Genomic DNA, 72,089 nt, shown 5'->3' on the forward strand with positions numbered 1-72,089 from the left:
TCATATGTAGGCTTACAAAATGTGATAGTATTAATGCAAGAATCTGGCTGTGATTTAGAAGGAATTGATACTAAATTGGGAAACAAAATGATGTTACATGTACCAAAACTGAACACTACTTTATTATTCATGACTTGGTATCACAACCTTATGGCAGCTTTTAAATACGAAAAAACCTGTGAAGATATAATGGATTAAAGCTGTGGAAGTTTTATAGAGACAAAAAAAAATGCTCCGTATTTCAAGGCATTACATCCCCTGGATATTTTTAAGATTTTAATTCAAGGGTCAAATTTTTATGGTTGGGTAAACAGTCGAGAAAGATTCCATCAGCTGCTTTTCAGTTATTATAATAGAGGGAAACACAGTATACCTTTGCTATTTAAAAGATTTTTTTTTAAGATCGGAACATGTGTTCCACTTCATGGTATCAACCACAGAGCAAAATGGCTCTAATTGGGAACATACTTGGGGCAAACGACTGGATTAAAGTGACTGAGAGTCATAAATGTCTGAAATGTCTATTTCAGGCACAAGCAGGGGGAAATGGCACTAATTTCTAGAGTGTGCACATAATGATTACATTAGCCCACAGAGATGAAGAGTATATCCGCGTGGACCCTGGAGAAGAAATACCATATGAATAAGGAATGAGCCAATCGATTCTTTAGTGGGTGGCAAGCACCATGAGAAAGGCCTTGGCTGACGCTGTCTCCACCCTGCGCCGCGCAACCACGTAGCCCGCCCATTTCTCCAGAATGCCAGTACCTTCCTCTGTAGTATCCGCCAAACGAAATAAAATGCTTATATTGGTACAATGAAAAACGCCAACCAACCTCTGACTTTTGACTTAACCTCTGACCCACTGCACACCAGCATTTTATACCTTCTCCTCGGCCTCAAATTGCTTTTGGAAGAAGTTGGTGGCTCATCACAACGGAGATGTGCCAAAAGACACAGAGGTGCACACATCTAAGCTCCATGTACGCACATGCACACACGCCTTTTTTGCTAGATGCTGACTCCCGGGCCCAACAAGCGAGGTAAGGGCAGCCCTCCCTGCCTTGTTCCAGCCTATCTGGATGTGTGTGGGGGCGTGCACCTGTGGCTGGAGAGTATTCTAGGATGAGAGGGAAAAGTCTGAGTGGCAGAAGGCTTAGAGTGAGGGTGCTAGATAGAATCAAGGGACAGTCACTGCTGGTGAGGACCCTGCCCTCGTCCCCTGTGCGTTAACATTTCCAGTAAATATGCAACTTCAAGCAGTGTCTTCAATTCGCTGCCTGAGGTTTTCTCTTGGCCTGAGAATGGAGTCATCTAGAGGAGCCATGGAATGAGCACCCCAAGAGCACTGGCCTCACTCGATACAGGATGGACTGGGAGGTAAATACGCCAGCTTCCTCACCCCTTAGTTGGGTATAACCCCAAGGCATGTGCTATGGACATAGCTCCCAGAGCTCCCCCAGCAGGAGTGAGCCCCAACTGCCCGCACAGGAAATATGCTCCAGCATGTACTCTTTCCCGCCGTGCTTCCCTGCTCTCCTACTGGAGCTTCAGATCACCTCCCAAATAAGCTTCTTGCCCTTAAATCCTCATCTCAGGGTCTGTGTCTGTGCGACCCAACAAAGGCCAGATGGATTCGGACTCAGGCAATCGTGGCATTTGGAACTCAAAGATGGGATTTTGAGCCTTGCCTTGGCAATTTGCTCTCTGTGACCACAGGTGAGTTACTTTCCCTCTCTGAGCCTCAGTTTCTTCATCCATAAAATAGGGATACTAGTACACCTTTGCTACATAACGGTGCCATCGGGAGGTGCAAATGAGATAACGTATGTGAAAGTGTTAAAAACTGTAAAGAGCCACATAAATACTCATTATAGTTCATGAGGATTGTTCTCACCTCCCCCACCACACGACTTCTTTTATACATTTTGTTTGAAATTATAGACTCATGGGAAGTTGCAGTAACAGTACGTAGAGCCCCACGTACCCTTCACCCAGCTTCTCCCAATGGCACATCTAATGTGATGGTAGTAGGACAGCAAAACCAGGAAAGTGATATTGGTACAGTACTGTTAACTAGACTAGTGACCTCATTCAGTTTTATGCTTTTTAAGGACTTGCCAGTCTGCCATTCTATTTCTCCCCAGTCCTCTGGCCTCCACTACCCGCCCCCACCTACGGTGATCTTTGAAGAGTCTAAACCAGCCACTCAGATCACTATGTCTTAGTGTCTACCATGTTAGAGCAGCTTCTGACTTAACACTTTCAACTGTTGTCCGAAGCACACTTCAAAACTGTGAGACAAAATTCTATTCCTTTTCATCTAAATCTGTCACTGCATCTTGACCAACAGGTAGGCATTGTAGATGAAATCCCAAGAGCTTGGATCCCACTAAGCAACTTCCTAAAATGGTGAATGTAGCAGTTACCCAAAGAGCTGTTTCCAATGATGAATTGGATAACAATATTTTCATTAGAAGGTTAATACATTTTCTTTAGTTGCTTTAGAAGTCTTGGGTAAATGCCTCCTTGTTCAGTTGATTCATAGCCTTCTTAATTTTTCAAGGTGTCCTGTCATCCTTTCCTTAGTACTCCTGGGACTTTGCCTTTAACGCCTGGAGAAAAAGTGGGGAGAGCCTTTTCTCCATCAATCCTCCAATGAAGAGAAGGGTCGCGGGGTCGTTCACAGTAGCGCCTCAGTAATCTCCTATTCCCTCTTTGAATGCAACCACTATTCCTCTTTGAGCAGATCATTTATCTCCTCCCTGACTGCCTTCTTGGTTAAAGGTTAACAAAAATGACATCCCCTTCAAGTTCAAACCCTTGGAATGCACAGACCCCTGATGCCAACAAAGTCTTTCAAACCAAGGAGACAGAAAATGTACCAGGGCGAAGGCTCTGAAACTGCTGCCATTTCTCTTTCTTCCGGATGCCTGTGGGTCTTGCTGACCATCCTTATCTTCTGAAAAGGCCTTAGGATATCTGTTTTCAAGGACCAAGACTGTAGTAGTCTTGTAGTAGCACAGGACCCATCGTCTAAGTGCTGGAGATATGCCTCTCAGAGCTTTCTAGCCTTCCATTCCTTTCTTGTAAGTTCACTTGTGGACTTCTCACTCTCCTTCCTGGTTTCAAGGCATTAGCTCCACAGATATTATTCCTGAACTACCTCTCATTCCCAGACTCTCTCAGGGAATCTGATCCCATAGTCCACTTGCCTGCAAGTCCCACCTACACCAGTGGGACCACCATTCTCATAGTTGCCTGGACTCAAACCCTCAGACTTACTTTACTCCTTACCAAGAAGCCTCTGGAACTGCCTGGTCCCAGTCTGTCATTCCTCTCCCACACAGCCAGCACACACCAAGATCTCATGTGTCTAAGAAATGGGTTTTAGTGATCTTCTACCTTTGGACAAACCCAATAATGCTTTAGAAAAACATCACAGGCCAATGCACAAGGACAACAGCCTTGCTCTGCCGATCCCAGCCCACAGGTGAAACACTCGGACACTCCATGCCCATTCCCAGATTGGTTTTTGCTCCAGTTACTCTTCTTGACCAAAACTACACCTCTGACTCTTTTCCACCTGTGAAATTCCACCTAGGCTAAAAGGATCTGGCACTTCTATCCTTGTTTGTACCACCTGTCGACAGTAGCGGTAGGCCACCTGGCATTGCTTGCTAATTTTCTATATCCCTTATCTTCCTCTACTACACTGCAAGCTCCTCGGGAGCAGAGACCCTGTCTTACTTTTCTGCAACCTCCACAGCATCTAGGGGTCCGCCTCATCCAGAGAAGTAGCACCACATATTTCTCATGATGGGTTGATACCCATGTGTCCACCGGTCCCAACAAAAGAAAAGGAAGGGCAATGAAACCAATTCTTTTTTTTTTTTTTTTAAAGATTTTATTTATTTATTTGAGAGAGAGAGAGCACATGAGAGGGGGGAGGGTCAGGGGGAGAAGCAGACTCCCTGCCGAGCAGGGAGCCTGATGCGGGACTCGATCCCGGGACTCCAGGATCATGACCTGAGCCGAAGGCAGTCGCTTAACCAACTGAGCCACCCAGGCGCCCGAAACCAATTCTTGAGCAGCTACTTTGTGCCACGGCCTTCTCTGAGCACCTCATCTAATATAAAGTGCCCCATTCCCCCATCTATCACCAGTTCTGCTGTCATCGTAGCACCTCTCACTACCTGGAATTATCCTGTTCAGTTACTTATTTATGTAACAGATGCTTTGTTGTGCTCTCCAGATCCTCTTTTCAGGACTATGGTTCTCATTCCTCCAGGTAGTGGGAATTGATGGCTGCTGGGTGTTCTCAGCTAAGCGTCCCTTCAAGAATTGTCCATTGATCACACCCCTCCCCTGGGGCAGCCTGCATTTTGTGACTGTCAAAGTGGGGGTATAAAGGCCCACATGCTTGCCTTGCCTGGGGGCAACTCTGAAGGGCTATGTTGGTCCCAGAGCTTCTGTGGGGTGGGCTGAAGCCTCTGTATCCCCCACCTCTCCCCACCAATCTTTGCTCAGTCTCTCTTCCCTCACTTGCCTACCAGTGTCATCCCCAAGAGCATCCATAATAAGCTTTCTGTATGCAGGTCTCCATCACAATCTGTTTCCAGGGAACCGGACTTAAGATGCCTCATTTGTTCATTGTCTGTTCTCACTAGAATGTTCCATAAGAGGAGGGACCTTATCTATCTCATTTACTGCTGGGCCTAGAATAGTGTCTGGCACACGACAGTTGCTCAAAAAATAATCGTGGACTATGAATGAATGAAAAAAAAATGGGTTTTATCTAAATCCTACAGCTCTACCTCATTTTCTGCATGAGAAATCAAGCACAGAGAGGCAAGTTAAATCTCCCAAGGATCCACAGCTAGTCCGTTGTGGAACCAGGATCACACTTGTATGAATCCAATATCTGCACTCTTTTCAAAACCAAGCACAGCCTCTTGATGTTTTCATCATCATGGGTAGTACCTTCTGCTTTGGCTCTCAAGGTCTGGCTGTCTTCTTGGTGTACTTGGCATGGAAATTTCGATGTAACCTTTAACTCTTCTCCTTCTCTGTTCTCTGTCTCAGCCACACCGCTGGCATCTTCCGTGCCTTTCTGTACAGCTGTACTCCCATGTGTCTTTTCACTTCTGATTTCACTGACATTGTGTTTGTTCAGAGCCTGATTCCTCCCCAGTTTGGTCACTACAATCCTTGCAGTGGGGCCATCGCCTCGCGCTCTCATCTCCTTCAGCTGGCCCTATATGTCACTCTCAACATTCTCTTCCTTACCATCTTCACCAGAGTCAGGGGCCAAACAGGACAGAGAATTCATACCAGATGATTTAAATGAAAACCAGAGAGAGAACAACACACTAAAGTATGGGCAGGGTTAGGGGAGCAAACCAAGATGGCGAGGCCCTCAGGAATCAGCAAGAATGGGGAGCTGTTGCCACTCCTAGGGCTGAAGGAGTGAGGGAAGGAAACAGTGTTACTGGAGCTTGGTGAGAATTGGAGCCATGAAGGAGGGGTCTCCTCATGGGAGCTGTCATCCTGGAGGGCTGTAGACACTACTGGAGACAGGCTGCCAAAGCAGAGAAAGAGCAAGGCTTTTTCTCCTGCCAATCAGAGCTCCCTGCTGCTGTTTCACATTGGCCAGGCCCAGCTGGATGCCAGGTGGCCGTGGAGACTGGTGATGGCAGTGTGTAAGTTCCCAAGGCACAGAATGGGGCAGAGAGACTGGATCTGGGGGTTGGGATGGGCAAAAGAGGAACCAATACACCTCAATTTACCAACAGAACAGCTAATTTTCATGTCCCATCAACACCATCCCACGCCTTTCCATTTGTAGATTACGGCAAAGATTATGAAGCCCTTTGAAACACAAATATCCTTTGATCCTTGCAATGTCCCCATGAGGTAAGTACTAGTACCTACCCATTTTACGGATGAGAAAACAAGCTTAGAGGATTTGTGGCTCACCCAAGATCATCAGAGAGCTAAGAAATGGCACAGTTGAAACATAAGCCCAGATTTGTAAGTTCAAACTTTTTTTTTTTAAAGATTTTATTTATTTATTTGACAGAGAGAGAGACAGCGAGAGAGGGAACACAAGAAGTGGGGAGTGGGAGAGGGAGAAGCAGGCTTCCCGCTGAGCGGGGAGCCTGACTCAGGGCTCGATCCCAGGACCCTGGGATCATGACCTGAGCCGAAGGCAGACGCTTAACGACTGCGCCACCCAGGTGCCCCATAAGTTCAAACTTTTTAACCAAAATCCAGGGCTCAGTTTAAGCACACAGTTAAGTTGTACATTCTCTGGAACATCTCTCCATTCCTACCCTCCCCCCTTTCTACACACACACACACACACACACACGCCCCTACCCCTTGTCTTAATGCTTCTCATTAACTTATCTTTTGTCCTTGGCCTTCTCTTATGCTTCATGAATTCTCTCTTCATCTCTGATCCTCCTTCCCATTAACTCAGGCCCATCAGCATCTTTGTCAGTACCTCACCTCCTCGCCAGCTGCCTCTTGCCTCAAACACTGAATTGTGGTAATGTACAGTGCTGCACTATCCAATACGGTAGCCACAAGCCACTTGAAATATGCTTAGTATGACTGAAGAACTAAGTTTGTATTTAATTCTAATAAATTTCAATTTAAAACTGATACTTGGAGCTTAATCTGCACCCCCTTCCCCCACCATCCTTAAGTGTAGGCTGTGCTCAGTGACTTGTTTCCAAGGAAAAGAGTATGGAAAGGGAGAAAAAAGTACCTTAGGGTGCAGAAATCTGGCAAACATGACCTCAGCCAGATGATCAAAGTCAAGATCACCAGTCATAAGTCCTGTCAATATCACATGCCATTGATATGATGCAATGGGAAAAGTACTTCACCTCTGTAGTTTTCCTCCCCCAAACCCATCACCCCAGTCTCACCATGAGGAAAATATCAGCCAAACCCCAATTGGTGGACGTTCTTCAAAACACCCAACCAGTACTCCTCAAAACTGTCAAAGTCACAAGAAACAAGGAAAGGGTGAGAAGCTACTGCAGACCAAAAGAGACTAAGGATACATGAATAAATACAGTGTAGTTCTCTGGATTGGATCCTGGAACAGAATAAGAGCATTTGTGGAAAAACTGGTGAAATACAAAGAAAAACTGGAGTTAGTTACTAGCACTGTGTCTATGCTGTCTTCCGAGTTGTGACATATCCCACAGGAACCTAAGATACTAACGATCGGGAAATGTGTGGTTTGTATATGGCAACCTATGTACCATCTTTGCAACTTTTCTGTAAATGTAAAATTATTCTAATATAAAAAGCTGATTAAGAATTTAAAAATTAAAAATCGCTATTCAGTTATTGGAAAACTGTTGGATACGTTGGAATGACTTCAGTACGTTAACTTACGTTTTCGAGTGTAAATTTTAAGAAATCTAAATACAGATCAAGTATTCCCAAGGAACATTCAGTGTCGGAAATGAGATGGGTGGTAAGTATAAAGTACACACCAGATTTTAAAAGACTTCATACCAAAATAAAGAGTGCGAAATATCTTCATTTCTAAAATATTTGATGACATGTTGAAATGATATTTTGGATATATTGGGTTTATAAAAATATATTACTAAAATTAATTTTACTTGTTTCATTTCTCATTTTTTAATAGGACTAGTAGAAAAAAATTACATACATGGCTTCTATTAGAGCTTAAGAACAAGGACTCTTGAGCCAAACAGCCTGGGTTGAAATCCCAGCTCTGCACCTAGTAACTGATGGACTTTGAGCAAGTCAGCTAACCTTTCTGTGTCGCAGCTATCCATCTGTAAATAGAGTACCTACCTCATGGGGTTGTTGGGAGGATTCAGCAAGTTCACCTATATACTGTGCTGGGTTAGAGTAAGCACTGGAACATAGTAAGCACCCAATAAATGCCAGCCATTATCATTAAGGTAAGGTTGTTTATAGCCAAAGGGTCTTTGGAGCTTCGAGAGTCCTGAAGGGATGCACTGCAACAGCAGAGAGAGAGCAAGGAAGAAAAAGACCTTCACTGCTTTCTCTTCCTCTCTTCCACCTTCCTGCCAGGGTCTCCCATTGCTCAGGCTCTACGGAAGCTGGCCAGCAAGTGAGCCCAGATGATGCCATTGCAGGGCTCAGCTTCCCAGGTGCAGAGCAAGGCAGGGAGAAGTGGGGAATAGATTTGGGGGAGGGGGTGGAAGGTCAAAGGAAGAGAAGCAAGACACCTCACTACTTCCATGGCAACCAAAAGCCTAAAGCACCCTACTTTCCACACCCACTCAGCCGCACGTCTCTGTCACCTCCTTGGTAACTCAGGACAGCCATGTTTAGTGAGTTTCCCTCAGCCTTCCCAGACCCCCTATTTCATAATGGACTCAGCCCTTGGCATGCTCAGAGCTCTGAGCCTTCATCAGTCCTGAACTCAACCTTTTCAGAGATTCATCAGTATATGAAGAGATGGGCATGTTTTCTGTGTTTTCACTGACTCCTTTCTCTCGGTATTATGTACACCGCTCTGCAGCCTGAACTGACTGATTGACGGAGATGAAGCGGATGATGATTAATGACCTCAGAATTGTGTTTTGACTGGGTTTTTTTCCCCTACAGGATTCTTCCCAGTGTTCCTAATGTCTACCTTAGCTGGCCAGTCACCGTTCTCTGAAATAAATGAAGCTAGGATGGATCTCCTTTGTGTGTAGGGCGAGCATTACCTTTGTGAACCGATCACACTAGCTTTCTGGTTCTGCTGGCCATATGGTCTCTCCCCTCTGCTCAGTTTTTCCAGGGCACATGTGCATGGAATCTCATAATGGATTCCAGCCAGCCTCTGGGCTATTATGTAAATCGGAATCCACTAGCACTCCCCCCCATACACACACACATCCCTCTGGGAATTTCTCTAATTAATTAAGTTTAAAACACACACACACACACACACGCACGCACGCACACTCCTTTTCATGGTGTTAGGTGGTCTTAACACTACTCTATTTTGGGGTGTGGCTCTACTTTTAAGGATAGGAAGCACATGACTTTATGACTCCGGTTACTTAAGTGCTCAATCTCATTAAGCTCCTAAAGTCATCACCTACTCCCAGCATCTCCCAAAGGACTGTTCTCCTGCCAATATTTACACATTTTGGTCTATTTTATTAGGTGCATACAAGTTTAGAATTGTTTCATCTTTCTGAGGAACTGAATCTTTTATAATGATCTAGTGACCCCTTCTAACCCTGGTAATGCTTTTTATCTTAAAGTCTGTATTCCTCAATGTAGCTCTCTTTGGGTTAGTAATTGCCTGTGTGCCTTTTTTATTATTATTATTCTGTTACTTTCTGCCTTTCTGCATTCTTGTGCCTTAAGTGTGATTTTTGTAATGGACACATAGCTACATTTTTTTTTAAATCCCGTCTGATAATTTCTGCTTTTTTAATTGGCCAGTTAATTCACTAGCATATTTGGTGAGTAATAGCAATTATTATATTTGGACTTGGTTTGCTATCTTGTTTTTTTATTTTTTATTTGTCCTGCTTTTTCTGTGATTCTTTTGCTTTCCCATTTCTTGCTATTGGTCGGATTGTTTGTGGTTTATTGTCTGTTTGTGGGTGTATTTGTTTCCTTATTTCATTGTTCCTTTTTACTTATTTGGGTTTTATAGACTCTATTTTTACTTACTTAGTGATCACCCTTGAAATTTTATCATGTATATTTAACTTACAAAGTGAAAAAATTAATAATATTTTAACATTCCTCTAGAAAGAGGGTTGGCAGACTATGGCCCAATGATCAAATCTGCCCACCACCAGTCATTGTGAATAAAGTTTTACTGGACCATAGGCTTGTTCCTTCACTTGTGTACCATCCATGGCTACCTTCACCCTATGATGGCAGAGTTTCGTATTCACCACAGGGACTGTATGGTCTGCAAAACTTAGAATATTTACTAGCTGCCCCTTTATAGAAAACATTTGCCAACACTTGTTCTCTAATAATACTCTTAAGGATCGTAGGAGATTTTTTTAACGATTTTACTTATTTATTTGAGAGAGAGGGAGAATGCGAGTGGGGGGAGGAGCAGAGGGAGAGGGACAAGCAGACTCCATGCTGAGCGTGGAGCCCAACATGGGGCTCGATATGGGGCTCAATGAGGGGCTCGATCTTACGACCCTGAGATCATGATCTGAGCTGAAACCAAGAGTCAGATGCTTAACCAACTTAGCCACCCAGGTGCCCCAATATCTTAGGAGATTTTAACTCTGATCTCCCCTTCCTGACTTGCATATGATTCTTGTCCAATATTTTATTTTTGTCATTTTTCTTAACTCTATAATTTGACATTAGCATTCCTTTTTTCCCAAATATTATTTGATCATATGTGTATGATTTTACATTTTTACATATTTGTTCACATGCATATATGGTTTTTTTAAAGTTTATTTTTTTAGTAATCTCTACACCCAATGTGGAGCTGGAACTCAACCCCAAGATCAAGAGTCACATGCTCCTCCTACTGAGCCAGCCAGGTTGCTCACCATTCCTTTTGGCATCTCAGATCATCCTTCTGACATCATTTTCCTTCTTTCTGAAGCACATCTTTTAGAAGATGTTCCTTTCATGAAGATCTTTTGATAGTAAATCCCTCTGTTTTGGTGTATTTGTAAACATATTAATTTTACCCTCCTTCCTAAAATGTGGTTTTCTGAGTACACAATTCTAAGCTCTAAGTTATTTTCTCTCAACAATTGAAAAATATTATTCCACAGTCTTCTGATTTCCATTGCTGTTGAAGGCAACTCTTAGTCTAACTGTCATTCCTTTAAGGATGATCCATTTTTTCTCTCTGACCCCTTTTAAGATCTCTTGGCAGTTAGTGTTCTGCAGTTGAATTATGAGGTGTTTAGACACAAATTTCCTCTTCTGAAAATATCTTTTTTGGTATATGTTGTGATTCTGGGATGTTTTTCATCAGTGTTGGAAGAGTCATACCACTATCTCTTCAAATCTCTTTCTCCCCTAATTCTGAAACTCCAATTAGATTTATGTTTGACCTTCTCATTGTGGACTCCAATCACTTAATCTCTCGCTCATGGTTTCTATCTCCTTCCCTCTTTGTGCTGCATTTTGGGTAATTTCTAATCCTCTCTTCAGCTGGATTTAATCTACTGTTTAACCAGTCCATATGGGTTTTTGTTCAATAATTATATTTTTATTTATAGAAGTTCTATTAAAAAATATTTCTAGTTATTTCTGCTAGCCTATTGTTGCCTACTCATCTGTGTGATTGCATCTTTTACATCTTTAAACATTTCATACATAGTTGTTCTGTATTCTGTAACTGAAAATTCCTACATCTCCAATCACTGTGGAGATTTGAATCTATTATATGTTATTTATGCAGCCTCTGGTTCATGGTGGCTTGTCTTACTATATTGCAAGCTGATTGCTTGATTTTAAGCTGTGGGAATCCTGTAGGTCTAAATTAGAGGAGCTCTTTTCTGAAGAGGATTTACTTTAGCAAGAAGTCAGAGACACCTCTGATATAAGACCACTTCAGCCACTGTGAAGATCTTGGCTTGATAAATGGGTCCTCGGATCAGCATTCTCAGTATTGTTATGTGTTGCTATTGATATCTACCCTCAGGGCATTCCCCCACACACCTACTGCTTGCAATTTAAGGCTTCCTGCTCTGGTCTAGGCCTGGATTATTTTTTATTTTAGGAGCTAATGTTGTGGAAGCCTTTGGAAATCTCTCCAACCACTTGACCAGAAATGACTTGAAAGCTGTTTTATATTTTTTGTATCCAGGATAGAGCCGCTATGCAGTGAGAGAGTCACTCAGAGCACTCCTCCTACGCCTAACACACACACATATGCACACATATACACCAATTGTTAAACTTTGAAACATACTGTTTTAGGTGGAAATCTGGTTGAAAAAAAATGCCATTACTCATTGTTTCACTTACTGCACCAAATATAAAACTGGGCTTTCTTATGTAGTCACTATTTTACCATCTCTAACATTAAAAATAGCTATGGGCCTCAAGATGCTTGCTTCTTGTGTACAAAGCTGATATTTTAGCACATGGTCCCTAAAGACAAGTCCTGTACAGTAAGTTAGTTTGCCTTTAGAAGTGGGCACTGGTGACCTTGGCCACTTGCCTTGATCTCACACACACAGGGAAGCTGTTGTTTCTTCAACACTACAGGAAGACATTATTTAGCCATCGTAGCTTGCTGTTCGTTTGCCACAGGCCTCACAACCCATGTTTTTGGTAAGTCATTTCTCAAGACCCCTCAGAGGGGGCACCTGGGTGGCTCAGATGGTTAAGCGTCTGCCTTCGGCTCAGGTCGTGATCCCAGGGTCCTGGGATCGAGGCCCGCGTCGGGCTCCTGGCTCAGCGGGGAGCCTGCTTCTCCCTCTCCCTCTGCCTCTCTCCCTGCTCATGCTCTCTCTCTCTCTCTGTTATCTCTGTGTCTCAAGTGAATAAATAAAATCTTTAAAAAAAAAAAAGACCCCTCAGAGAGAAAATCAAGTGATCCATTCTAGGTCCATCTGCATGCCTCCCACTATTGATCTTTGTGAGATGACTCAAACCCTCCAAATCTCCATACCTTGGTCCTCTACATTCACTAAATAAGTGGATCAACTAAAATGAAAAACTGGCTGTCACATCCTCCTCTTTCCCAACACTAGGGAAAGGGGGCTGATCTGACAAATATGAAAATGAGCACCAGTATACTGATTTTTCTCTCTTTGAACCCCTGCTCTGGTACAAGGGGAAAGGCTTTGCATCCTGTATCAGTGCTGTGGACAAGTGCCTCTTTGCAAGGATCCCCCCATTACTGGGCAAACTACTCCTTGTATTCAAAGGTCCCCTAAGATAGAGAGAGTGTGTTGTCACAGAAAGGGCAAGAAGCCTTTAAGCAGGTAGCCTTGGGAAAAGTAGGGCGGGTTGGCTGGGAAAAGTATGGGAAGCATTCCAGACATTTTGAGAAGACTCTAAGGCCCCTAAGACTACGAAGAGAAGAAAAGAAATTCACATTTATTGAATTCCTATTATGGCCATGGTACTTTTCTTTCCTCCTTATTAAATTATTTTATTAAATTATTTTTTTAAATGTCAGAAATAAGAGAGAAAAAGGAGAATAATGCCAATTTACCTATCATCTAGATTTAACAATGCACATTTTGTCATATTTCTGTCATCTATTTTTTATATTTAGAATTACAGACATAATAATATTTGACCCTTAAAGCCTTTATCATGTCCTACATGATCACAATGCCATCATCACACCTAACAAAATTAACAATAATTTCCTAATATTATCTAACACTTATTCTCTATTAAAATTTCCCCCAATTGTCTCCCAAATGTCTTTTGCAGCTGGTTGTTCAAAGCAGGGTCCAATCATAGACCATGCACTGCATTTGGTTGTTATTATATCTAAGACTCTATTAATGCAGATGGTCCTGGTAATTTTCATATCTTATCTTTTTATCTCCATAACAATCCTAAGAGGCAGTTATCATTATTTCTATTGTACAAATGTAAAAAAAAAATTGCGGCTAGAAAAGTAGTTAGCCCAAGATCACACTGTCAGTAAGTGTACAGAGGACATTTACTGCTTTTTTAGCTGCCGGGCATCCACACCTCCTCCCTATTTTGAGCAAGTTCTATTGCATCTTGGTGTGGGGAGTACTCCTGATGGCCAAGAGGTAGGCACATAATAGTTTATGGCTAAGGCTTGGCAAACTGGATGCCTTGGTCCAGGACTTTGAGTCTAGACTAGCACTGTCCAATGAATTTTTCTGCAATGATGGAAATGTTCTATATCTGCACTGGACAATATGGTACCACTAACCACATGTACTAACTACCGTATCAAACAGCACAATTCTAGAAAGGATGATGCCAAGCTGCAGGGACATTTGAGAAAGTATACATAGCATCGGTGGCATCATCTAGAGTCTGGTGGTGTTGGCAGCTCTGAGGGTTGGGTTGATGATAGTGTTCTGCATAGATCATTTGCTCCCTTTCAGAGCTTGACCCTCGACTCAGCCTATCGAATATCTGAATTGCCCAATAGCCATCCAGTAAATTCTCCTCTTGCTTAAATTTTCCAAAGTCAGTTTCTATTGTGTGAAATCAGAAGTCCACTGGCAGACTGCTAGTTGTCACCCGATTCCTCTTTTTCCTCAGGAATAGAATTTCCATTTTTATCTGGGTGTAAGTTTTAGCTGGCTGTGGCTACATAACCAAGTTCTGGTCAATGAGATAGATTTTCATGTAGGACCCATCCATCACCTTGCCTAGACACAGAGCTATTCTTTGATCCCATCAAGAGCGGCCCTATCCTTGGCCTTGACCATTTGAGAACCCCACTCTGGCTGGGCCTCTTCCTACATGGTGAGGAGCCGGCAAGGCCAAAACCTTCTAGACCATGGTTTAGATGAAAGGAACCTTGGAATTTTCTGACCAAATGACCCAAGCCAGCTTCAAGAGACTGCATGGGATTCTTCCCTGGGTCCTTCTTCCCAAAGGCAGACTATGTAGCCAGTATGAACACAATATGCTAGAGGGAAGGCCAAGGGAGTAGCTGTTTTCAGAGAGGTGTAAAGATAATTTAGACAGAGACTCCAGCCCACTGGTCCATGCACTCACGGGGCTCCTTACAGTGGGAGATGGAGCCAAGGGGGAAGGGATGGGTAGGTGGGCTACAGGCTAGTGACCCAAGCTTATTCTCCCCATGTCATTATGGTCCAGTGTGGAACTCCAAGGAATCCAGTAATTTTAAATTCAAACCTGGTCTTTCAGGTCTTACAAAGGATCTATTTGTCAAGATAGAGGGATAGACATTTTTTGATTAACAGTTTCTGAGCTTATTTATAACTTTTAAGTATTTGGAGATACACATACACACACACACACACACACTTCCATTTGTACTATGGTTCCAGGTCTTACAAATATTAGGGGTGAGCCTACGTGTGCGGAAGCTCAAATACTCCTTCCCACCTCTGAAACAGTAAATGTAACACAACATGGTTCCATGGTCTTCTCTCTGGGTTGTTTTCCTCGCCCTTTCTCCATTATTTTCTTGTTCTCTCCCTGCACTTCTCCTCTGGTGCAATAAATTATTTGTAGGCATGGACCTGGCTCTCTATTTCTTTCACAGTCCCCCTGGCCCTTTAGCACAAAGTGATCTGAATACATGGGCTCTATGTCCAGGAAGTCTTAACTCTAGATTAGCATCAGAATTGTGAGGGGAATGCTATAAAAACATGGAGTCCCTAGCTCCATCTTAGTAATTCTGATTCTGAAATTGAGGCAAAAGGTTTTCTTTTTTTGTTTTGTTTTTTTAAGTTCTAGAGATGATTCTGAAGGAGAGCCATGGCTGAGATGCTCAATACAGTGACTGGTTTCATCACTCACTCCTGCCTAGAGACTGATGTCCTCAGAGATAGAACAAGAGTAAGGAGATGAGAATGGAGTGAATTAAGAAGTTGAACCCCCGGGCCTCCCCAGCCCTACCTCCAAACTCTAGGGCACCACACATGCATCTCATTTCTACTGGCCTCTTGGCCTTGGATGGCTGTCATTAGCACTTCCTATCGCTCAAAGCTTGGTCATGGATTTCAGAATCAGGGTGGTAGCTGGTGGTTCTCAAACATGTATCCATACCTCCTTACGGCTGTGGGATTTTTGAGGATATACTCCTAATCTCCCACCACAGCAAGGGGCATATCATGGATATTTATCAAATGTTTATCTAAGAAAAAGATTTTGCCTGAGTTCAAGGAGCATTGCACTTGATTCTGGGAAAACATTAGGGTCACTGGAGTTTCATATTCAGATCTCTTCAAAGAAATGGGCTAAGTGTTTTGTTTTTTTTTTTTAAGTTTTACTTAATGTTGGACAAACGGACTTCTTTAGCAGCCCATTAGTAGACTTGAACAATCCAAATTACCTTAAAGAAATACCTGTCAACTCCTCCTGCTTTATCTTTCATGGACATTTTAATCAAGACTTCTGATACTCATATTTTTAATGTTCCCATTATTTAAATACAGTCAGGTACAATAATATGCAATTATAACCTGCTTCAAGCCCTTAAGGGATCATTCATTTCATGCTGTCTTTAAAGATAAAGGTAAATTCTTTTAGAAAACTGAAAACACACAGCAAAGCTGAAACCCAACAAACATTTAGATAACAGAAAACAGGAAAACTTCAGAGCTGGGGGCCAGATGTCTTGAAGAATTTTTCTAAGGAAAAGTCTTTGAGATGAACTGTCTCTGCTGGTTTGCTGCCCAGCATTTTTTCACTGGAGCTGCTATTGCACAAGATTGCAACAACAGTTTGATCTTTGTCTTGATCTTGGTTATTTTTGGCCCCAATAGGTTGGGATTATTTTCAATAACTGTGCTGGAAACAGCTCTGTCAAGTGCCTTCTTTGTTTCATGCCACAGATTTTGACTGAAAATAGTACAATGGCTTCGTTAGGGGCTATAAAAGGCTCATGCCAGGAATCCTTGGGAAGCCACAATAGAAAGATACCCAGGCTGTTTAGGAGGAGGAAATAAGAACAACTATCTACCAATGGGTCAATTAAACATGCTCTTCCTCCTCTGCTGGAACAAGCAAGTGACTGAGCCTCACCGTTTGGGGTCTGCTTCTTGCAACAGCGTCACTGACCCCACAAAGCCCCGAGCAGGAGTCACTGGGGCTTGCCTTGGGGTCATCAGACTTGATGCTTCATCTAAGCCACACTGGGAGATGAGTACCACTGCTAGGTTCCCTTGGAGGAAAATGTTAAATTGAAACCAACCCCATTGCCAGTGTTTCTCAGAATAAAAGGAGCATGCTAAATGAGACAATTGTAAAGTATCATCTCTTCCACTCTGCTTTTTGCCAGAATATTCTATTAACTTAGCAACATTCAGAGCCTTGTCAGGATTCCATATTACAGTCCACAGACTTAATTGGGACCATACAGAGAGAATGGCAAGCATGGGCTAAGTTTCCCAGGGGTTTGGATTATTGAAAAGAGTCACACAATATGGGTTGGGATTGAGGGGGCCTAGCAGGGGGATGCAGGGGACTCAAAAGCAAGATCTACTGTATTTTGGTCTGTTTGACTTTTCTTCATATGTTAGAATTTTAAAAAATTTAGAATCTTAAGCCAGAAAAATATCTTTAACACTGACGATCCTCTTGGTTTCTTTTAATAAAATGCCTGAGACCTAGAGCGGTATAGCAACTAGATGTTGAGACTCAAAGTCACAAAACTATCTGGGTTGTGGCTGACTCACGCCTATTTGTTCATACTCAGCTAAAAGAATATTTTTGGAAGCTAATGGTAGCTGTTGAAAAGGTTTGAATGAGGAAAGCAATCCTCAAACCATATTCTATCATCTTGCGCGAAACAAAGGTTCACTCGAAAACAGACGCAACAAGCACAGAGCAGGACAGGAATATGCTATCATTATAGCCAGCATCAGGCAGGCAGAAATCCTTCTAAACCAATGGTTGGACAAGGGTCCACTTAGGGTTCAATTCTTGGGTACCATCCCTAAGGGTACCAGCTACGGAAGTCACTAGGTTCTCATACCCGGCTCACGAAAGAGTACAAGTATTGCTAAAATATTTGGGCAGATCCACGTATCTTGAATTCATGTAATTTCATCAATGAGAACTCATTTCAACCTTCATCTTGCTAATTAACAAGTCATTTATTCCAATAATAAAACCTTGTTCTGACATTTGCTATGCTCATTAGCAAAACCTAGGTAATCCAGATAGCAGAAATGGGTATAGCAGCAGCCTCTGGAGGGTGGCCCCTGTGCTTGGAGGGTCCACACACCAGCCCTGGGGTGTGCATGATTGATCTGCATCTGGCTTATTGCTTAACCTAAATTTGCAGCGCGTAATATCGCTCTATAATTGGTGAGGAACATTTTTTAAAGATTTATTTATATTTAGAGAGAGAGAGAGAGAGTGCGCGCGAGCATGGGCACATGAGTGGAGGGAAGGGCAGAGGGAGACGGAAGAGGAAGAGAATCTCAAGCAGACTTCCCATTAAGCGCGTAGCCCAACACGGGGGGCCTGACCCGAGCTGAAATCAAGAGTCGGATGCTTAACCCACTTAGCCACACAGGCACCCCAAATTGGTGAGGAATTTTAAAGTAAATTTCAGACATCATAACGAACTGCTTCATGGTGAAATAAGAACTCAAACCTAGGTCTTCTGACTCCCCTTCCAAAATCTTTTCCAAAGGGCCACCTGCCTCTCTTTAATTAAAAAAAAAGTTTGCTAAACTTGCTAGACAAGACGTCAAAATACGAAATCATGCATGCCCATAAAACTGGGATTCTCTGAAATTAGTTCTTAGGAACCCAGCTTGGTGTGTCCTACAATTTCTACAAAGGGGTGTGTTTCAGAGCTGAGAACCCACGTTATCTGAGTCCTACGGGGCCATCAGCAGACGCACAGGGCGACCTCTCGGTATCACGGTGCAGGGAATTCTACAGAGAACTCGCTCTTGTCCACAAGGGGATTTGGGCTTCTTGGCTTGTCTCAGTGGACCTGTGGAGTGTGGTGAAATGGATCCATAAGAGGCACTAAAGAAATACTTGTCAAGTTCAATTGTGCTGAAAATCCTGTTGGTTTCCAGGGAGCCTGGGTGAAAGGATTTTGGAAATGTCCGTGGGGCACTGATTTAGGCTTAGAACTGTTTGTTTTGAATCCTGCTCTAAGATTTTGGGTAGTCCCGTGATTCTTGCCCTTAGCTGCATGTTAGATCATGTGAGCAGATGGTAAAAATCCTCCATGCCTAGTTCTGTGCTAGAGCAATTAGATCAGAATCTCTGGGCTTGGGGTCCAGGCATTAGTGGTTTGGTTTGGTTTGTTTTTAAGGTTTTCAGATGATTTGAATGTGCAGCCAGGGTTGAGACCCAATTCCGTGCTTCTCAGACTGTGATTTTCAAGCCACCTGGTGATCTCATTATAATGCAGATTCTGAGATGGTGGCTTCTAACAACCTCGCAGGTGATGATCATGCTGACGCATGCTGATGCACCGTGGACCACACTTTGAGCGGCAAGGTCTAATCTCTTACCACCAAAAGGATTTGAGAGCAAAACCACTAACGCCAAATCTGAGATGGGCCAAAATAATCCAACTCAATCCTTCCTGAGGATGTGAGGAAGACAGTTTCAGTGTGAATATGAAGCAAGTAAAAACGATGAAACAACCTAAACGTTCCTAAAAACTGAACTTTGATTTCCCAAAGACTTGTGTTAAACGCTTAGAATATTTTTCAAATCACAAAAATAGCATGGCTCTGGTTCTAAAAAGCTAACCATCTACTGTAAAAAAAAAAAAAAAGTCATTTCCCCCATCCTCTAATTATTATGCCCTTTGTATTTATTGATTGTCTCAGATCTCACTGCCTCTGTAGTTAGCCTGCTAGAGGGTGATACCTGGGTTTGCTGTTCTTTCCACAGCTCGAGTTTATTCATTGCAGGATCCAGGGAGGGTGTGGAGGAAGCTGCGTCACACAGAGCCAGCGGGTCTGCAAACAGCGTAGGCGGCTGGAAAGGAAAGGGCAATCTTTAAATGTAAACAAAGGAGCAGTCTGGGGCTCATGGAGTGGCCTTTTCGCTACATCTGCAAAAGCAGATAGTGACTGCCATCAGCCGCAGCAGCTTGAATCTGAAAGAGCGAGAGAATTTTGCAAACTCAGAAAGAACAGAAAACCCAAGCCCCTACCCATAGAGCCCAAGGTGTGCGCCTGTGAATTATGTTATCAGCTGCACAGCAGGGCTGTGGAAAGCACTAACTATGAACAATATATAAATTACAGAGGTCATTCAATGTGCAGATCAAGTGCAATTAAAATGCAAGTCTTTTCTTTTTACCTGACTCAGAAAAAAATTTTCTGGGGACACAAGGGTGCCTCAAATTGCCCAGTGGAGCAGGGGTGAGGTGGGGGGGGAGAGGAGAGGTGTGCGTGGGGAGGGGGGGACCTGATTACTGGACTCAAAAAGGCTAACGTGCAATTTGTGTTCTTTTTATGTAGATTAAATGCATTGACTACAGCTTGTACCGCTTAGATACGCAGCAGGGAGTCAAAAGCTTGGGTATCAGTCAACCACAGCCAGCAGCTAAAGCCTGGGCCAAATCTGTTATTGTGCCTCAAAGGAGACACTTAATCTAATCTAATGGGAGCAACCCCCCCCCCCCCCCCCCCGGACAAATAAAAGGGCATTACCAGCAGCAATGGCAGCTGTAATGTTAAAAAAAAAAAAAAGCACCAAATCTTTTTTGTGATTACATAATTAATGACTCCTCCAGCCTCCTTAAAAATCTTGCCTTCCAGCTCACAGTGGCTCATGAGGAGTCTCGGGAGGTCAAGAGCAGGAGGGAGCAGCCTGCCTTCTCACCCTCTCAGGAAGCCATGTGTCCTAGGTATACCACAATCAGAAGAATGTGTGGTTTTTTTTTTCTCCCTGGAGCCAAATCTATACCCTCAAGTAGCGGGAAAACATCACTGGGTTTTGATGAATTTGCCTTATTAAAGCAAACAAGAGCGATGCAAGAGGTAGGAAGAAAGAAGACAGTGAAACTCAGGATCTGGGCTCCTGGGACAGGTACCATAGCTATCTAAGACAATGAAATTGGAGCCGAGGATTACAGAACAGACCAACAGAATGTTGAAAACTGCAGTTCATCTGGAAGGACATGAAATCCAACCTCTCCTAATTCAGGAATTGATTCCACAGTGTTCCTGTTACGGATTTTACTTCCAGAAAAAGGACACCCTTTCTAGAAGCAATCCCTTCAGAATGTGTTCCCTTCAGTTCCCAAGTCCCTGCACAAATAATCCTTCAGTGAAGTGCTCCCCAGACTTTAAAGTGCATATGAATCCCTTGGGGAACTTGCTGAAATGCAGATTCGGATTCATTATGCCTGACGTGGGGCCTGAGATGCTAAACTTCCAGCAAGCTCCCAGGTGATGCCTATGCGGCTGCTCCACGGACTACACTTGGAATAAAGAAGCCTTGGTTATCTGACCATGCCCGAAGTCAAGCTTAAACCTGGTAGCTTGGCTGAGTCTGGTGCTAAGGCCAAGATTTCTAGATTAAGTCTCCCATGGTCCATTCTCCTTCATGATTCTAACCTTATTTCTCCCTGTTCAACCATCTCACACATGGTCTGTGGCCACCACTCCAAAAGGCAAATGCAGGTAGGGCAATTTTCTGCACAATAGATAGCCCCATTACTGCAGAAGCTTCTCTAAATGACAGACATGGGGGGCGCCTGGGTGGCTCAGTCGTTAAGTGTCTGACTCTTGGTTTCGGCTCAGGTCATGATCCCGGGGTTCTGGGATGGAGCCCCACATCGGGCTCCCTGCTCCACGGGGAGCCTGCTTCTCCCTCTCCCACTCCACCTGCTTGCGTTCCCTCTCTCTCTCTCTCTCGCTGTCAAATAAATAAATAAATAAAATCTTTAAAAAAAATAAATGACAGACATGTAACCATTTTGCCAAATGTATTCATTGTCTATTGCTGTGTAACAAATCATCCTAACACTTGGTGGCTTAAAGCAATAACCACTCATTGTCTTCCAAAACTTCTGTGGGTCAGGAATTCAAGAGCAGCTTTGGTCAGGTGGCTCTGGCTTAGGGTCTCTCATAAGAATACAGTCATGTTGGCTGAGGCGACAGTTACAGCAGGGCTCGACCGGGGCTGGCCAGTCCGCTTCCAAGGCAGCAGATTGGTGCTGACTGTTGGCAGGAGAACTCCGATTCTTTCCATGTGGGTTTCTCCCCACCAGGCTGCTTGAATGTCTTCATGGCATGATGACCACTTTTCCCAAAGCAAGTGATCTAAGACACTAAGACACAAGTCCCAACACCCTTTAGACCTACTCTCAGAAGCCACACAACCGATACTTCTGCCATATTCTCTTGGTCACACAGACCAGCCATGAATTCACCTGTGAGACAAGACTACATAAAGCTGGGAACACCAAAAGGCAAGGATCACTGGAGGCTGGCTCCACACCAAATACGCCAAGGCTCTCTATTCCCTCTGTAAAACACGCCAACTGAGGTCCATGGCCCACTGAATGCCCAGAGCCACACTCTAATCCCGCACACACTTCTGCTCCCACTGTTTACACTTACTAAGAGCTGATCATGGTTGCTTCCAAACCTGTATATGACAATTGTTCCAGTTGTTACTAAAATTAAGTAATTTATACAACATGTGAATTATGAAATATGAATGCAAAAAGGAGCTGTTTTTATGGGAGCAAAGTTGAAATTCTGGAAGATGTAATAGTAGCAGGTAGCTAAAAATGCCGTTGAATCATGAGTCTGCCAAACAACCATAAGAGATTGAAAAATCATCAAAAAATTGACAGGATTGGGCACTAAGCTCGCCTCACAAGTGTCTTAAAGTCTTGCCCCACTTCCAAAACTGGAAATCATAGACAGTGTATTTTAGATACAGCTCATGCAAGAAAGAAAGCCTGCAACTCTCATCAGCTGATTTTTATTCAAAGAAAACAACTTGGCTGTACATCAAAAGTTTAGTGAATGAATGTTTATTTACATGTTTTAAGTTAAATAAAATGTTTACAGTTTGCATGTCCCATTTTTTTAAAAACGATTCCTGGTTTTAATTATTTTTTTCAATTAACCAACCAAATTCTGGTTCAGATGGATGGGTATGAAAGCATCCATTATAAATGGGAAGCTGCTCCAGGAAATAGCACTTTTGTTTAGAAGGAGGAAGGGGGGGGGGGGCGGCGCCTGGGTGGCTCAGTCCGTTAAGTGTCTGACTCTTGATTTCGGCTCAGGTCATGATCTCCGGGTCGTGAGATCGAGCCCTCTGTCAGGCTCTGCAGTGGGTGCGGAGCCTGCTTAAGATTCTCTCTCTCCTTCTCCCTCTGTCCCTCCCCTCCTCTAAAAACAAAAAAAAAGGAGGAGGAGGAAGGAAGGACAGAGCTAGAGAGAATGAGGAACTTGACCATCTGGTTCTAGAAAATTCTGAGACTGGAAGATGATTTGTCTGTAACCTCAATTACTTGCTACCAGCAAGGGAGAGCCACAGCTGTACTAGTCTACACATGCCTGGGCCTTCATAATATCTCTTGGGGGCTTCTTTCCCCTATCAAGGCAGTGCCTGCTTTTTATTTTAACCTGATTTTACGTGCATGCAGCGGTTAGGAAAAGATAGAGCTTTCTGGCCACCAGAAGTTCATACTCCCCTTTGGAGTTGTTGCTGAGAAATGGTTACCCAGACGGGGAATATGTTCTCCAGCCCCACATCCGGCTGTGGCCCTGAAGCCAATTCTCATCAATGAAATATGACCGGCAGTGATATGTAGCACTTCCGGGCTGGGGTTGTGAAGAAGTACATGAGCCTCATCTGTGGTCTTTCTCCTTTGGCTGGCTGTTTACACAGGACTCAGAGACTCTGGGGCACAGCAGAGCCACAAGGTGGAAGAAGCCTGATTCCTGAACCACTCACTTGCCGTCGTGAGCTCACTCACTTGCTGACGAGGAACACCTACAAAGGACTCTTACATATCAACACACTTGGATTTGGAGAGTTGTTTGTTATAGCAGCTAGTGTTACGTCACTTTAACTAAAAGAGGGGTTGTTCACCCTGAGACTTGCCCTTCTTCATGATTCTGTCCCTCTTCCTCCTCCTCCCAGCCTAGCCTCTTCTTTTCCATTGGGATTATTCTTTGGTATGTACTGTGGATTCTTCACTTGAGGTGTCTATACGATTATATGTAGAATACTATATCCATCAGTGCATTTTCCTGGGAAGAGGGTCCACTGATTTTGTGGGCTTCTCAGAGGGGTCTGGGAGCCCCTCAAATTATTTAGAAGTACTGCTCTAAGAGATTCGCCTTCAATGTCTTATTCCCAATTTAATCCACGACCTTAATTCACCCTATGATTTGGAGATCTACCTGTGGTTAACCCACAGGTGCAAACCGAAGTGAAAGGGAAGAGCCCCAGTCGGACTGTGAATGCAGATGCGCAAGTGCAGCACCGTCGTGAATAGAACCGAGTGGGCGGACAGAGGAAGCTGAACTGAAAGCCCCCTTTGGGATTTATGAAGTGGCTGCCTTTCTCCTGTTGCCCCAAAGCATACCCTGGTGACCTCAAAGAGCTACCGTGTTCCTTCCCAACAGCCTAATTTATAGCCGAGAATTGAGGAGATATGCTTTTGTATATTCTGAGAAGTAATTCTTCCCTAGCTCAACTCTTATTTCCTGAGAAGTTTATGCCTAGCAAAACCGTGTTAATGGCAGGGCAGTTAAAAATTTTTTTTGACCTGCAGGATTCTGCAAAGGGCCTGGAAATATGAGACAGTGGATCATGTCTGTCCTGAGCATTGAAAATTACTGGGTGAAACTAAGGGTCTCCAGAGAGTTCATTATTCATATGAAAGTGTCTAGTCTCCTCTTCAGAGGCCAGGAATGACCTAATTTCTGAACCAGGGTTTGAGAGAGCAGATGAGGGTATATCATCTTCATCCTGAAGGAGCGTGGAGGACAAGGGAGCTACCACATAACGTCCCCTTCCCCCGAGAAGCAAGCATGCTGGTAGCAGGTAAAAATGTTCATCTAAGATAAGGGGGTGTTAGGTGTTAATCTTTTAGGATCCCTCCACCACGTTTTTAACTAGGGTCTGCCGATACCTTCTCCTCTTGCCCAGTTTTTAGACAAAGCTTCATATCTCTGTTCCTTGGACATTCCAGACCTTGGTCTAAACCTTAGACTGTGGTCTAACCCAGTGGTTCTCCAAGTATGACCCCTAGACCAGCAGCATCAGCAAATCCTTGGGCCCTACCCCAAGCCTAGTGAACCAGACACTCAAGGTGGGGCCCCACAGTGTGTTTTAACAAGCCCTCCTGGTCACTCTGATGCACATTCAAGTGTGAGAACCACTGGACCAATCTCTACCAGAAGTCCGCCCTTCACTTGCCTAAACTTGACCCATGTGGTCTCTGAGTTGGTCCGTGTTAATTTTCCCCCCAGACCGAAGTGGTGTAAGCAGGTCTGAAGGCACTTCAGTTTTGTTTGTTTGGGTTTTAGTTTGTTTGTGTGTCTGCTGTCACCAAGATAAGGCTGTGTTGTTAGCTCCCCTAAGGTTCAGACAGTAGAAAGAAAGTGACCTGTGGAAAAATGGATGCTTTTGTAACCATGGAATGCATTCAGTCCAGTCAGGCATTTCCAGGTCTTCTTTCTCCCCAGCTGCTTCTCAGAGGTCAGTTCCCTCTTAGCTATAACCCGTGGGCAGTCCTGCTGGGTACACACACACTGCAGAGAGGAGATTTCTCCCTAGCCCAAAGATCTCCTGATAAGCTCTCTTACTTAGATCGACTCCCTTAGATCGTGTACCTTCAAATACTCATGTTTGCCTTCAGAGTTTATTAGAAGGAAGCCTGCTTCGTAGAGCTCAGGACTTTAAGGCACTCATTTGAGACAGAAGGGCCCAGTCGTTGCACATTCCTGGCCACCCACCCCACCCCACTGGAAGTTTCCACACGTCTCTTCCTTCTCTCATCCCCGTGTACTTAGCTCATCACTCTCTGCCTCTTTTCCTGCCTCCTCTTCTTTTCCTCTGTCTGTGCTCAGCAGCTTCTAAGCCTGTGCTTCTCAACACTTACTTTGAATCATCGGGAAGTCTGGTCTAAAATGTAGATCACTGGGTCCCACTCCAGACCCCCTGAATCTCGGCGTCCCAGGAGCCTAGCCCAGTAACCTGACCTTTGAGCACGTGCCACAGGAGGCTCTAAGTCTCACTGATTTACCCAGCACCGGTCCAAGGGCTCTGAGGATTGGCGGCTGTGGCATGTCTTAGGCCTTGGGATAGCATTCTGTTCTATGGACGGGGTCTGAGATGGGCTGGGTGACTTGTCTGGCTGCATTTGCTAACAGTTACCTGGCTTCTTTGTGGTCTCAGTGTTTATTCAAAGTGGCTCTGGAGAAAGGCTGATGGAAATTAGAGGGATACTAAAGCCTGCCCCTAGCCTGGCCATGCCACACAACGGTACCACCTTCCAGTCTACTCGCTCACGGGCGAGAAAAGATGCCAAAGCCCAGGTGATCATCTGATTTGTGCTTTGAATGAGACAGACAGATAATTTTTTTTAAGTCCAGGCTCTTAACACGTGCACCTCAATACTGCATACGAAAACAGCGATGCATTTCCATCAAACCTCAGGGTCTATCATGCCCACTTTCCTCCCTGAACTCGGGACTGAAGAATCTCCCTGGGGTGGACTTGGATGCCCTCCTTGTGCTTGTAAGTGCCCGTAAGAGATCCTGTTGTCATCCTTACCTGTCCTTCTCCCTCTACACACCCAAGTCTGCTTACTGCAAACATCTCCAGGAGAACGTCTCTAGAAGAACATGCTTAGCAGGTGCTCAGGGCAAGATGGAAGTGCTGGAGAGTGCATGCCCCTGGAAACAGCCCTCAGACACTGACAGATGGGAGTTGGTGGAGAAAGACCCCAGCTTTCTCATCCCACTGGTGGGGTAAGTCTGGAATGTCTCCAACACTACCCTTGAGAGTTTCCTACCTGAGAGGGTGGGTTGATCTCCAGGAGCCCACATGGTAACTTGCTTATTGTCACGTGCAGTTGTGGCTTCCTTCTCTCCCCTTCTCATGCCTCCACTTTCCAATCAGGGTTTCCTGGGACTGCCTTCCACATAAAAAACTTGCATTTGAGTCTTTGTCTCTGGACCTGCTCCTAGGGGGTAGCCAAACCAAGACCTTCCCCCCCTACCCAGGACTTAACAGACACAAAAGTGAGCTAACAGCTCACAGTGGACCCTGGAACTATGAGAGACAGGAGTGGAAGACAGCAAACACCTAGGTCCATAGCATTTTGGCCTCATGGTGAAAATTATCTGGCCGATTTCTGCTCCCTCTTCTCTGACCTCCATACAAAATCTGCAGATGCCAGGGAAACTTCATGGCCTGATTCCACTGCCCCTCCTAAATAATGAGCCTTTTGCTCCCTAGAATGGCCAGGGCAGAGCAACAGCCCTGGTTTGTCCTGCTGCAGACTGAAGCCTCCACATTTGACATTAGGAGGTCGAGATCCAAGCACAATTTGGGGTCCCACAGAGTCTCCAATTCACATCACGAAAGTCCTTGGAAGGTAAAATGTTCCACATTTGTTCATTCCTTTAACAAATGTTTATGGAGCACTTACTGTTAGTTGGGGTCTGGGGGATACAGAGAGAGTGTGTGTAAGTTAAATCTGATCAGGCTGTTGCTAGATGGAACTCCACCAGCCTCTGTCCTGCGGGTCTCTGCCACATGTCCCCATCCCCTCCTGCCTGGATGAAGCCAGAGCCTGCTGAATGGTCTCCCTGCATTTAATTCAGACCCATGTGCTTCCCCCGCTACCCTGGGAGCAGCATTACCCTTCTGAAATACAAAGCTACATGTCATCCCTCTGCTCAATAACCTTCAGGAGCTCCACTTCGCCAGTGGAATAAAGTACAACCTCTAGATTATATATGCAGCCAAGGGCTCTCAAGTCTGGCCCCCTATCATTTTCCTAACCTCATTTCCCACCACCTCTTTCCCTTTCCACCAGGTAGTTTGTGCTCCCCCAAACACTCCAAGTTCTTTCAGACTGCTGTCCTTTTCTGCACATGCTGGTGCCTAGGCCTGGGTCACACTTTCCGATTTAGCCAAGCCCTGCTCATCACTGAGCACTCAGTAAGAATGCCACTTCTTCTATGAAGACTTCCTAACCCCTCCTTCAGCCTCTGACAGCACCAACAGCCACATCCTCTGTGTCCCTTGCTGTTGTCACACATATGGCAAATTCAATACTGATCACACTGTGTGGTCGTCGTTTCTGAGTCTGGCTTCTCCCTGAAGACTATGAGCTTGTAGAAAGCAGGTCCATCGCCATTTTGTTCATTTTTGTACCCTACCTGTGGGCTAAAGATAATGCCTGGAACACTGTACATTTGTAAGAAATTTTCGTGAATGACTACGTGGACCTCAGAGAGCCAAAAGGAGGTTGCTCCAAGATTTGAGGTCACCAGGGTGCTCCGAAGTGCTAGGAGCCAGAGCGGAGCAGTTAGATTTTTATTTCCCCCAGGGTGCATTGTGCTGCTCCCCTGGGACTCCACTGGCAGGAGGAGGCAGGAAGCTGATCACACTGCAGCCCCTGACAGACATCCACAGGGAGCCCTCAAGTCTGAGGGGCGACAAGGAGGATTAAGGCGGGGGGGAAGGAATGAGATCAAGGAGGTGCATCAGGCCTAGGGGAGTTGAAATGTCATTCACAGGTGGAGGGGAGCGTCTCAGAAGGCACAAGCCGAGTTCTCTGCCAGCATCCAGAGAACAGAGGCGACGAGGCAGTAACCTCACCAGTGCTCAGCTGAAGCCAGCAGCCGCCTCCTTCTCCCAGAAGCCTGGCACAGTGCGGGCCTGCACCCCCTTTGATCACCCTCAAACTAGAAAAAAAATAAATAAACCACACTTTCTCACTCAGCCCAAAGACCACTTCTTCAAGGCACAGCCCAAAAGTTTTCACTGTAGAGCGATCTGGGCTTTCTAAGTGCTTACTGCAGACCAGGCGAGGCGTGAAGCTTGGCATGAAGTGCTTCCTGTGCATCATCTCAACGCACTCCCACAGGGAATCCTGGTTGGTAGAGTGTTGTAATCACCCCTCCTTTTACAGATGAGAAACCGGAGGCTCAGTGAAATTAAGTAACTGGGCCACATTCACATAGCTAGGAAGTAGCAGAACTGAGCTCCATCCCAGCTCTCTTGGACCCCATGAGATGTGCCTGGAATTTCTACATGCTGCCACGTTGAGTACAATGCCTTCCCTGATGCGCAGGGAAAGGAGGCTGGAGAGAAACAAGGTAGGGGCCCTGGGTCCTGGCAAATGGCCACCAGCTGGCACCCAATTTTCTGGACCTCAATAATGTCCTCAAAGGGCAAGTGTGTGTGGATTGGAGCAGGTGATCTGTAAACCTCCTTTAGATTTAGCGTTGTATGAGTCCACGGTACAATCACATTTTCTGCTACGCATGACTGCCATGGATCAGTATCTGTGCTCTACAAAAAGACAGACGGGTGGGAAATGAAAGTGAGTTTAAGCAGTTGGCATATCCCTGAATCATGGTATAAGGAAGGGCTTTAGTTGTCATTTTTAGGCTGCTGCATTGATAAAGCTTCTTAAAGGACCAGATTTTTAGCCCCCTTGGTACATTCTGGTTGTTAAGTGTTAACCCCTTGGGTTGGATCTGCCCATGTCAGGCTATCAACTTTCTCAGGACAGTAACTCTTTAAATTGCTGTGAGTCCCAGCAAGTATCATGAATGGGCAAATGAAGAATACCTCTGGGGATGATGATCATGGTGGTAATTTAATAACTGTGCTTTCAGGGTTATTTGGGATTTTAATGATCACTAGAAAGTGTCCCAATTACTACTACTGCATAACAAATCATCCTAAAACTTAGTGACATAAATCAACACTTATTATGTCCATGGATGGACCCTGTTGTCAGCAATTCAAACAGAACAACAGTGGGAATGACCTGCCCCGGCGTCATGTTGTCTGGGACCTAAATTAGGAAGACCCAGTGGTTGAAGGTGACTGAGTGGCTCGGGGCTGGAATGACCTGAAGGATCTTCACTCACATCTGCAACTTGGTCCTGGCTGTTGGCTGGGACATCAGCCGGGTCTATTCATCAGAACATATACACATGGCCTCTTCATGTCGCTGCTTGGGATCCCTCACGCCACGGTGGCCTCAGGGCCGTCAGATTTCTTTCACGGCAATTCAAGGCTCTAAGTGTGAATGTTCCAGAAAGCAAAGCAGAAGCTGTACCACCTTTTATAACCTAACCTTATATGTTACTTCCACTTCATTCTGTAGGTTACAGGTGAGTCATGAAAACCACATAAGGTTCAAGGGTAAGGGATATGGTCCCCACATCTGGATGGGAGGAGTGCCCAAACTACACTGTATTTTCATTCTTCCACAGGGCAGGAAATGTGTCTTAGTTATCTCTGAATCCCTACCATCTACCATGGGGCATGGCACGGAATAGGTGCCCAATGAGTGACTGGCAGATAAAGCAATGAGTAAGTGAATGAAGGAAGGAAAATTCACACCACTTAAGAGTGTCTCTCTGAGAAGTGTAGACATGTAGTCTTTTCCACCTATTTTTTTGTTTGCATTGCATTTGCTTATGCATTTCAACAGTCAATAAATCACGGCTTGGGAGTGACTCTGCAGAGTGCAAAAGAGGTTAATGGCATTATGATAGTTAGGCTTTTAAAGATTTACTTATTTATTTGGGGGGGAGAGCGCACGAGTGGGGGGGGCGGTGGTAGGGGCAGAGGCAGAGGGAGGGAGAGAGAATCTCCAGCAGACTCCCCACTGAGCACAGAGCCTGACACTGGCCCCATCGCAGGACCCTGAGATCATGACCTGAGCCGAAATCAAGAGTCGAGCACTTAACTGACTGAGTGCCACCTAGGCACCCCGATAGTTTGGTTTTTAAGGAACATTCTATGGGGGCCCCTGGGTGGCCCAGTCGGTTAAGCGTCTGCCTTCGGCTCAGGTCATGATCCCAGGGTCCTGGGATCAAGCCCCACATCAGGCCCCCTGCTCAGCGGGGAGCCTGCCTCTCCTTCTGCCTGCCGCTCCCCCTGCTTGTGTACCCGCACTCTCTCTCTGACAAATAAGTAAATAGAACTTTTTTTTTTTTTAAAGGAACATTCTATGGTCATTAATTTTTCCTCGACCCATTATGGTCTCCTATTTTTGAATCTGTTCCATGGTTTCCAACAGGATGGTTCAGAAATCAACTTCCACCATAACAGATTGAACATTTCATGGCAAGGTCTGAGCTGACTTCCCCAATCGGTCTGCCCAGTTCTTCCTGGCTCCCAGTCCTTCCTTGCCCATGTTCTAGCTGAGTCCTAGCCTTTCCCTCTCTTTTCCCTCCCCACCTCCTCTCTTGTTTCTCCCCTTCTCTTCTTTCTCCTCTCCCCTGGCCCCTGCCCACCCTGACTCTCCTGCGGCTCCTCCTTCCTCTGTTGCTCCCCCCTCCTCCTCTGGTCGTTCCCTGCCCCTCCCTTGCTTCTTCAACCTCTGCCCATCCCCCAGTGCCACCACCTCTAACTTGGGGATCGGAGTGTCTCCAGCATTGTGGGAGGAGTCAAGGACGCGGGGAAGCCAAGCCACCCATCCCCACCAGAGAGAGAAGACCCAGATTTGGATTAGAACCACTGGCCCCTGGAATTCTCTCCCTCACTGGTTTGGTATATAGCATTTTGTCACTTTTATGGGCACAAACTTATGATGTCATATGAAAGGCTTAAAGCTCCTTTGGCTGCAAACTAGCACTTAAAGCCCAACCTTATGGAGACACAACAGAAAATAATTCTTTAAAAAGAAAAACCATGACAGTGGGAATTTGCCATTCCCAAATTAGCATTTGGAAAATACTAGTCACACAAACATATGCCAGCAGAGACCTCAGAGAGCATCTTGCCCAGCTCCTCATTTTACAAACAAGGAGCTGAGAGCCAAAAAAAAAAAAAAAAAGAGCTATAACAACCAGCATTTACTGGGTGCTGACTCTCTGCCCCAGGCGCTTTATTACTTTATTCCAGTTGTGCAACAACCAGATGAATTACAATCATTAACCCCATTTCCAAGATGAAGAAACAGAAGTTCAGAGAGGGTCAGTAACTTCTACAAGGTCACGCAGCCAGAAAACGGCAGAGCAGAAATTAGAACCCAGGATCTAAGATGAGTCCAAAAGCTACGCTCTTAACCACTAGACTAAACTGTGTCCATGAGCGATTTTTTATCCTCCCCATACCCAGGGCCACATATACCAGTGTAGCTGATAGTTATACCAATTTCAGAAAGATAAATTGAGTAGTGCTGGAATTCAACAAGTGATGTTACAGTTCAAGTCAAAGTCAAGGTCAGACTTTGTTAAACCGAATTCTGAAAGAAGAAACTCAGAGCAGAGATCCCCAGAGACTTCGAGGATGGTCCTTTGTAGGAACAGCTATGAGTGCAGAGTGAGCAAGGAAATGGCTGTATGGTTTACTGCGTTTAAGACTCAGACTTGAAGCCAGCATCGCAAGGCTCAACACCAGCTCTGCTTCTTCCTAGCTTGGCTGCTCTGTGCCTCAGTTCTGTCGTGTGTAAAACAGGAAATAATAGTTATCTGCCCGATAGGGTAGATATGAAGAACAAATAAGATTAATAAGCATAAAGTTCTTAGAACAGGGTCTGACACAGAGTAAGCTCTTCAGAAGAAATTTGCTCTTACTCAGTGCTGTATGTTCTCAGCACATGGAAGGTGTTCAATAAATATGTGGTGGGTACATGAAGAGAAATATATTACTAGTTCTAATGGTACTCATCTGTTCTTCATCCTCTCAAAACAGAAAACAAGAAAAAACCAGTTTCTCCTTGGATTTTACCTTGCACTTTTTCCATATGTCAAAGGCCTGATTCTTCAGTGACTGAAGCCACTTTTCCTTGGCAAAGCAGCTGTTTTCTACTTTAATCCTTTTTTGAGGCCCATTTTACCAAGGAAGTGACATCTTAAAGATGTGGAAGACCACAGCCTCAGGTCTCTTTCAGTTACAACTGTCAAAACCCCAACCCAATCTAGAAGAAGCCAATTGCTGAATTTATGCACTCAATTAAAAACTATAGGGATGACTTCAGGCATGGCTAGATCCAGGGGTTGGAACGACGTCATCAGGGCTCTGCCTTGTTCAATCTCCAGCTCTGCCTTCCTCAGTGATGGTTCTTCCCAGGCAAGGTCTCCCCTGTGATGGCCACATGGCCACCTGCAGTTTATCTCCCCAAAGACTTATATCCCCAAAGCTCCCAAACCAGGAGAAACAAAACACTTCTTTTTATGATCACTCCAGCCAAAGTCCCAATATTAGCTCTGAGTGGACCGACTTGGCTCATGTGTTCATCCTTGAACCAATCTCTGAGACACTCCAGAATGGAACACCTTAACTGACCAGGCTTCATACATGCGTCCTTCACCCTGATTTCAAGGGCTAGAGCCAGGCCCACATAAGCTATCAGACTAAGACCGAGGAGCACCTGGCTGGCTCAGTGGGTAGAACATGACTCTTGACCTCGGGGTCATGAGTTCAAGCCCCACATTGGGCATAGAGCTTACTTTAAAAAAACAAAGACTAAGACTGGGATGCTATTCCCAGTGGGAGAGAAAGTGGACTGGGCAGGCTCAATGAAGCCATTAGTAGGGTGCCCAGCAAGTCTATACTTACAAAGGTACTGGATATGCAATCCCTATCTTACCGAAAGCTTCTGCTTTTCACCTCTTCCTCCAGCAAAAAATAAAATTTATATCGAGAAGTAGTATACCTATGAACCGAAACAAATGCTTCACCAAACAAATTTACTTTTTACTACCTGTAATGCACCCTGATAGTTTCTATTCTACTGTATTGTAACTTATTCCATTATATTCCTTCCTTTCCACTTCATTCCATTTTATTCTGCTCTTTTTATTAGGGCAATGCTTACTAGGTGCTGAAACAAACAGCCCTTAAATCTCAGCAGCTTAACAAAATACAAGTTTATTTCTTATCCATGTCCTAGCCCAGTGCAGATCAGGCAGCTCTCCTTAGTGGCTTTCTCCCCACCCCAGAGATCCAGACTCTTTCCATGTTATGACACCACCACCTTGAACAAAGGATCATGGTAGAAAGGAAAGGGGGGGAGGGAAGAGAGTGGGGTGGCCATTGGGGTGGGAGCAGGGAGAGTCACTGAGAAGATTTTATGATTAGGCTCACAAGTGGCTAGCCTCACTAAGTCACATGGTTCTAACCTAACTGTAAGGGCCACAGGGAAACAGTCTGAGTACCCAGGAAGGGGAAATGGGGTTGATGAGCTTCTAGGCAATCTATACCACACTACTCTCTTCTAGTTTGTAAAGAAAGAGGAAGTGTTGGTTCTGACTCCCTCTGTGGGATTCAGGACTCTGTAATGGCTGCAGGGCCTGAGCTGGAAAAACCCTGCCCTCAGCAGCCTACCTTGACTTTTCTGCCTTGTGGACGAAGCCTTTCTTCACTTTTGCCTTTCTGTTCTTATCTGTCATGGGACCTGACTTCTTTGTCCCTGGTGAGGAGACTCTAACTACCTGCCTAACCACCTTTGTCCCTGCCCACCGAAATCTGTCCCGGACTCTGACTCTTTGCCTGAGAACCTTCTGCCTTGGAAGCTGGACTCCTTGAAGCGATCTGTGGCTGCTGTGGTGGCCATGGCTCCTGGCCCCTGCCTCATGCTGTCCCTCTCTCTCTCTCTCGTCCTGTCTGCTTTCTTACTCTGCCCAGCCCTGGGGCCTGTGCTGAGCAGTCTCTGCTGCCATTTCCTGTCCTGAGCCGGTAAATGACCAGCTTCTTTGGGGCAGCTGATGGCCCCTCCAACTATGGGACTCTGCCCTGGCTCCGGCCTCTGCCTAGGTCACGACTGAAGTAAGTGAGCCAGCCAGGCATGTAATAAGATCACTCTCCCCCCGCCGGCTACTATGGTGAGTGGCCTTGGAATCTGAGTCCAGCAGCATCTTTATCGCCCCAAAAGGCCTCAGGGTTCATTATCTAAAAAGCACTGGCTATTAGCACAGTAGCAAATCTGTTACCATAGAGAGGAGCTGTCTCTTTAAAACCAAGTTGGGGGGCAGTGGAGGCTAAGACCTTGGGCTTCCCAGTTAAAAGGCCTTCTGGTTCTGGAAGAATTGCAGGCTTACTGCTGCTCACGCTGATAAACAATTTTAGTCAATACTTAAAAGGCGCTTACCGTGCACTAGACACTGTTCTAGGTACTTTACAATATTAACCAAGCCTCACGGAAACTCTACAGAAGAGGAAACTGAGGCTCAGAGAGGGCAAGGATCTGCCCAAGGTCACGCACCTAAAAAGAGTAAAGCCAGGATTCAAACCCGGGCAGGCCAGTTCCAGATACTGCCTTCCTGACCACTAGGTTATCCTGTCCCCATGAGAATAATTTTTCATTGTATATAATACTTACATGCTGCTTACAGTTCTTGAAATGCTTCCACATACTTTTCTGACCCTCACAAGAAGCTTGTGATCTAGATATTAAGAGGAGGATGAGTATTTCGATGCTGCTTTGGAGCCAGCTTCCAAAGGCCAATTGTTAAATTTTTAAGAATTTTGCACCCCAGCTGTAAACAGTGGTCATTATTTAAAAGGAAAGTCTAGAAATTTACAATTAAATAAATTATATTCAAGCTAAGGTAATAAATACTTAAAACCGGTTACTTCCTCATTCTTTTGTTACATTTTACTCTTCTCCAGGCACTTGAGATTATCCGAATCTCTACTGTACACGTGCAGGTGGAAATAACGTGTGATTGGCACCACGGGGCAGTTCTTCCCAACTCCGCTTTGGGTGATATCACTCTGGTAGCTCGAAGTCAGCCACGGCAGCTGGATTCACACTAGGAAATCAGCAGATGCTGCGAAGGAGTGCCCTCCCTGCCCGCCCTCCCAAAGGGGCCGGGTGTTAAATATTTACCAGCACGTCCCTGTTCCCACGAGTCTGACCCTCTCTGCTCCTTGCTCATCGCAGGTGTGTGCTTACTGTGGCTTGTTTTCCTGCCCTTCTCAGTGTTGGATCTCCAAGGTCTAACCTGGTCTCCTTTCTCTCAAATTCCCCATCAAGACCCCATCCCAGTCTCCTGAGCCTCCCCAATTCCCTCTCTCTCTTTGCGTCCCACTTCCCAGAAGGACCTTCCCAAGCAGCCCACAGCTGCCCGTACTTGGCCTGAGTCCACTGACATCCAGCCAGCCCCATGGCCCTCATTCCTACCAGGGCCAAGTTCTGGCTTCATTTTTGCAACTTCTAAGCATAAAGACCCACCCACCCTCCTATTTTCCTTCTCAGACATGGGAGTCAGTGAGGCCCGAAAATGTTCCTGCTCCAGACTTCTCTCCCACGGTCTGACCTAGCCGGGTGGGCAAAGGGATGGTTAGCTTCTCTGTGTGTGTTCTCTGGGAGCCGGTTGCAGATCAAAGAATGAGAACGGTCCTTCCCTAGTCTTAATGCAGAACACCCTTAACCATGCCAAACACTCCTAACCAAGCCAAACGCTCCTGTGGGCAGCCTGGGCCTTGACTTATGGGCATCCAAGGGATGCCGGGGTGTTACTGACCCATCTGACCACCTAATAAGTACACAATGTACGTTCATCTTCATTCTCTCTGACATGTAGTTATATTTTGTTAAAGTTAAGGATTCCCTTTCATTCACTATTTCCTTTACAGCCCCATGGACTTGTGGGAATTCTCGAACATTATCACTATATATGAACATATATAGGGTTCATTGCATGCCAGACACTGTCCTAATTGTTTGAATAATCCAAAGAGGTAGGTACTATTATCACCTCCATTTGAAAGATGAGAAACTAAGGCACAGAGAGGTTAAGTAACTTGGTCAAGGTCACACAGCTAGTAAGGGAGAAGCCAGGTTGTGAAACCAACTGGTCTGGCTTCAAAGCCTATGCTCTTTTTTTTCTTTTTAAGATTTTATTTATTTATTTGAGAGAGAGTGAGAGCAAGAGAGATCACAGAGGGAGAAGGAGAAGCAGACTCGTCGCTGAGCAGGGAGCCCGATGTGGGGCTGGGTCCCAGGACCCTGAGATCATGACCTGAGCCGAAGGTAGTTGCTTAACTGGCTGAGCCACCCAGGCATCCCAAAGCCTATGTTCTTAATGGATGTGCAGAAGTGATCTTAAATCTAACTGGCTGTCCTCTAGGCTTTGACAGTATTCTGTTTATACCAGGGTTAAGTTCCCGCATTTTGGGGCACGACTCTTGATTTCAGCTCAGATAATGATCTCAGGGTCCTGGGATTGAGCCCCATGGTCTCCATGCTCAGCAGGGAGTCTGCTTCTCTCCCTCTCCCTCTGCTCCTCCCCAAGCTTGCACATGCACGCACTCTCTCTCTCTCTCTCCCTCTCTCTCTCTCTCTCCCTCTCTCTCTCAAATAAATAAAAAAATCTTTTGGGGCACCTGAGTGGCTCAGTTGGTTAAGCGTCTGCCTTCAGCTCAGGTCATGATCCCAGGGTCCTGGAATTGAGCCCTGCATCGGACTCCCTGCTCATTGGGAAGCCTGCTTCTCCTTCTCCATCTGCAGCTCCCCCTGCTTGTGCTCCCTCATGCTTTCTCTCTCGCTCTCTCTGTCAAATAAATGGATAAAATCTTTTTTTAAAAAAAGAACTTACTGCATTTTATTATCATTATATGTCTACAAGTTTGTCTACACCCCTCCCTACAACCTTCCACCTTGAATCCCTTAATGAAAAGAATGTCTTGTTTTTATTTTTGTCCAGGATCCAGGGCAGAGTCCAGTATGTGCTAAGTGCTCACCAAAGGTTAGTTCAAATGAATAGCTCCTCTCACTTTCAGGATGAGAAAACATCATTTTTAAGTGAGGCCCAGAGATCTGATAGAAAAGATGACAGAGGCCAGGCAAGAACCCAGGCCTCATGCCCCTAGTCTGGCACTTGCTTTGCCCTGCCTCCCTGTTCTTGTTAGCTTTGAGGGCTGGGGGCCAGGTTATGGGGACCTAGAGCAGCCCCACCCACCATATTGGAATGCTGGTCAGTGGCTTCTTCCAGAAGACAGTGTGCTTGTCCCAAACCCACACCCAGAAGAGACCAAGAAAAGACAAATGGCCATCGCGGTGCTAATCACTGACTGCCAGCACAGGTGGGCACAGCTCGGGCAGGAGGCCAGCCTCCAGCCTCACCCGATAAGGCTTAAAGACGTACAGATGCACAGAGCACCGAGGGCTTAAGAACGGGAAGCTAGCTACTCCTCGTTTACTTTTTATGTGCATCAGGATTGTTCTGATCCAAAGCCCATCAAGGAAAAGGCAGAAGGATCCTAAATCACAAATCTGCCCCCTAGCACACACACATTTTGTCCAGTCTCCTGAGCAGATTAGCTGGATCTTATCCACCTTTTCTTTAAGCCTTGGGCTGCAAATGGCTGTTTTCATCCTTACCCTGAAGGGCACAGAGGAAAAAACTCCTGTTTAATGTAAATGCAAATAGCCAGAAAAAGAAAGGGGTGTGTATGTCAGGCTCTGTGTTATTTTATAAAGCATAAACAAACAACAAGTAAACAAAACAATACCAGCGATTTTAAAAATTCAGTTAACCTCTGTGATATCACAAGGTCTGCGTAATTCATAGGAACTATACAATGAAATGTTGATAGTGTCTCTAAGGCCCTGGCAAAGCTTGAAGTACCTTTGACAGATCAAAGAAAAAATAAAACATTACTCCATTTAGGTGCAGTGTTATGGATAGCTTGGCATTAGAGTTCTTTGGAAATGATTAACTCCATGTGGTATTGATGGTAACGATCCATTTTCTGGCATAATGAATTAGGCATTCCTCCATTGTTCTGCAGCTTGGCTGCATTCTGTGTATATATATCAATGGCAACTTTTTCAAAATACCTTTCAGTTTCACACACACACACATGCGCGCATGCGCCCACGCGCACGCGCGCACACACACACACACACAATAAAAACACGCCCTACAGACTGCCAGAGGAGAGAACACGAGCCTCAAAGCTGATTTATTTCTATCACCCCGAGTAACCTATTTCCTACCTGAGACATGAAACCACATCAAGGGGGGGCGGGGAACGTTTTCACTTCTATGAACTGGGAGGAGGGAAATTGCTTCTCTTCAAGCTGGGAGCTCAGAAACCCTTGCTGAAAAGTGTCCATTTTTATCTATCATTTTCTCCTTCTGAAAAGCCCTTGTTTTTAAGGAATAATTCTTCCAACAAAGCCTCGCCCATCAGGCATCCCACTCATGATTAGTTACTCTGTGAAAATGAGAAACAACCTCTAAGTGGCTGATAGACTTTAGCAGCAAGAGACAATCACAGCCTCTAATTTCTGAAACTCACAATTGTCTTGTGACTGTGGGATTTTTAAGCTGTAGAAACACCAATAGAAATGAAGTCAAAAGAAAAGTCAGCTAGCGTGATCTCTTGATTAAATTCCTCTCTTAGGTTTGTTTTGTTTTGTTTGTTTGTTTGTTAATGAAGAGCTGCCTCTGAGAGTACTAATCCGTCTTTAACATCATTACATTTCCTTACATTATGCCGTGCCATCTCTGTGGCATTTAAAAGTGAAATATTTGCTTCAGAAAGAAAAAAGATAGGCAATAAAATGTAGCTGTAAACAAGCCTTCATGGCTTTATTTTTCATAGATAAATACACAATAAGTTCAAAGTCGAATGGAATTCCTAAAGCAATACTCCACTAATCTGTATTCGGGGGTCTCAAGCGTATTATCTGTAATTTACAACCAATTTAAATGGCATTAACAGTCTTCCCCTTCTGGGAATTTAAATTTGCATCCTACCATTGAATTAAACAGTGATTGCATATTTTCTATAGGGGACGGAATGCTCTTTGATGCTTGTTTTGAATAATGAAGCATCTATTCATGCACAGGGTGCAATGTGCTCCTTTGTCCTCACCGTAATTGAAGCAAAATGTGAGTTAAAGAGATTTTTCCCCTTAGCCAAAGGTTTGTTGATTGGTGTCTATTTTCATCTATTCAAAATTAAGAAAACAGTCATCTCTCATTGCCCTGGAAAATCATTTACCCAAAAAGGCCCTGAATGAAGGGAGGTCAAGTTTTGCCTTATTTGATCTTTTCAAAGATGGAGCAGGATGTCAGAAAATATTGCAAACTAACCTTTTGGGGAATACTTTAAAATCCCTTTCTAGGACCAAGAGAATTAGAAGTGGAAGACAGGGGGGAAATATAGCCTGTTTCTAAAGTAAAAAAATTTCAATTACCTCACTCCCCCCACACCAAACTATACTGAGACAGGAAGGGAGATTGCTTGCAAATCATAGAATCCAAAGCCTTAGAAATCCGGGGATGGCACACTCGTTAGGGTACCGTCCATTTCCTATGGTGCACCCACGCCAGACATCAGTAATCAATGATAGCTGTCTTTGCCATTGAGTGAAGACAGAACCTCATAATCAAGTACTCTGGGCAGCCACCCACCACCACCAGCGGGCTCCCGCAGCCTGTCGTAGGCATCACTACATCCCCGGGGGCAGAGCACCGGGTAGGCATTCAATAATTACTTTTTTAAACTGAATGAATAAGACAGATACACACTGTTAAGCCTTCACCATTATGGAAAAGAAGTTCCTTCTTTGAAAATGATAATCCCCCTGACCCAGCTGAACAGAATTAGACAAAGTCCAAACACAATTTTAGCATCTGTTTACCAACGCCTTCCATCGGGGATAGGGAAAATCATACATATCGATAATACCAACAAGAACAAAGCATTTATGAGAAGAAATTGTTTTCAAAGACCTTAAAACCTTTGGAAAAGATCTATTAATATACAACTGATACACAATTGCAAGCCATTATTCAGCAGGGGTGACTGAAGAACTTACTCTGCTGAATTTGAAACAAAATCGTATTGAAAAATTGAATAATTCAGACATTTCGAGAATTGAAAGGGGATTTTCTGTTTCTTACTCGGTATTGGCATTCTAGTGTATCTCCCTTAAAGAAGTAAAAGACTAAGTGCTCCTGACACTTATCTAGAGAGTATCAAATTTCCTTGATATGAAATATTGGCCTTTTTGCTTCATAATAGGACCCACCTCCAGGATTTAAAAAGAGGGAAAATATAAAAATTCAACTGCCCCACATTGTTGTTTTTTTTTTTAAAGATTATATTTATTTATTTGACAGAGAGAGACATAGCGAGAGAGGGAACACAAGCAGGGGGAGTGGGAGAGGGAGAAGCAGGCTTCCCACTGAGCAGGGAGCCCGATGCGGGGCTCGACCCCAGGACCCTGGGATCATGACCTGAGCTGAAGGCAGACGCTAAACGACTGAGCCACCCAGGCGCCCCTGCCCCACATTGTTAACATTAAGTATATCCCAGCGGTTCATCCAGGGACAATTTTGTCCCCTAAGGGACATTTGGTAATGTATGGAGACATTTTTGGCTGTCACAAATGGGAGGTAGGCGGTGCTAATGACATCACTGGGTAGAAGCCAGGGAAGTTGCTGAACATCCTATGATGCTCAGGACCCTCCTGACAGCAGAGGTTAGCCAACCCAAAACTCAACGGCACCGAGGTGGAGAAACCCTGGTCTATTCCCTCCACCTCCATGCTCATATCAATTCAGCCCTGTGTTGAATTTAGAATGCACCCATCTGTGGCACATCAGACATTTAACTGTGGTTACCGGAATGTTTTATTTCTCTCTTTTTTGTTAAGCTATCTAGTTTCCTTGGATGGAGGGAAAGGTAGCTCCTGAGGTTCCTCTTGTTTGCCTTCTCCCAGAGACAAACCAGGGATTAGCTCAGGTAACTTAATTCTGGGATTTTCAAAAGCACTGAGAAGGGCTTCAGGAGCCCCGGGGGTCTCAGATACACTCTATTATGCTGCGCACTGGTCTAATACAGGTGAGTGGGGGCATGGACCGCCTGCTACTGCCTAAAGCTGAGGATGGCTTCCCTTTGAAGGTTTATGTCGCCGTTGTAGAGAGGGAAGAGTGGGATTTTTTGGTTGCTGTCGTTGTCTTCATTTTTATCTGTTGTTATTGTTGTTCCTCTACTTATTCTAGTTCTGCTGCCAACCTGCTCTGTGATGCTGGAACTTATAAGCACATTGCTTATATTTTCTGCCCCTTGGCTCGTCAGTCGGGTATGTGGCACTCACACTATTCCACTGGGAGAGAGAAGGGGAGAGTAAAAGCCAAGATGTTTCAAGTGCTATCCAGTGGGGCAAACATTTCTAGCTCCGTGGGGTAGGGACTGTGTCCTGGTTAGTCTCTAGCTCCAGAACCCATAGGTTCCGTGCTTACCACAAAATAGGTGCTTAATAAATAAGCGTTGGCAATAATTTGGAATCTATTTGGCAATATCTACCAACGCTGAACAGTGATCTAGTGATTTCACTCCATGGTATGTACCCAAAAGAAATGGGTACATATGTCCTGTAAAGACTAAGTACAAAATGCTTCATAGCAGCTTTGTTAAAAATAGCCCCCCCCCCAAAAAAAAAAACAAATCCAAAGAGCTCACACATCCGTCAGTGGGAGAAATGAAATAATAGTGTTCATACAATGGAATGACTGGAGCAATAAAAAAGATTCAACTACTGCACATAAAGCTCTCAGCAGAGTGCCTGGTAGTACTTAGTACTCAGGACTCAGTACTGAGGGATGTGCAGTAATGACAAGAATGACGATAGTGATGGTAATAGTAATAATTATTGAGCGTTCACCATCTGCCAGGCACTTTTTAGGGGGTTTATACATACTTACTCCTTTCACTCTCAGAACAACCCGATGGAGCAGTTTCTACTTCTATTACCATTTTACAGAAGAAAATAGTGAGGTACAGAGAGGTTAAGTAAAATTTTGTTGAGCTAATGTAAATAAAGATATATTCTGACCCTTTTTAAAAAGTACCATATATAAAGCAATATTGGGGAAATTAAAAAGCAACGGTTTGCCTTGTAGTTAGTATGGACATATCTTTTCTCCCCTGTGTTTTAGTGCTTTGTTCTAGGCCTTTCCCTCTTGTACCTTTTGGCCAATAGTATTTTTCAAAATCCAAAGAGGCAGACGCTGCCCTTCGCATTACGGGCTACCATTTGAAACACTCCAGTTTATGGAAACCTGATGGGGCACTTTGCCTTTGATTTGCCTCGCCCGCCCAGCAACAGCGCCACCTCTGGACTGCTGGAAGGCAGTCAGTCTATGAAAACCTGAGGGTGAAGTTTTGAGGCCCGCCAGAGGGAGCGTGGGGACCTCAGCTTCCCTGCCAGTCAGATAATGAAGGCCACACCCCTCCAGGGGCCCAGAGCAGCAAAGGGGTGACAGAAAGGCTGGTCCTCCCACCAGGCAGTTTCAAGATCTCCACAGTGAATATGGTGTCTCTGCTTTACGGTGGGTCATGGAAATCTCGTTTAGAGTGTTGTATGCTCTGTAGTGCCCCCAAGTAGTTCTCTTGTTTGCTGTGATGGTGTGGAGGAAATTAGGGGGCGGGGGAGTCACGAAAGGAATGAGCACTGAGCTCGTGTCTCAGTTGTTCACATCAAATGCTTCTGCACATTACTTTGGACTCATAAAAATGTCTTCATTAGGAAAGAAAATACAGGTGACAAAGGAATACTCACTCCCTCACCCACCCCCCTTCCCACCCTGTCATATTGGAAAAAACTGCCATTGGTAATGACAAATTCCTGTGCACGTGTGTGTGTGTGTGTGTGTGTGCGTGTGTGTAAGCATGGAGAGTTACAATCACATCCTAGCCACCAGTTTATTTATGGTTTGCTCAAGGTTTATTCCCCACCCCCATCCCTGCATTGGCAATGAGAGGGTACTCAGAGGGCAGAGAGGGAACTATTAAATCCCCTCCTCTACAGCTCACCTCAACTCTCAGCGGCAGCTGGCGCCTCCCCTGCGCAGAGAGCTGGCCCTGGCAATGGCGGAGGCCGTTACTTGGGGAGCCAGGGGTTCTGGCCAAGTGATGGACAGTGCCAGCCCTGCTTTCTGGGGGGCTATTCTGGACACTGGTGGAGAGGAGCTCAAACATTCAGTGGGTTCAATGCTTGTAACTGGAGTTACCTGGCTGTGTTTTGTGGGGTCCAAAAGAATAAACTGTCCAGAAAATTTTTTAAAGAATCAATTTGAGAGCAAAAGGTAGTAACTTAATTTTGGAATTCTCAGGACATTGAGTAAAAAGTCCTTTTCTTAAGGAAAGCTCCTAGAATTTTTTTAAATTAAAAATATTTTATATAAGCATGAGTTTTTTTATTAATTGACTTTTAATATTATATAAGTAATGGTCTCTGTAGAACTTATAAAATAGAGAAAAAAAGAAATTAAAGTAATACTCAAACCAAAATTTGACATACAACTTTCCAGTTTTCCCATGGGTACAGGTGTATGTTTCTATAATTATTTTTTAAATGGAATAGTAACGCACTTAGTGATTTATAACTTGCCCTTTTTTTCATTAAATGACATTGCTTGAACAGCTTTTCAGGTTAAGAAATAGACTGCCACACTATTATTTAATACAGCTGCCTAGCATTCCATTGTGTGATGTACTAGAATTGATTTAACCAATCCCCCCCCCTTTTTTTTTAAAATATTTTATTTATTTGACAGAGAGAGAGAGACAGCCAGAGAGGGAACACAAGCAGGGGGAGTGGGAGAGGGAGAAGCAGACTTCCCGCAGAGCAGGGAGCCCGATGCGGGGCTCGATCCCAGGACCCCGGGATCATGACCTGAGCCGAAGGCAGACGCTTAACGACTGAGCCACCCAGGCGCCCCTAGCCAATCCCCTTTTACGGACATGTTTCTGAACTGGTTATTTCCAGTTTCCCGCCAGCATCAATAAAACTGTGATGAATAATCCTGTAAACAAATCTTTGTTCCCTTGCATGTATGTTCTCTTACAAAAATTTGCTAGAATTGTCATTGATGGGGCCAGGGTATTTTTAATGCTTTTATTACTGAATTGCTTCCAGAAAGGTAGTACTGGCCCACTCCTCTGCCAGGGGTGTATGAGAGTAGCCTACTCCCCAGACACAGTGGGGCTTGTTGAAATATTTTAAAAGCCTGTGATTAACTTCTACTGCTTTTTGTCTCATCCTATAATTTCCTCGGCTTCTCCCTGTTCTCCACCCACTGCTCTAGTACTTTCTGAAAGCCAAGAGAGAGGATAGAACCCTGAGTAGAACCCATTAAAGGGAGTGGTTTTGGCAAACTCTCAAGGAATTTCAGTTTCATGCTGGAAAAAGACAACACAAAGAGAGAGCTACCCATTCATTCTGTGCGAGAGGGTATTTACATTACATTTTATAACAGTCATAAATAAAAATGGCATCAATCTGCCAAATTGTTGTTTTTAAAAGAGAAAAAGGGTGGAGGTGGTTGACCTACCAGAAAAAGCCCTGTGTCTGCCAGAGCTTTGCTATGAGTATGATTTTAAATAGCAGGGCAAAGGTGATGAAGCCCGTTCAACATCTCTGTCTCCATGGCAACAGCATCCCGACTCTGAGGCTGACACAGAGGCAAGGACCAAAATACACTCCTTGTGCACAATTACACTGCAAGTTAGGAGTTTCTTTTTATTCCTTGTAAATGCACAATTTAAAAATACAAGCAAGGACAGAAAAAGAGCAAGTCATGCACAGCTAGAAAAAAGTCTTTAAAATGACTAAATGAAGAAAATGAACATCCAAAGGGCATGATGAAGTCTGCAGCCTACACTTACTATGTACAGAGACTGAAACTCTTTCTTGTGTGTGAGTAGGAAAAATAACTATGCATGCATATAAGTGCGTGCATTAACTTTTTAAAATGTCCTTTCCCTAAATTTTTAATACAGGTCAACCTTGCTTTCAGCATATCGACTTAGCTCAGGTTATGATTTAATCAATTAAAGCAGTCACCCAATTTACACAAGTGAAAGCTCCTCATACGCTAAAACCAACAAAACTTCAAAAAATCTGCCTTAGCCTTGAGTTGGAGAGGGCCTAAGTGGCCCCCTTCAAGGTCAGTGAAAACCTACAAATGGTCACTAACGCATCCTTGAATCCTCTTGAGCTATAAACCTTTCCATTTATTTTTAAAATGATGTGAAAATAAAGAAATACAGAATTGTGATTATAAACTGTTGGTTTCTTTCTGCACTGTTATCTCTGCTGGTAAATGAATATGTTCAAGAAACCTGGAGGGATGGGGCGCCTGGGTGGCTCAGTCATTAAACGTCTGCCTTCAGCTCAGGTCATGATCCCAGGGTCCTGGGGTCGAGCCCCGCGTCAGGCTCCCTGCTCTGCGGGAAGCCTGCTTCTCCTTCTCCCACTCCCCCTGCTTCTCTTCCCTCTCTCACTGTCTCTCTATGTCAAGTAAATAAATAAAATCTTAAAAAAAAAAGAAAGAAAGAAACCTGGAGGGATGATATAACAAGCAAAGCTACTTAACATTTAGTTCTTAGAGAAGGTACCTCAATAAATGTCAAGGAAATAAATGAAGGAAAGAGAACTACCAAGGGAATAGGAAAGAGACACGGGATAGGTTCACTATATGTACACTTCTACTGAATATGCCAGGACCGTCTAGTTCAGTGGATCTCAACCAGGGATGATTCTGCCTCCCAGGGGACATTTGGCAGTGTCTGGGGACAATTTCATTTGCCACAACTTGTGAAGGGGGGGCTACTGGCATCCGGTGGGTGGACGCCAGGGACACGGTTCAACATCCTACAGTGCACAGGACAGATACAACAACAAAGAATGATCCAGCACAAAATGTCAATAGTGCCGAGGATGAGAAACTCTGAGCTAGTCTGATTGCTCATGTCGCTCCTTTTGGTTCAGAGGGTTCTGTGAGTAGATGACATGTTTTTAGGTTCTGTATTCGGTATAAAAATAAAATTCTCCTTGAGTTAATAGTATTTTCTTCCTTGTTTTTATTATCACATGATTTTTCCCTTGCTTTAAATACAATATGTTCTATTTTATTTTAGGTAAACGCTCCTGAAAGTAAAAAACAATAAACAGAAAATGAGAGGTGAAGCATTAAAAAAAAGCATAGGATTCATTCCTTCAAAGAAAGCATCTGCAAAGTGACTGGCACAGAGGAATGCTCAATAAACATGAGCTTTTTTATTTTTCCCTATGTTTTTTAGCATGAAAAAACCCACATATACAAAACAATGTATTGTGTATTCACTGGTGAAATAATAATAAAGAAATGTACTTAAACACGCATTGCCCAACGCCTTTGAAACCCGTGTGTGTCTCCTCCCTGATAGTATTCTGTCCCTCACCTCAGAAAACCATTATTCTAGTTTTGTTCATCATTTCTCTGATAGAGGTAGAAATATATAAATACATAAATTATTTGACTTCCTTTGTCCTTGAACTTTATACAAATGGAATCAGACCATACATTTATTTCTGTGAATTGCTTATTTCACTCAGTATTATGCTTTGGAATGGTTCCTCCACATTTATGTGTCCAGCTATAGTTTATCCATTTTCGCTGTTGTACAGTATCTCACTGTATGGTTATATCATGATTTATCCATTTTACTGGTGCTGGACATTTGCTTTTTCAGTTTTTTTGTTTGTTTGTTTGTGGGTCATTTGTGTTTCCCTGGCTATGAAATATTTGTTAATGTCTTTTGCATAATTTTCTATTATGTTGATATATATTGTCTTTTTAAAAAGATGTATTTATTTATCTTAGAGGGGGGTGGGAAGGGGAGGGGGAGAGACAGAGAGAAAACTCTAAGCAGACTTGGCACTGAGCATGAAGCCCGACGTGGGGCTTGATCTCACAGCCCTGAGATCAGGACCCGAGCTGAAACCAAGAGTTGGAGGCTCAACCGACTGTGCCACTCAGGTGCCCCTAGGTTGATATATATTGCAATAGACTTCTACCATGACCAACAATGATCTCTACTTCCTGGTATTCATAGTCTTGTGCAATCCACGCCCCTTGAGTATAGACTGGACCTAGTAATGTGTTTCTAACAAATGGAATATGGCAAAAGTGATGAGATACCACTTCTGAGATTAGGTTACGAAACATCATGATTTGTGTCTTGCTAGCAGGTTCCCTCGCTGGCGCCCTCTCCTGCTCGCTGCTCACAATGAGGCCAGCTGCCATGTGTTAGATGCTCACGTGGCAAGGGACTGAGGGAGGCCTCCTGCCAACAACTCATTGAGGAACTGAATCCTGCCAACAACCACATGAGTTTGAGCTTGGAAGATCCCTCCCAGTTGGGGCCTTGAGATGACTGTAGCCAATGAGACCCTGAAGCAGAGGATCCAGCTAAACCACGCCCAGATTCCTGTCCTACAAAAACTGTGAGATCATAAATATGTGTCATTTTAAATTTGTAAGTATTAGGGTAATTTGTTACACAGCAATAGAATATACACACGTGTGTGTGTGTGTGTGTGTGTGTGTGTAACATAGATAACATACACATAAGATAAGAATTATTTCTTAGTTATCTGTATTGCAAATATCCTCACTCAAACTGTGGCTATCTTTTTCACTCTCTTAATGAAGCTCTTTTATGTACAGACATCCTGAAGTTTAATATAATCAAATGTATCAATCTTTTTCTTTAAAGTTTGAACTTTTTCTGTCTTATTTAAGAAATCATTACCTACCCCCAGAGTTGTCACGTGAATATTTCCTTATGTTTTCTTCTAAAAGTTTTTAGGTTTTGTCTTTCACATTTAATTTCTTAAACCATCTGGACTGGATATATGTGTATAATAAAGTAGTAGTTCATTTTGTACAGTATATGGTGAGGTAGGGATTTATTTTCATTCTCTTCCCTTAGGGATAGCCAATTTTCCCAGTACTATATATTGAATAGTTCTTTTTTTTTCCTTCCCAGTTGTAATTATAACTGTCATATATCAGGTTTTCATATATGTATGAGTCTGTGTCTGGGGTGTCTTTTCTGTTCCATTTTCTAGCCCTTATCAGGAGTACACTGTCTTTACTACAGTTACATAATATTTGGAGAGTCAAATTCCACCACCTACTTTCTCTTTTTTGGGAGCATCTTGGCTACCCTTGGGTATTATTCTTCATATATATTTTAGAAACAGCATGCCAAGATTAAGGTTGTTGGGATTGTATTGAATTTATACATCAGTTTGAAGAACTACTTACAGTATTGAATCCCCCATCTATGAACTTAGTATGTTCATAGACTTGACTTTAGATTTTCTTTAACATCTTTCAATAAAATTTTAAAATTTATTCCATGGAATTCTTGTACATTTTTGTTAGACATATTCCTAGATAACTTACATAGACATATTCCCAGATAACTTACATACTCTTGTTACCATTTTAATTGGTATCTTTTTAAAAATTCCCTCCTGGGGGCACCTGGGTGGCTCAGTCGATGAAGTATCTGCCTTCGGCTCAGGTCATGATCCCAGGGTCCTGGGATCGAGCCCCGCATCAGGCTCCCTGCTCGGTGGGGAGCCTGCTTCTCCCTCTGCCTCTGCCCCCTCTCCCTCCTCCCGCCCCGGCTCATGCTCTCTCTCTCTCGCTCTCTTGCTCTCAAATAAATAAATAAATTTTTAAAAATTCGTTCATGATGTGCAAAAATGCTGACATATAAAATGCAGTTGATACTCATGGACTGGAAGAACAAATGTTGTTAAAATGTCCATACTACTCAAAACAATCTACAGATTTAATGCAATTCCTATCAAAATACCAACAGCATTTTTCACAGAACTAGAACAAATAATCCTAAAATTTGTATGGAATCACAAAAAAACCCAAAGAGCCATAGCAATCTTGATAAAGAACAAAACTGGATGTATCAAAAGCCCAGATTTCAAGATATACTACAAAGCTGTAGTAATCAAAACAGTATGGTACTGGCACAAAAACAGACACATAGATCAACAGAACAGAATAGAGAGCCTAGAAATAAACCCATGATTATATGGTCAATTAATCTTCGACAAAGGAGGCAAGAATATGCAATGGGAACAAGTCTCTTCAACAAATGGTGCTGGGAAAACTGGACAACTACATGCAAAAAATGAAACTGGACTACTTTGTTACACTATACAAAAAGTAAACTCAAAAAGGATTAGGACTTAAATGTGAGGCCTGAAACCATAAAAATCCTAGAGGAGAGCACAGGTACTAATTTCTTTGACATTGGCTATAGCAACATTTTTCTAGGTATATCTCCTGAGGCGAGGGAAACAAAAGCAAAAATAAAACTATTGAGACTGCATAAGAATAAAAAGCTTCTGCACAACAAAGGAAACAATCAATAAAACTCAAAGGCAACCTAATGAATGGGAGAAGATATTTGCAAATGGCATACCCAATAAGGGGTTGGTATCTAAAATATATAAAGAACTTATACAATTCAACACCCAAAAAACAAAAAATCCAATTAAAAATGGGCAGAACACATGAGCAGACCTTTCTTCAAAGAAGACCTACAGATGAGCAACAGACACATGAAAAAATGCTCAACATCACTCATCATCTGGGAAATGCAAATCAAAACTACAATGAAATATCACCTCACACCTGTCAGAATGGCTAAAACCAAAAAGACAAGAAATAACAAATGTTGGTGACGATGTGGAGAAAAGGAACCTTCGTGCACCATTGGTAGGAATGCAAACTGTGCAGCCTCTGTGGAAAACAGTATGGAAGTTCCTCAAAAAATTAAAATAGAATTACCAGACGATCCAGTAATTCCACTACGGGGTATTTACCCAAAGAATATGAAAACACTAATTTGAAAAGATAGTGAAAAGACAAAGATTGAGGGGCTGCCACTGCACTGCTGACAAGCAGCAGTTGCTTCTCCAGGTAGAACCCGGGAGTAGGAGATTCAGAATCAAATCTCTTCTCCCTCCCCCATCCTGGTTACAAGTCACTTGAAATATATAAGTTAGTGGAACTTTACTTAGAGTGAGATTTTTTTGATCTTCAGCTACAATTTTTGGCTTTGTGAGAAACCTTATCATCAAAGACAACGGCCAGCAATCTTACCAACAAGAGAGATCCTTGCTCCATGAACTCCCATGAATTCACTGGGAATCCCAATACTCTTGTGGTCAAGAAATCAGACATGGAGGCAATTTTCTCCAATATGGCCAAATTGTGGGTTGCTCTGTTCTTAAGGGCTTTGCCTTTGTTCAGTATGTTAATGAGAGAAATGCCCAAGCTGCTGTGGCAGGGGAGGATGGCAGAATGACAGCTGGCCAGGTTTTAGATACTAATCTGTCTCCAGAGCCAAAAGTGAAACGAGGAGAAGCACGTGCAAAATGATCTGCAGCGGAGCTGTATGGCTCCTCTTTTCACTTGGATTATTATGATAGGATGGAGTAGAGTTACCCAGCATGTGCTCCTCCTCCTCCTATTGCTTGGGCTGTAGTCCCTCAAAATGCCACTGTGTATCAGGAAACACCTCAGGAAGGGGCAACGGGGCTTCAGTTCTAAGAGTGGACAGTGAGGATCTTCTTCCAAGTCTGGAAAGTTAAAAGGAGATGACCTTCACATCATTAAGAAGGAGTTGACCCAGATAAAACAAAAAGTAGGTTCTCTACTGGAAAGCCTGGAAAAAAAACTGAAAAGAACAGAGCAAACAAGGAGTAGAGATGAAGAATGATAACTGAGAAGAGGAGCAGAGTAGCGGCTCCCTGAAGAAAGATGAGACTCATGTGAAGATGGAGTGTGAGAGGGGTGCAGATGGTTCTGCTGTGGAGGGGGACCCCCCGGATGATGATGATAATGAAGATTGGGGGGGCTGGTGAGCAGCTGGAGTTGAGTGAAGGGTGATGAAAAAGAGGCTGAGGAAGGAAAGGATGACAGAGACAGCGTCAATGGCGAGGATGACTCTTAAGCACACAGTGGGGTTTGGAAATTTTGTCTCATTATTTCTTTACTTAGGCACTTGTCTAAGATCAAAATTTTCACCAGATCCCCTCTCCTGGTATCTTCTTCAGCACACACTTACTGTTGTCCCCATCCTTGTCCTTCCCATGTTCATTAATTCATACTGCCCTGTGCCTGGTCTCATCGCTTCCTCTGACGCTCCTAGGCATTGTCTTACCCTGAAGTTTTGCTTTTGCTTTTGATTCCTCTTTATGACTTAATGATAAAAACGATGTGTGGTTTTTATCAACGGTCTCCAAAATAATCTCTTGTTATGCAGGGAGTACAGTTCTTTCCATTCATACTTGAGCTCAGTAGCTGCTTCCCTAACTGCAAAGGCAATCACATTACTTGAGTAGCACTTGAAAGCAGCTTTGAGTTCAAGTATATGTGTTATACCCCACATAAGAGTGCTATGTGGGGCTGTTCACAAATGTAACAATGTATTTTTGTGAATGAGAGTTGGCATGTCAAACGCATCCTCTAGAAAAAAAATTAGTGCAATAGTCTTAAGATTTGTTTTCTAAAGCTGATACTGTAGGTTATTTTTGTGAACAACCTGATGTTTGGGACATTTCTTCTCAAACAAGTCCTTTTTAAACCAGAAATCTGGAGGGAAAAAAAAAGAAAAGATATATGCACCCCTATGTTTATTGCAGCATTATTTACAATAGCCAAATTACAGAAGCAGCCTAAGTGTCCATCAACAGATGAATGGACAAAGAAAATTTGAGATATATATACACACATACATATATACACATACATACACACAATGGGATATTACTCAGCCATAAAAAAGAATGAAATTTTGCAACAACATGGATGGATGGATCTAGAGGGTATAATGGTAAGTGAAATAAGTCAGTCAGAGAAAGACAAATACCATGTGATTTCACTCAAATGTGGAATTTAAGAAACAAAACAAACAAAGAAAGTAAAAAAGAGACAAACCAAAAAACAGACTCTTAACTACAGAGAACAAACTGACAGTTACCAAAGGGGAGGTACGGGGAGGTGGGGGTGAGTGAAACAGGTGATGGGGATTAAAGAGTACGTTTATCATGATGAGCACTGAGTAATGTATAAATGTATTGAATCACTATACTGTACACCTGAAAATAATATTATACTGTATGTTAAACTATACTGGAATTAAAATAAAACATGTACTTTCTGAAAAAAAATAAAAAATAGGAGTGTCTGGCTGGCTCGGCTGGCAGAGCATGTGACTCTTGATCTTAGGGTCGTGAGTTTGAGCCCCATGTGTGGTGTAGAATTTACTTATTTACTTACTTAATTAATTAAATATAAATGCAGTTGACTTTTGTGTATTGATGGAAACTCCAAAAAATCATAATTGTACTCAAGAAAATATTGGATATATTTTTATTTAACTTTCCAGGAATGCATTTGAAGCATTAAGTGAAACAAAACTATAATTAAATTATAATCACTTTTTAAATATAATTTCTATATTTCTACTCTAGAGCTAATTTAGACATTTTTCATTCATTGATATGAAAAATCAAAATGTAGATTTAAGACTAGACATTCTTGGGGCACCTGGGTGGCTCACTTGGTTAAGCATCTGCCTTCGGCTCAGGTCATGATCCCAGGGTCCTGGGATCGAGCCCCACATCGGGCTCCCTGCTCAGCCGGGAGCCTGCTTCTCCCTCTCCCACTCCCCCTGCTTGTTTCCCTCTCTCGCTGTGTCTCTCTCTGTCAAATAAATAAATAAAATCTTTAAAAAAAAAACTTGTTAAAAAAAAAGACTAGACATTCTTTTCCTTATTTCTTCATATATGTCCAATGTTCAAAATTTCTGTTTGTTGCTTTTATATTTACTGTGCTCCAACAAAATCCCTTACCAAAGTGGGTAGTTAAAATCATTAATGGCTGCTCCAGACATTATTTCCAGAAGAAAACTTTTTCTTATTACTTCACTTTCCCAGTTTTTATCGGCTGTTAACATTTCCAAAATTTTATCATGGACATTCTCTGTCAATTCTACTTTACTATGGGGTTACTACTGGTTTTTTTGATAAATGTAAGAAACCATATCAGGAAAATCCTTATGTATAAATCACAACAATGGAAAGGTGAGGTTTAAGTTACCCAGCTAACTTCCTTAGTTCTTAACACATTTTAACATGTACAGAAAAATTTCAGAAATATGGGTACTCTGCACATGTACCCTCATAATTCCTTAGTAATTTACTTCAACTGGCTGATGTCTTTTATGAAATAAATAATAAATAATAGATAATAAATAATAATAGATAATAAATAAATTTTATATATATATATATATATATATATATATATCCCCTAAATGAAGCAATATTGATCTTCAAGCAAAACTCTTGAGAAATGTTTCTATCTTTATTTCAAGGTGGAATCCTAATGAAAAGATGTTAGAATCCTCACCTACTCCAGGTGGGGCTGGGGCACACTCAACTCGAAGGTGGGTTTTTAAAGAGGCTGGTGATGGGAGGCTGAGTTGGAGTTGAAATGTTTCACCCAGGGGAACTAAAGACACCAAGATGAGGAAAGTTGAAAACCATAAGGGAGTTCTGAGATCCAAGAAGCTGAGAAGGAAAACCAGAAGGTCATTAAAACCAAAGGGGCCCAACTTGGGTCTCAGAACCAGGGAACAAGGCCACAGGTCCATGCCTGGAGGAACAAGAGCCCAGGTATCTGTGAGATAAAATAGGAACATGCAAACCCCAAGCCAAGCTCTTTAGCATGGCTGCTAGAGAGGTCAGGGTTCTTATTGGCTGAGAACCAGCCTGGGAGTTGGAATTCTGAGCACAGAAAGGGGCTGGCCCCTCATGCTGCTGAGGCCCAGGCTCCCCCATCCTCTATCACTCACCTTTTTCTGACCTTGCCCCCTAGTGCCCTAGTATGCAGTCCTGACCAGACTCAGCCCCTGGCTTCCTGACCTTGCCGGGTCTGTGCTCTGAGTTTCTAGCCCCAACTGCTCACCAGCACTGTTGGCTCCTTAGTCTGATGGGCTGAGGTGCTTTGGATTCCTTCTCCTGTCCATATATGGTTTTCTTAGATACATTCCTTAACCCCTCTTGAGGAATTCCCCCATAATAGTTAAGGGAACTATACATACTATAAGGGAACTAAGGTACTATAACAAGGAGACCCCCCAAATTCAGTGGCTTAAAAATCAAAGAAGTTTATTTTTCTCTCAATAGTAGTCCAGAGTAAAGGGTTCTAGATTCATGGGCAGCTCTGCCTCCTCGAGTCATTCAGGGACCCAGGTCCTTCCACTTTGTAGCTCTCCAAACCCCAGGGTAAGGGTTCTTTAACCCATGGATAGAATTCGGGAGGTTCATGAACTGGAATAAGGGGGAAAAAAATCACCATTACTTTAACTAAACTTGTATTAGTTTTCTACTGCTGCTGTAACAAATCATCACAAACACAGTGTTTTGAAACAACACCAATCTATCCTCTTGCAGTTTGGGAAGTTAGAAATCCTAAATCAGTTTCACTGAGCTGAAGTCCAGGTGTCAGCAGGCTGTGTTCCTTCTGGAGGCTCCAGAGGAAGGTCCATTTCCCTGCCTTTTCCTATATCTGGAGGCCCCTTGCATTCCTTGGCTTGTGGCCCCTTCTCCCTTTTCAAAGTCTATAGCATAGCATCCATCACCACACTGCTTCATCCTCTTCTGTTGTCCAGCCACCTCCTACTGCCCTCTTGTAAGGACACTTGGAATTACATTTAGGGCTCATCTGAACAACCCAGGATGATCTCCCCATGTCAATACCCTAACTTAATCACATCTGCTGTGAGGTCTCTTTTATCATGCAGGGCAATGGTTACAGGTGCTGAAGATTAGAACACGGATATCCTGGGCCACTACTGAGTCTACCATAAATCTCTAATTGACACTTAGCATTCCTTACATTATGAATGTATACAACAACCCACAGTACTACTGTGGAATTTTGTTACCAGTAGAGACCACAAATACTTTTCACATTATAATTATAGTTACTGCAGATATCTTAAATTTATGGAGGTCATTAGACCCACTATCAGATCTTGTTAGCTAATGCATTACTTAAAATGTATATTTAGTACTAGTTCACATATCTGGTTTTATAAAGAATATTTTATAATACAAATGGCTTTCTTTTCAATCTTATGTAATTTTATTTCATACATTTAAATCTGAGGGGTGCCTGGGTGGCTTAATCTGTTAAGTGTCCGACTCTTGATCTCAGCTCAGGTCTTGATCTCAGGGTCATGTTTTTAAGCCCTGCGTTTTATAAAAAATAAAAGAAAAAGAAAAAAGAAAACTTGAATCTAAAAGATTCTTTAGCATCAAATTAGTATAAAACCTCTGCCCTAAAGCACTGTCACCATCTGCATGGTTGAGGCTTCATCTGGATCGAGCCTGAAGGAAGTAGGAAGAGAGCATAGAAGAGGTATATTCAATGTCTTTGGGCCCAGTCACAGAAGGAACACACGTTCTTTCTACTCACTCTATTCTCAAGAACATTAGCCTGCCTCAGAATCCCCTGGAGGACTTGTTAAAACACAGACTGTGGGCCCAACCCCCAGAGTTTCTGTTTCACTAGGTCGGGGGGCGGGGCCTGAGAATTTGCATTTCTAACAAGCTCTCAGATGATGATGATGCTCTGAGAACCACAGGAATGCTAGGTAATGTTATAGAGCCAGGCAGTCATGTTTAAATATAGTTTAGCTGTACAGAGGGACTCAAATGGAAGAACATGGGTAGGTATTCACCGTGTCTGGCAACAACTCTTTTACTCTGGAAAAGGGGGAGGATTGATTGTGACGATCAGCTATTAGCCTCCACTGCAATCCCCTTCTAGAGTTTTATCTCCGGCCCTGACCTGACTCTCCCATGAGCTATGTAGAAATCTGGGGTCTTTCCCAGACACAGATGCCCAGGGCGAAGGAAGAGGTGCCCAAGTAAAGGGAAAGTTGTCCTTGTCCTGTTCTGAGGACTCTGTACAGTTGGGAATATCCAGGAACATCTCCCTTGAGGCTTATTGGGTGCATATTTATTCTCTGTGCTGTGGTCCCAAGAATGGTGTAAAAACACGGCTCTTGACGCCAGATTCAGTTATTCTCATTGAGTGTCATGCCTGCAAAGCTCAAGAGGGAAACTGGAATCCCACACTGCTGTCCTGAACATGGGAAACCTCAGTAATGAGCTAGGACAACAAAATAGTAAAGATGAACAGTTGTAGGCCACCAACAGTGTAACATAACCAAGTTGGTTAATGTCATAGTAGAGAGAATTCCACCATCCCAGGTAAAGCAATGACCTGAAGCTATTCTTCACATTAAGTAGAAGGTGACTTTTGATAGGTTCTATAATCAAGTTGGAGCTTCTCTTAAGCAGCCCATACACTGCCCAAGCAACATGGGATGCAGCCTGATCATCTGTCTTGAGTTGCTATGCTGAGTGGCTTGGTATAGTAAACAGGTTTCCAGGGACACCAACCGGGCAAGGATCAAATGGGAATTTGAGAAAGTTAAAAACCCCCTTCGCCTTTACATTGCCAACTGTCAAGTGGAGATTGCATCATCCGTCCTGAACAAGAGGCAGTTTGGCATATCACAACGGGCATGGCTTCTGAGGTCAGACTACCTGGGTTCGCATGGTTGAGACTTGGGAGAATGGCTGAATCTCCTTGAAAAGGGAGCCTCAGTTTCTTCATCCATCAAGTGGGGATGCTTATACTAGCCTTACAGCATACGGGTGGAGGCTTAAATTGCACCGCCAACCCACTGTAGACACTCAACTAATCGCTTGTCCGCCCCCGCCCCCAGCCCTCCTGCTCCTGTAAATGTCTTGCTTGGTGAGAATTTGGGTAGACCAGTCACTGTTACTGAAATAGAGGAATAAGAAGCTATTGAAAATCTGCAGCAAAATAAAAGATGTATTTAGAGCAACAAGGGATTGGCTGTGACAAGAATAGTCTGTATATGGGAATTAAGCCTCAAATGATGGGAAAAAAGGGAGAACTCGGGCTACATTTTTAAAAAGACATGCTTACTAAGGAGGAAAAATACATTTTACTTCACCACCCCCCCCCCCCCAAGCAAGCTATTTTTCTCAAGGACTTCGACAAGGAGGGTAAAGCTGAGGTTCTTTGAAATAAAGGCTGGAACTCTCAGTGCTCCTTTTCTCAAACCAATTCTCATAGCTGGGCTTTGTCAGAGAAACTTCATGAACTGTAATTGTGATTTCAAGAATCACTATACCAAGAGCCCTTAAACCACTAATGGAGAGAAATTTGGGTCTTTTCGTACATCCTGCTATTTCCTTTCAGATCATTAAAGTTCCTTATAGGAGTGGCAAACAGTTGTTTTGATTCTGGTTGCAATGGCCCTGGACCAAGGGAGAGAAAGCATTCCTCTGTTTGCAGCCCAGCTAGAAATACCCAGTCATACGAGAAAGGAATTTTTCCCCAACAACCTCCTTCAGCCGCCTATGCTGGACCTGATTAATTCAGGAGGGCAGCGTCCAGGAAAATGCTTTTCATTCCAGTTAAGCTCTTTCTGGCTCTGTCTCTTTTTCTTCCTCAATTCAAGGAGTCTGAAGACACACTTTCTAAAGCATCCTAGTCTCTTACATAGGAGAGGAACATTCAGTCCCACAAAAGGAATACAGAGATGATTCCCTCTGGATGGCTTCTGATTCAAGGGATTTCTGTCTTTCGGTGTCTTCAGAAGGTGAAGACAATTCTGATTTCTATGGCATTGGAAACAGGGCAGACAGCCATTCGGGGTGGGAAAATGGAATAACGAGGACAACAACAATGGCCAAGAAACACGTCTGGGGCGACACCATTGTGGGTCTGTATATTTCTCCTCAACCCCCCCTTCAGCACTTCATTTGAGTGATAACATGTCCTTGGTGCCGAGCAAAGCAGGTTGATTTCATCCATTCTGCTCTCTGTGCTCCTCTTATGAGGAGAGCAAGACTGTAAAATGATGGTGAGGACAGTAAATTTTTGTTATTTATTGGCAGGACTTTCTATGCCCTTTGCTGAAAGCTCTCATTGGGAGAAGCAGCAGCAAGGAGGAAAGTATTCCTTTAGCACAGTTGTCATTTTTCAGTGAATGGAATGTGGTTCCAAAGGTCATAAATGCTGCCTCTATGTGGCCACAGAGTAGTATCATCACAAGCGCCAATATTTCATACTGACGATAAAGCCAATTAATTCATTAAAATTTCCCATGTTCGAGGAAGTGGCTAAAACAGGGCTACCGTTCAGGGTTGTAGTAATTGAGGCATCCGCAATCTTCAGGGCTCATTTCAAAATAAGCACCCCGAGGATCCCAAGAGGTGGCACGTGCTTCCCAAATTATTGAAAGCTGGTTTCATATCTGGCTGTAAAAATACAAATCGGCCTCTCTCACTCTGTGTCGGCTTGGAGAGCAGCTGCTTATGATATAAAAAATACCACGGCTGGCTGGTTTACAGCATCCACTATGAATACAGGGGTATTTTACTCATCTGAAGAAAACCATGAACTGGATCAAGACAAGTTAGAAGGAAAAGCAGGAGTTTAGATTTTAGTGAGTGTCACAAAACACATCCCAGGTGGAGGATTTGACTCTGGGCTGCTTTTCTGGCAGAAGCCCCTCTCCCTCTCCAAAACTGCCCCCGCCTCAACATGTGTGATCCCCCAAGGCCACCATCTCCCCTAAAGAATTCCCCACCTTCTCCAATAGATACTGGGGCTGGTGGGAAAAGGAGGAGACACTGTTGTCTATAGAACTGAAATCATGGAAATTTGTCTATAATCCCATTATTGAAAGGCACTGAGGTATTATCTAGTAGAAACACCCTTTGCGTCACGAAGTACCATGTGAAAATTCCCCAGACAAGGTGAACTGCTAATATGATGTCAGAAAAGTCCCCATATTATAAGGTGAACAATTTCATTTCAGGACATTAGACTATTTGTATACGAGGCTGAAGTTTAATTCCCTGTAACTTTACTGCATTGGCTTTAGCTCTGATTTCTCCAGCTCCACATATTTAATGAGCTATCTACACACTGCCTCATTCCGCGGGGGATTTGAGGCAGCTGACAACAAATAAAATGTACATGGCATAGAAAAGAAAAATAAAGAGTTGGGAGAATCCGGTAAAGAGAAGATGGGAGTTGGAAAATCATAAAACCGGGAGCCAGATTCAAACTAGAACTATCTTTTATCGGGTCTTTTAGAGTTGCTGGAGGCAGCCTCCAAAGTGGCTCCGTATTTCCTAACAATCAAAGGGAAGAGCCACTGGGATACAGGTTCCATGAGAGCAGGGATCCGTGTCTGTTCTGTTCCCTGCTCTGCCCCAACCCCGCAGGTGCTTGGAGCTTAGCAGGTGCTCCATCGTTCTGTGTTGGATGAACACTGAGTGAGAGAAGAAAGTGCATTCAACCATGAGATTCAGAGTGTCAGTAAGTTCAAAAAGAATGAAGTGTTCAGAAGAAGCAATTCCTGGAAATAAAACTTAAGAGAAAGTTCCCCTGAGCCCTCAAACAGAGAACAGAATGTAACATAGTGGATGACGTCCTTGACAATTTTCCTGCAGTGGGTCAAAGAATGAATTTCCTTGGCTGTTTTTTGTAACGATACTCAGTATGGGCAGAGAGGATAAGGTCCAAGTGCTGTACAGTAAAAAGGAATTCAACAAGAGGGCAGACAATGCAATGCAAGTAAGTCTAAAAAGTTTCCACTCCAAGTTTTTCAGAGGTCCATTTGTATAACCCCCCAAGGGCTTGCTCTCCCTGGGAGACAGAGATTAAACACCCATTCCACGAGCCCTATCACCCTGGGTGCCGAATTTACTAGAAGACGGAGTTGGGGGAAGAGAAGGCATGTAAAGGCATTTAAACCCTTCCTACCCAAAGTACGCATAAAGCAGCAGCTCCAGCAACACCTTCCAGCTTGTTGGAAATTCAGAATTTCAGCCTCCGGCCCAGAACTGCTCTGTTGAATTTGCATGTTAACAAGGTTCCCAGGTGATTCATACATAGAGAAGTTTGAGAAGTGCCTCTATAAATGGATTACTGTTAGAGTCAGAGAGATACAAATCCCTTATGAAGTAAAATATAAAATTTGCATAACTTTTAAAGACAATATAAGAAACTTCACAGGAGTTCCCACCAGTGACTGGCAGTCCAGGGCTATACCTCTGGCCGGGCGGGGCGGCTGTGGGAGCTGTTCTGTCCTTAGAGGAAAACAGGACTGCTGGCCAAGCATGGCTCTCATCTGCTGAAAAAGAAAATCTAAACTCTTCAACTGTTTTTTTTAAGATTTTATTTATTTATTTGGCAGAGAGAGAGAGAGAGCACAAGCAGGGAGAGCAGCAGGGGGAGAGGGAGAAACAGGGTCCCCGTGGAGCAGGGAGCCCGATGCAGGGCTCGATCCCAGGACCCTGGGATCATGACCTGAGCCGAAGACAGACGCTTAACTGACTGAGCCACCCAGGCGCCCTAAACTCTTTTTTTTTTTTTTTTTAAGATTTTATTTATTTATTTTGACAGAGAGAGAGATAGCGAGAGAGGGAACACAAGCAGGGGGGAATGGAAGAGGGAGAAGCAGGCCTCCCGCTGAGCAGAGAGCCCGATGCGGGGCTCGATCCCAGGACCCTGGGATCATGACCTGAGCCGAAGGCAGACACTTAACGACTGAGCCACCCAGGCGCCCCGCCCTAAACTTTTAAACTATTTAAAGATAGCTCTGAAATCCTCAACCTCTCTGCCCTTGAGTTTTTTTTTTTTTTTCTTCTTGATCGAATGCAACAACCTGTCTTAAATCATTCTTCATATCAGAGGGTTACTGACAGCGGTGTCCTGACAAACCCACCCTCCAGAAAATAAAAAGTCCTGATTTCTAGCATTTGCCAATTACCATGGTGTCAATACTCCCACCATGGCCCAGTTCAAGCTGCCAAGGGTTTAATCAGCAGCCCCCAAATTCCTGAATATTTAGCAATTTCTAGAAGTGAGTACCAGCCAGCTCCAGCATACCATTGGTTCCAGACCCTTTTCCGCCCTGCTGCCTGTCTCAGATCCTTTGTAATTTGTTAGCCTGCCATGATCTGAGTACAATAATACAGACAGAGTCTGGCAGGTACCAAGTACAATGGAATTAGCCTTCCCATTATACTATAATTAATGTAGTCCAAGATCACATTCAATACTTGGCAGCCATGTACACTTCTGGCTCACGATGAGTTTATAATAAATTAAAGGTCCTAAGACTCCACCTCCCCACCACTATACTAATGTTAGCCCATGTCCCTTTCATACGGTTTTTGTATAGTTTAATTTTTTAAAAGCACATGTATTTACACGCACTCTTATTGCATTTTATCTTGTTCATTTTAGCCCTTCATTCTAGCTTGTAGAGAACCCCCTGACTTCGGAGTATGCCATTGGCCATGGGATCTATTTGTCTCTATTCTGCATCTCCTACACATTTGCTGGGCTTTCCTCCTAAGTGTTTATTAGAGTGTTTAATAAAAAGTAGAAAAGGCCAGGGTTAAGAGCATAGGGGCCAAGGGAGAGATGCCCCAAAACGTGCCACTTTGGCAAGCAGATTCTTTTGAGTTGAAAACAATCAAGGCCCAAAAGACTCAGGAAGAAATTTTGACTTTCCCCCTAACTGCCTAAAAGAATTTATTTATTTATTTTTTAAGATTTTATTTATTTACTTGACAGAGAGAGACATAGTGAGAGCAGGAACACAAGCAGGGGAAGTGGGAGAGGGAGAAGCAGGCTTCCCGTGGAGCAGGGAGCACGATGTGGGACTCGATCCCAGGACTCTGGGATCATGACCTGAGCCGAAGACGCTTAACGACTGAGCCACCCAGGCGCCCCGGCCTAAAAGAATTTAGATAAAAGACCTGCTCCAGGAAGAGAGCTATCACCATAGATCACTACATTATAATATAAATAGGGGTGGTAGACAGGGAGGAATTTAGCAAAGTTTGTTTGTTAAAATTCTTCTCTATGTCCTGTTGTTTCTAAATGGCCCAGCAAACATTTGTTTACCAAACATTTACTCTTTTTCAGCTTTCTGTGAAGTCCCAGATCCCTAACCCCTTCTTAATTCAGGGTGACTTACAGACCACAATGTGCCTAAAATCTCATGAATGTAGGTATGTAATCAAATTTTATTTTCTCCTGTTAATCTGCCTCATGACAATTTAATTCTTAGATAAGCTGGAAGACTCTTGAAGGGCAGAGAAAAAATTCTTCCTCCTCAACAAGAAGAAGACCCTTACAACAGCACTGGAGATCTAGCTCAAAATTGACATTCAAGACCAGACATGAATTTACATATCTATACTATCATCCAGACCACATTCTTTGCTTCTCATCCACAAAAATTTCATGATAGCTCTGTTAAATGGCTTGCTGAGATCCAGATATACTATATCTAAGGCATTCTTCTTGTTGGCAATTTTAATAACACTATCCAAAAAGGGGAAAGGGTGACTGAGATTGGATTTGGAAGGATTTCTTAATAATCCTCACTTTTCATCTTAAGTGCTTCTAAATCAACTGTTTTATAATACACATAATTTTTCCAAGGACTCAAAGACTTGACACTATGGCATTTCACTCATAACAGGAAGGTTTCACCAATACAGAAAACCAAGCAAACTGGGAGGGGAGGAGGGGCTTGATATTGGAATTAGACTCAGTTGCTAGGATGGATGAGCAAATGGGGGCAATCTGAGTGATGGGAGGGAGTTCTGACCAATAGGTGGAACATGGTGGGTGGGGAGTATAATCCTTCGCAGTGCTTTGGCAAAAGCAACCGGGTGTCATGGAGGTCTCTCAAGAGGTAACACAGAATAGAATTGACAGGTAAGTGGTATCAAGGAGAAGGTTCTGTACAATGACCTGAGGAGACTGGGGTATCAGGATCTCCTGTCCACAAGTTGCAAATGGGTCCAAGAACAGACTCTAATACCTAAATTAGGGATGGATGATGCAAGAAAGGGCCCAGGGCCGAGAACTGAGGTACAAGGTCAGGGTGGGGATGGTGGTCCATAAAATATTATGGTGTACTACTAAAGCACTGAACTAGGACCTCTCTTACCAAAGTCACCTCTTGCCCCAGAGCCTGGCTTGGGCTGAACTTTCAAGTGGATATCAGATGATTCCCAGCTATGGGGAAAGGGAGGATGAAAGGGCAGAGAACTAGACAAATACTGAAATTTCCTTTTTTTTTTAAGTAGGCTCCACACCCAGCGTGGAACCCAATGCAGGGCTCTAATTTACGACCCTGAGATCAAGACCTGAGCTAAGATCAAGAGTCAGTCACTTAACCGACTGAGCCACCCAGGCGCCCCGGAAATCTTTCATTTGTGAGAAGCATAGTGTAATACCAATTCAAAAAATTAGACTCCAGAGTCAGACCCCCTAGCTCAAATCCTGGCTCTGCCATCTACATCTAGCAATGTATCTTGGGCAGATTACTTCTCTGTCTCGGTTTCCTCATCTGAAAAGTGAAGACAGTATTAATACTTATCTCATAAGGTTGGTGTGAGGAATTGATGAATCAACGTATCTAGAGCACTCAGAACCTGAACCTGGCACCCATTAGCTACTACAGACACATTTGCTACTGGTATCATTTGCCTTTTCCAGTTGGAAAATCTGGATATGTGCCAATCCTCTAGTGTTTCTTCCTTTCCCCATCATTTTCCTGGTAACCACCAGCAGCTCTGTTGCCTCATCTGCATGTTTTTTCAGTGACCCCAGATATAATTTGCCCAGGCTTAGAGATTTTTAACTCATTTAAAGCAGATAGGGGCTATTAAAATATTATTTAATATCTCTTTACTTCCTTTTTTTTCTGTGCTTGTAATGAAGTGTTTAAGAACACTTCCTTTTTTTTTAATTGAAATGAACTTGACATACAATATTGTATTAGTTTCAGGTTCATCGTCACTCCCTTCTTAACCAGGTGAGGGCTCCCATGACATCATTGTTGGAAGTCTCACATAAGAATCTGTCTTTTACTCTCGTTCCTGTTGTAAGATTATTTCTCTTTTTTTTAAAGATTTTATTTACTTCTTTGAGAGAGAGAGCAAGAGAGAGCATGAGCAGGGAGGAGAGGGAGAAGCAGGTTCCCTGTGAGTAGGAAGCCCAATGCAGGACTCGATCTCAGGACCCTGAGATCATGACCTGAGCCGAAGGCAGATGCTTAACTGACTGAGCCACCCAGGCGCCCTGTAAGATTATTTTTCTTGATGAAAACTACAGAGGCAAAATAAAATTGAGATTTGGGGGAAGGAGTCAATAAGATTTCAGGCCAAAATAACCTCTTGAAGTAACGGAAAGTGGCCTTGAGAGGTAATTAGAAGATGTGGCTTTGAGTCTTGCTTTCTGATTCAACAGTGTGAGTGTGGCAAGTAGTGGGCCCTCTCTGGTTCCTGAATCCTTATTTGTGAGAGAGAGAGAGAGAGAGTATGGGATGAGATATCCTCCATGTCTGCTGTGTCTACTGTGGTAGTCACTCACCGGGTGTGGCTACTGGAAGCTTGAAATGCAGCAAGTCCAAATTGAGATATGCTGGATGTGTACAATACATTCCACATTTTGAAGACTTATGCCAAAAAGAATATAAAGTATCTCATTAATATTTCTATCTTCACACATTGAAAGGTGAATATCATGGACATATCATGTGAAATTAAATATGTTATTACAATTACATTCACCTGTTGTTTTTTTTTTTTTGATGTGGCTACTGGGAAATTTTTTTTATTTATGCATATAGCTCACATTATACTTCCTTTGGACAGCACTGCTCTATAATATTCTGACTGCTTATCTTGTATTGGTGGTGTTCTCCAAAGTCGGGGATGACAGTCAATAGGATTAGATATGAATAGCATGATTTCTAGTGGCATTCTTGGCAGATTCCCCTTCTTATCCCTAGCCTCCGCTGGTGAGAATGGCCCTGAAAATTCCTGAAGGTGAATTACTAAACACCGTGTAGAAAAATCACCACCGTCTTTTTCACTGCACAGAAATGTGAGCTGTTCGTTACTGTAACTCATTCCTGCCCCAAATTTCAAAAGAGAGTAGTGAAGGCATTTACAACTTCCCACTAAGGAATTATTCAAATTACTTGAAAAATATCTTGCAGTTTATATCCTGACTTTCATTCTGGAATACTTACATGAAGATGAAAAATTTGAACTCTGATTTCAGGAGCTTGAAAGCATTACAATGGCAAAAAAATTCATTCCCAAACCAGTGAGGAAATTAGCGGAGGGCATTAGTAACATCGAACTAATTAACAAGAGTGAGAATAAACATGAGAAGGAGGACAAGAGCACATGAATGAGAGAGAAAGAAACTACATTTTAAAAAGCATTAAATACCAATTTCAAAACTAAAAATATACTCAAAATAATTCAGACTGGCACAAACCTTGTTAAAAACAAGACAACAGATCCAAAATGGAGTCACTTATGCTAAGCCCCACGTCACCAAACCAAGACTTAACTTTATTATAGTTTTAACCTGTTACAGAAAAAGAACCTTAAACCAGTCAATCAGGAATTGCCTGGTCAGCACTATGTAGATTATCTGCCTGATGGACCCTTGCTGTCCCCTAAAGGAAAGTGACCTTGCCACAACCAGTCTGCTTTTTGCCTAGCATAACTTCCTTGTTCCTGCTCCCTTTTGCCTATAACAGTCTTTCATTTTATACAGCTTCTTGAAGCTCCTTTCTATCTACTAGACGGACACTGCCTGATCCATGAATCATTGAATAAAGCCAATACAATCTTTAAAATTTACTTACTTCTATTTAAAATTTTTTACTTCTGTGAATTTTGTTTTTCAACAACATGAATTCTCAGGGGTTAGTCCAATATCAATGATTTATAGTCCCAAAGAAATAATATGTCAAAATGAGAAATCCCACAGTCAACTTCCATGCCTGATGTCACAGGACTTAAGACTTTGGGTTTATCATTGACATTATGGATATGAAATCAAGATGTTTTACTTCCTGACTCTTAAGAGAATAAATGCTTTTTCCTTAATTTACTCTAAGTCCATAGTCAAAATTTGTTAGGTCCAGGCCATGATAAATAAAGTGGGACTATATTACAAAGAAATGACATTTCCAAGAAGAGAGAAATAAAAACAACACACATGCACATGTACACACTTTTAAAAAAAATTCCAGGCATTAAAAATAGTCTACAATGAACCTATAAATTTCTATTAAATCACCATCTTGACAACCAAATTTATGCATCTAAATGTGTAACAGACATTACATACCATTTTGGACTATTTTCACCCCTGTAGCTATGAATGATGAGTGTGTGTGTGTGGGGGGGGGAATAACACTGTGGCAGCCAGTAATAATAGATTTGGGTCATAAAAACAAAATAGCAAAACAATTTCTTGGTTTTCCCAAATAGAAGGCATTTTGCTTTTGCTTCTGGGTTGGGGTGAAAGTTCAAATAGGGAAAGGAATAGAAATAGGAAGCAAGGGCCCCGACATGGACTTTTTCAACTTGAAAATGTTGCCTTGAGCAGCTTAAGGTCTTGCACATAAAATAAAATGGTTACACTCTTCTAATTGACAGAGACTTGGCGAAGGTTGTCCTGCTTTCTGAGATTCAGATTAACCTTCCTGAGGAGCTGCAATCCTCTGAACATTCACCACATAAAATGTCAACCAGGCCCTCCAACTTGCTGGGCTCAATCCACAGACGTTCCATTTGCTAGAGGTCATAGCACACATATCAGATCAGCGGGGGCCCTGGGGGTAAAAGCATTCTGGGTCCCGTTTATCCTTTGAGGACTGTTTGCCTTGCATTATTTGCATGGGTGGCTATCTTTGTCATAAAACCTGTTTTGTTTGCTTTCTAGAATCACTTCATCATTAGTTACAAATATTACAAAGCATTTTACCTGGTTAGGATATCGTCCTAGGAACAGGAGCTATAAAGAGAAAGGAGACAGAGTCTCAGCATCCAAGAAGCTTATATTGTAGTTGGGGAGAGAATCAATCGAGGACCAAAAATATATAAGGAGTAATATAAGTGTGGTAGGAGGCCAGGCTTGTATTTCAGTGGAATTTGGATGTGAATGGGCATGATCAGCAGACCGGTTGGGTGGGCTCACCAGAAGACTCTCTGCATGAGTATTCAACAGCTGCTTTTAAAAAGTCCCTCCCAAATAGGACAGAAAATGCCAGGAATAACATGCTTTTCCCAGTAACAAAGCATAAGGGCATACTGTTCTGACTAAAACCCAACAGTTATACTGTCTCTAACCCAGCCCTAAGGAAACATTGCTTGGATTCTAGGAAGAACGAAAGCTATAAGTAAACATTTACTTTCACTAAAACTCTGTAGAACACTAGAGAAAGAACATGCTTTGAGAACCCTCTAACAGAGTGTAACAAGTGGGGACTGTGGTAGTCATCACTGCTATTCTCCAAATAGTTCCTCCTCTATTTTCTGAGCATATAAGTTGGAATACATTTCTTGGCCCCTTGTGTTTGGGTGAGCCTGGTGACTAATTCCAGCATGTGGATGGGTATATGAAAGTGGGTACAAAGTATCAAGATCTGTGATTCTCATGTTAACACCCACCAAAAAGCATCCACCATGGATGAGCACTGACCAACCACGTAGACAAAATGACCTGGTTAATTGATGGCATCCAGAGTTTGTCATGGGCCACCACAGAATTGGCAAATTGGAAACAACAGAGTAACCACAGGGGCAGAGATGGAGGTCACACATGGGCCCAAAGGAACCTATTACTGCCATCTCAGGATGTCCAACCTGTTAGCACCACAGGCCAATGTTGAGCCTCCAATATGGTACTTGCCTTGAGGGGATTGATGGGCCACTTCATAACAGTTGACTTCATTCGGGTCACTTCCACCCTGTAAGATCCAGCAGTTCATTCTCACAGAAACAGATATTCATTCCATGTATAGGTTTGCCTTTTATGTCTGCAGAGCCTCAGCCAGCTCTACTATCCAAGGGTTTACAAAATGCCTGATGCACAAAGATACAATCCTATATAACATAGCATCTGACCAGGATGCTTCATTTCACAGCGCTGGAGGTAAGGGAGTGAGCCCATGATCATGGGATCCACTGCTTGTATTACATACTGTGGTGTTCAGAATGCAACCGGCCACGATAGAGCAACGGGACTGTCTGCTAAAGGTACAGCTGAAGTGCTGGCTCAGAGGCAAGACTCCGTGAGGATGGAGTACCATCTTCTAGGATTCAGTATACACACTGATTCAGGGACCTCTATGTGGTACTGTGTCCCCCACAGGAAGAGTACGTCGGTCTCTGAACCAAGAGGTGGAAGGAGGAGTGATCTCACCTGCCATTATCCCCAGTGACCTACTGGGGGACTTTGTGCTTTCCATCCCTTCACCTCTGGCCTCTGCTTGATTAGGACGTCCCAAAGGGGGCACACTCTTGCCACCCAAGACCCCTTCAGAGGACACAGCAAGATGCTACTTGGACACTCTGTGCTTCCTATGTTTCAGGCTCAGCAGGCAAATAGAGGAGTCACCATCTTACAGGGGAGATTGACCCTGCTCAGCAGGAAGAGGTAAGGCTGCTTTTACATGACAGGGGTGGGGAGTGGGGACTAGGGAGGAATATACACGAAACCCAAGTGATCTGCTTGGGCACCTCGTGGTACTCCCTTGTCCAAAGGAAACTGTGAATGGATGAGTGCATCAACCTCAGTCTGTGAAAGGCTCAGATGCCTCAGGAATGAGGGTTGAGGTCATATCACTGGGCAAACCACTGAGACCAGCACAGACGGTGGCTGAGGTTGAAGGGAATTTAGAGACAACACTGGAAGAGGACGACGACAAGGACCATTTGCAGCCCCAAGTCCCACTGCAGAAAGAGGGGCTACAGTTCATCACATTAAACTCTATTCCAAGATTTCCCTCGAGAAGGAAGACCCAATGGAACCCCTGACTAACTGCTCCCTGAACATGTATGGAGAAGTAAATTTGTGTCAACCATGTCAGGGAAAGTCCTTGACTACTCAGAACCATTTCTCCAACAACCCCGCCCAAGTCCCTTCCATCAAGATTACAGAAGACTTGACTCTGAGCCGAGGTCTTCATGGTCAAGCACATCAAGAACCTGCCTTCCATACATCTCCACTCCTACCCCCCTAGAGATGAAGTTCTGACCACCTAATTTGCTTTGCCTCAGTCTCCTTAATATCACCCTAGGCAGAGCATTGCTCTCTCGCCATCTACTTTAGCTCTCTTGTCTTTCTTTTCTAATGATTCTCTTCAGCACTGACTCACAGTTTGTGCCTATTTTGTCCCAAATTATTCTGACTGTGGAAAACATACATGGAGTTAAAGCTGCCTATACAGCATTCAGAGTCAGGAGAGCTAACTAGTAGGCATTACTGTTTAGATAGATTCACATAGAACAGCAAGGGACTGAGGAGTGTCACACATATTTTTAAAGCCTCAATGTACATACATACCTTTCTCACACTCTTCACAGGTTCACAATATCACAGCTAGGATGCACCTTTATTCCAGTTTATCTTTAGGTTTCAACCGCACAGCCACCCAGGAGCACTTGAAACAATGTGTAGTTCATCTTGCTTCTGTGGCAGTGATATATGGGCCAGAGCCCAGGTTCCCCAAGCCCACCCTCTCCACGGCCATCTGTGGCACTTACCACCTGCTCCCAGACAGAAACTGTATCTATGTGTGTAAGTGTATTTTTATCGAGGAAGGGGATGTTTATTTGGATCACCCTCTGTGGAAGTGAAGCAGTTTCTCATGGTATTATTGCTGCATTTCGAGGTCTGAATGCTAAGGCTCATTCTCCCTGGTACAGAGTGACAACCCCTAACTGCCTCCCAAGAACCAGAGAAAAGGCACTGGCTGTCCAAACGCCACGCAACTCACCTGCATGTTGGTGAAGAGGTGTTCGGTGGCCTTGGTGTTGGATATGGGGGAGCACTCAACAGGAAGTCCCATTACAGAATATGATGCTAGAGTCTGAAAAGAGGGAAGAGACAAAACAGTAAGGAAATATGGGGAGAGGTTCAGAACAGGGGGCAGTCCCCAACAATAACAGAACACACATTCTTTTTCAAATGCATAAGAACATTTGCCAACATTTGCCATACACTGGCTCATCCAGTCTCCACAAATTTCAAAGGATGGAAATCAATCAGAGTCTGATCTCTGATCACAGTGATCTTAAGCTAGAAATCAGTTACAAAAAGATTACTAGAAAGTTCACAACTGACTATTAAGCAATACACTTCTAAATAATCCATGAGTCAAAGAAGAAATCACAGTGGAAATTATAAAGCATTTTGAACTAATGAACTAATGATAAGGAAAGACACTGCATGTGAAAACTGATGGGTGCAGCTAGAGCAGTGGATAGAGGGGATATCCTAGCTTTAAATACATATATTAGGAAAGACAGGCTGAAAATCAAATGATCCTGTTTCCATTTCAGGGTTAAAGAACAACAAACCAAATCCAGAGAAAGCAGAAGGAAGGAAATACTTAAAGCTTATCCAGCACCTGCTGGATAATAAAGCTGAGAACAGAAATCAGAGAACAGAAAATAATAGAGCATAATCAACAAAGCCAAAAGTTGGTTCTTTGAAAAGATGAATACAATTGATACAATAGAGGATGTCACACAGCTTTCCAAGCCCGGGGGGCCAGAGAAGAATATCAAACTTTGGGTGATGCTAAGCTCACAAGAGGGAGTTGAATGAATACTGAATTGGGCCCAAACTAGTCCATCAGTGCATGTCAGCTGCTAACTTGTGTGGTTAGTCAGGGTGCGGTCCTCGGGTGGTCAGCCAGGCTCCACATACTCGGGTGTGAGGAGGAGATCAGCGGCCAGCAGGGAATCAGCTCCTGAGCTGAACCAGCAGAAGCAGAATCTGTGAGGGAGTCTGTAGCAGACAACCCCTCATCTACGCCTGGGAAGTTTGGGGCTTTTTTGGTATATTAATGTTTATTATTGTCATGTTATCACCACCAAAACTTACAATCTTGGTCCTTCCTTCTTTCCTTTGAATCAGGCCAAAAGAGAGACAGACACTGGCTTCTTTGATAACCTTAAAGCGAATTCCAGGAATGTCACCGACAGCGTGACCTTTGCAAACAAATCCAACAACCAGAACCTCATCATTTTCCTCAGTAAAATTCAAGCAACCATCATTGGGTACAAAGACTGTGATTTTTTTTTTGCCATTCTTGATCAGCTGGACCCTGACACACTTCCTGATGGCAGAATTTGGCTGTTTGGCTTCAACCCCTACTTAAAAAAAAAAAAAAAAAAAAAAAAAGATTTATCTATCTATCTATCTATCTAAGAGAGAGTGCATATATAA

The 72,089-nt window shown here is 43.4% G+C and overlaps 1 pseudogene; it reads left to right on the forward strand.

The window, feature by feature from the left end:
- Nucleotides 1-3,383: 3,383 nt before the first annotated feature.
- On the forward strand, nt 3,384-51,618 carry LOC116622854 (annotated as a pseudogene).
- Nucleotides 51,619-72,089: the final 20,471 nt, after the last annotated feature.

Source organism: Phoca vitulina, unplaced genomic scaffold (genome assembly GCF_004348235.1).
Source record: "Phoca vitulina isolate PV1807 unplaced genomic scaffold, GSC_HSeal_1.0 scaffold55, whole genome shotgun sequence".
Lineage (NCBI taxonomy): Eukaryota > Metazoa > Chordata > Mammalia > Carnivora > Phocidae > Phoca > Phoca vitulina.